Source organism: Temnothorax curvispinosus, unplaced genomic scaffold (genome assembly GCF_003070985.1).
Source record: "Temnothorax curvispinosus isolate PA1 unplaced genomic scaffold, ASM307098v1 QBEX01008703.1, whole genome shotgun sequence".
Lineage (NCBI taxonomy): Eukaryota > Metazoa > Arthropoda > Insecta > Hymenoptera > Formicidae > Temnothorax > Temnothorax curvispinosus.
Window position 1 is genome coordinate 1 of NW_020218483.1, and position 72,089 is coordinate 72,089.

The 72,089-nt window shown below is 34.9% G+C and overlaps 5 protein-coding genes across 5 annotated transcripts; 3 read left to right on the plus strand and 2 right to left on the minus strand.

The window, feature by feature from the left end:
- Window positions 1–275: 275 nt before the first annotated feature.
- Window positions 276–7,337, plus strand: LOC112458115. Its single transcript, XM_025021552.1, has 2 exons — window positions 276–2,113; window positions 5,306–7,337. Exons 1-2 carry the CDS (start codon window positions 559–561, stop codon window positions 6,889–6,891), a joined length of 3,141 nt encoding a protein of 1,046 aa, XP_024877320.1. The 5' UTR covers window positions 276–558; the 3' UTR covers window positions 6,892–7,337.
- An 873-nt stretch (window positions 7,338–8,210) lies between these two features.
- On the plus strand, window positions 8,211–14,764 carry LOC112458112. Its single transcript, XM_025021549.1, has 5 exons — window positions 8,211–11,708; window positions 12,326–12,584; window positions 12,683–12,864; window positions 13,300–13,536; window positions 14,558–14,764. The coding sequence occupies exons 1-5, from the start codon at window positions 11,453–11,455 to the stop codon at window positions 14,704–14,706; spliced, it is 1,083 nt and encodes a 360-aa protein (XP_024877317.1). The 5' UTR covers window positions 8,211–11,452; the 3' UTR covers window positions 14,707–14,764.
- Window positions 14,765–14,871: 107 nt separating this feature from the next.
- LOC112458110 (N-acetylglucosamine-1-phosphotransferase subunits alpha/beta) lies at window positions 14,872–18,026 on the minus strand. The gene is made up of 7 exons (XM_025021547.1): window positions 17,782–18,026; window positions 17,193–17,614; window positions 16,898–17,109; window positions 16,018–16,798; window positions 15,769–15,940; window positions 15,492–15,679; window positions 14,872–15,384 (listed from the first exon to the last, which is right to left on the minus strand). Exons 1-7 carry the CDS (start codon window positions 17,932–17,934, stop codon window positions 15,075–15,077), a joined length of 2,238 nt encoding a protein of 745 aa, XP_024877315.1. The 5' UTR covers window positions 17,935–18,026; the 3' UTR covers window positions 14,872–15,074.
- Window positions 18,027–18,795: 769 nt separating this feature from the next.
- Window positions 18,796–34,652, minus strand: LOC112458111 (putative fatty acyl-CoA reductase CG5065). Its single transcript, XM_025021548.1, has 8 exons — window positions 34,082–34,652; window positions 25,262–25,538; window positions 23,481–23,797; window positions 21,938–22,185; window positions 21,416–21,602; window positions 21,005–21,190; window positions 20,666–20,926; window positions 18,796–20,579 (listed from the first exon to the last, which is right to left on the minus strand). Exons 1-8 carry the CDS (start codon window positions 34,279–34,281, stop codon window positions 20,501–20,503), a joined length of 1,755 nt encoding a protein of 584 aa, XP_024877316.1. The 5' UTR covers window positions 34,282–34,652; the 3' UTR covers window positions 18,796–20,500.
- Window positions 34,653–60,681: 26,029 nt separating this feature from the next.
- LOC112458114 lies at window positions 60,682–71,008 on the plus strand. Its single transcript, XM_025021551.1, has 4 exons — window positions 60,682–61,055; window positions 61,720–61,836; window positions 66,864–66,987; window positions 67,626–71,008. Exons 1-4 carry the CDS (start codon window positions 60,961–60,963, stop codon window positions 67,668–67,670), a joined length of 381 nt encoding a protein of 126 aa, XP_024877319.1. The 5' UTR covers window positions 60,682–60,960; the 3' UTR covers window positions 67,671–71,008.
- The last annotated feature ends 1,081 nt before the right edge of the window (window positions 71,009–72,089 follow it).

The following is a 72,089-nucleotide window of genomic DNA, read 5'->3' on the forward strand; positions in this document are numbered from 1 at the left end:
ATGTGAATTATATTTTTTAGTCTTTTCTACCCCTATTTCATATATAATTTTTATGTATGCTAAGTAGCGGAGCTCCTCGCGAGGTAGTGATAACCGGAATACCCCTTGCGTTCATGCAATTGACTGTCAATTTAAAAGAGCGACGAGCTCCGCATATAGATAAGAACGTTTGCGAAGAAGTGCGCCGTCATTTCAAATTTCAAGAAGATAGCTATAGTGACAAATCACTTTACGACATTTATATCTGATCACTTACAATTTATATAAGTTCACCGTGGGGTACGTGTAGTAGCCAGTCATATAATCACGCTGATAATGTGTGCATCTCAATGCCAGATCTACCGAGTTAACCGTGTCTAATAATTTAATTAAACGACAATTAACCAAAGTTATTATAATAATGTAATTAACGCTGTTTCTCCTCGCGTCATTGAGATTACTTTAACGATCAAGTGTGGATATCGTTTCATCAATCCGAAACAGAAACTGCCGACAACCAGAATTTAATCAGAGACGTCTTCTTCTTGTACAACGAATCTGGAGATTGATCCCGTCGCGATGGAGTCATCTACTTTGCTTCTGACTATTCTGACAGCGAGTATTTGCTTATATTATTTTGTTCTAAGAAAGCTATCTTACTTCGAGCGACTGAAGATCCCGCATGTGAAACCGGTTCCATTATTGGGCAACATGGCACCTTTTATTTTTCAACGCACATCCCATATGGAGCATATACAAAGATTCTACAATCTCTTCTCGGACGCAAAATACTTCGGTCTCTACGATTTTATAACACCGACCTTCGTTATCCGTGATCCAGAGTTGATTTCCACGATTGCCATCAAAAAGTTCGACAACTTCTGTGATCACAATCACTTCGTGAACAAAATTCTTGATCCGATAGCCGGTAGAAATCTGTTTGACCTGAAAGGAGATCACTGGCGCGAGATGCGAAAACTTCTTAGCCCTAGTTTCACATCCAGTAAGATGAAGACGATGTTCGGACTCATAAGTCAGTGCGCCGAGAACTTCGTCGATTTTGTGACAACGCAATCCGGAAAAACCGGCAAAACGTATGATATGAAAGACATACTGGGCAGATACGCCACCGACACAGTGGCCACATGTGCCTTCGGCATCAGCGTGGATTCTTTTAAGCATCCGAACAACGAGTTCTTCTTGCTTGCCAAGAAGGCAATGACTATTGACAACTGGCTGGCCTTCAAGTCCTTCATGCATAGAAACTTCCCGCTACTTGCAAGACTCCTCAATCTCAAAATGTTTGGCCCAGAGATAGAGAATTTTTTCAAAGATATCGTTTCCAACACAGTAAATGTCAGGGATGAGAAGGGAATTGTTCGTCCAGACATGATTCAGTTGATGATGGAGACTAGAAACAAAAATAGCGGACCTGCGTTCGAAATTGACGAAATGACCGCCCAGGCGTTTGTTTTCTTTCTCGCCGGATTCGACACTACTTCGTTAACCATGTGTTTTATAACGCACCAACTCGCTGTCAATCCTGATATTCAGAGCAAATTAAGAGAGGAAATTGATGACGTTCTCAGACAGACCAACGGTAAACCTACCTATGAGGCCATCAATCACATGAAGTACTTAGACGCCGTGATAAACGAAACTCTCAGATTATATTCGCCAGCATCTTTCATAGACAGAAAATGTGTCAAAGAGACCAAATTGCCACCAGCGACTTCAGATGGCGAACCGATTACTATAAAGCCTGGAGACAGCATATGGTTTCCATCTTTCTCTCTGCATCGCGATCCAAAGTACTATCCGCAGCCAGACAAGTTCGATCCAGAAAGATTCCTCAACGGTGATGTGGATAATTCGGTCTACATACCATTTGGTATCGGGCCTAGAATCTGCATTGGTAATAGATTCGCCCTAATGGAAGCAAAAATTATGCTGGTCCACCTGCTTTGCCGCTGCGATCTCGAGCCCGATGTTAAAACTGCAAATCCCATCGTGTTGACAAAGAAATCATTAGCCATGCTACCGGACAAGGGCTTCTGGTTGAAATTGCGAGCAAGAGAATCGAAAATTTCTGTTACACAAGGCTTGTCGAACGGACACGGAGTTGAGGGACAGTGATGAAGCATATTTACAATTCACCAAGCATAAAATTATATACTTAAAGTTGCTCTTTCTAATTTGTAGCTAAATTCCAATCTCTTCCTCAATTATATATTATGTATAAAAAAATAGAAATTTCAGAAAATTGTTTCTTAAATACCGTTACTTGTTATATGACTTCATAAATGGTTATATTAAAGTATTTGAAAATTATGTACAAAACTTATTTGACTTATACATATATGTATTTTTTAATTATGTAATACACTTCTATATACTTATGTAATATACGCATATGTATTAATAAGATAATATTTAAATAATTTAACGCGAACATCTTGTTGCGGCTCTGTGGCCTCTCTCTTTCGTTATATGTATATATATTTGATTTCTAATCAAAATTGAGCTTATCACGATTATTAATATACTTCTGTACATGCTGGACAGTAGAATGATTACTTATCATTAAAATAGCGATAAAATTAATTATTTAAAAATTGTTTTTTTTTGCCAAATAAAATAAATTTTTGTAAACAATTACACTCTCGTTAAAGTACGAATACAGTATTTATCAGCGATTGTCTTTTTATTGCATAGATATTTTAATTGTTTTTATTATTTATTATTTTGCACATAATTTTGAGATATATAAAAGAGAAGCATGTATAATAGGAATAGCATGTGATAACTGATAATGCAAGCATGCGATAATACAATATGACAGATGTTATGCAATATTATGCAATACTATGTAGCATTATGTAATATTATGCGATACAATATGTATCTTATTTTCTTAATTTTATTTTATTACTATTTATACAATTTTTTCACGTCAATAAATTTTCGAATTCTACCTTTAATTCTAACGTTTCATACAAATAAATAGTGCGTATTACAATATAAAAGTATAAAATTAGATATATGTTGTTTACAATATAATGTAATACAATACAAATTTAAAATTCTATTCAAAATACACGTAAAAAATAACATTATTAATAATATAATCCAAAAATTTTAATAATGCGAGATTATATGCAATCGTCTAAAATACTTATACTAACACGAATTTTACTAGACCTAGCTGTTGCTCATATACTGATAGATGACGATAAATTAAATCATATTTGTAATTGTTAATTTGCGATTCAGTTTGCAATTTATCAAGTTTTATCGTATGTAAGCAAACATGACCAAAAAAGTTAATAAATTTATTTATTATGTTTCTTAATCGTTCAAGTATTGGAAAATTCTATAAAGTTTTCTGCAAAAATGTACAATGCACGATAAGAAGATAAGCTTTAAGATAAGCCAATGATGAAATTAATAAGATAAACCGCGATAAAAAACTGGCCAAGGGAACAAATCGATTGATAATATTCGCGATACTAATTCTCGAAAAAGATGTGAAAAGAGTTAACCGATGAAACGTTTTAGAATAGCTATCAGCGAGAAAAGCGGAGCTTTCACACATCTCGAGAAATGTCATTATGTTATTAACAATGCTATGTGTTTTTTAATGTAAAAAGCATATGCTTCTTTTAATAAATTCAACAATAAAAAGCTTGAATGAATGTTGTTGCATAATAGTGGTTGACAAAAAAGATAAAGCGCTAAACTCCGATGCACGATTATTTTTAATTTGTAGCGTTTTCGATTTGTTGACTCGACCCGACTCGGGTCAACTTGGGTCAGATTAAAAGTTCTGAAAAATGATAATAAAATATGATAATATGCTACGATAATGTTAAAATCTTTGATGAAGGTCAAGAAACGCTTGCTGCCATGATAGTTTAGTCATCGAGTTTCAAACCGAAATTCGGATCTGACCCGAGTCGGGTCGAGTCGACAAATTAACGCTATGTTAAGTGTAATATTTGTTAAAGTGACAAATACATGATCAATTTGAACAACTTTATTTGTATTCTCAAATATTCATTTATATATACTTGTAATAAATTGGCAATAATGGTAAATTATATAAATTATTTATGAGAAAAAAAAGTATATTTTTTAAATATATATTTAACACAATTGCTATCAATAAAAACTGATACAAAAATAGAATTCTATAACTATAAAAAAAAAGACTTGTATGTTTATATACCTATAATAATGCCATATTATAAAAAGAAACATTGATTTATATTATTGCTGTATTTTGGCTATATTTTTAGATCTGTATATTTAAACAGAATAATGAATTTTCTTCGCCAGTATATAGAATAACAAATAAGCAACTTAATCGACTAACTGTCAATATATAACATCTCTTCGATGTGACTATATATTTAATATATTAATTTTAAGGGACGTTATTATAAGAAATTGTGTGGTTGAAAATAAAGAAATCAATTTATAATTTGTAATAAACATAACAACAACTGCTAATAATCTTATTTGTATTTGCTAAATTACTGTCCTTTTGTTTATGAGTCACGATAAAATAAAAAATATACCTACAAAATATAAAGTTATAAAGAAGATATAAAGAACAAAAATAAAAGAGAAATAAAAATAAACTCATATAGAGCTTTTATCGTTTATCCTATATTCAATATATTGAATCGAGTAAAAATACGCGATTACAATTACGACCCAGATAACATGCATGTTGCATAAGACGTCGTAAAGATATCTTAAAGATATCTTAAGATATCTTAGTTGTCTTAAAAATGTCTTTACGACGTCTTATGCAACATGCATGTTATCTGGGTAGTTATTAGAAAAAGAATCGTATCTCTCTATTGTCTTATTCAAAACTGTTAAACAATAATGACATTATTGCTAAAATAAAAAGCCTTTAACCCAGTTTATTCTAAAAAACGACATATTGTGCAAGCTTCACATGATAAAAATACGTTTGCGAAAATACGGTTGCGGCGTTATTTCAAGGATATAGTCAATGTGACTTTACATCTTTCATATCTGCACACTTAGAGTGTTATCAATGTTATATAATTCATTGTGGCGTACGTGTGAGAGTCAGTCATAAAATCTCATGCGTAGTACGTGCGTGCATCTCTTCGCCAGATCTATCAAGTTAACTATTTCCAATTAGACAGAATTTCTAACTACAATTAAGAAAGCTATAGTACGATAATATAACTTGTGCTTCTTCTTCTCGTGTCATCAACATTAACGATCAAGTGTAGAAACCGTTTCATCGATCCAAAACGAAAACTGTCGAAAACCAAAACTTAATCATCAAAAACGTCTTCTTATTGTGCAACTAATCTGGAGATTTTTGTCACAATGGAGCCATCTACTTTGCTTTTGACTATTCTGACAGCGAGTATTTGCTTATATTATTTTGTTCTAAGAAAGCTATCTTACTTCGAGCGACTGAAGATTCCGCATGTAAAACCGATTCCAATATTGGGGAACATGGCACCATTTGTTTTTCAACGTACATCCCATATAGAGCTTCTACAAAAAATATACAATCTCTTTCCGAACGCAAAATACTTCGGCATCTTCGATTTTGCAACACCGGTCTTCGTTATCCGTGATCCAGAACTGATTTCTACGATTACCATAAAAAAATTCGACAACTTCTGTGATCGTAATAGCTTTGTGAACAAAAATCTTGATCCAATGGCCAGTAAAAATCTGTCTGACCTGAAAGGGGATCACTGGCGCGAGATGCGAAAGCTTCTTAGTCCTAGTTTTACATCCAGCAAGATGAAGATGATGTTCGAACTTATAAGTCAGTGCGCCGAGAACTTCGTCGATTTTGTGACAACGCAATCCGGAAAAACCGGCAAGACGTATGATATGAAAGACATACTGGGCAGATACGCCACCGACACAGTGGCCACGTGTGCCTTCGGCATCAGCGTGGATTCTTTTAAGCATCCGAACAACGAGTTCTTCTTGCTTGCCAAGAAAGCACTGACTTTTGACAAGTGGCTGGTCTGCAAGTTCTTCCTGCATAGAAACTTCTCGCTACTGGCAAGACTCCTCAATCTCAAAATGTTTGGCCCAGAGATAGAGAAATTTTTCAAAGATATCGTTTCCAACACAGTGAAGGTCAGGGATGAGCAGGGAATTGTTCGTCCGGACATGATTCAGTTAATGATGGAGACTAGAAACAAAGATAGCGGACCTGAGTTCGACATTGACGAAATGACCGCTCAGGCATTCGTTTTCTTTCTCGCTGGATTCGATACTACATCAACAGCCATGAGTTTTATGACGCACGTACTCGCTGTGAATCCCGATATTCAAAGCAAGTTAAGAGAGGAAATTGATGATGTTCTCAGACAGACCAACGGCAAACCTACCTATGAGGCCATCAGTCACATGAAGTACTTAGACGCCGTGGTAAACGAAACTCTCAGATTATATACGCCAGCATCTTTCTTGGACAGAAAATGTGTCAAGGAGACCAAATTGCCAGCAGCGACTTCAGATGGAGAACCGATTACGATGAAGCCTGGAGACAACATATGGGTCCCCGTTTTCTCTCTGCATCGCGATCCAAAGTATTATCCGCAGCCAGAAAAATTCGATCCAGAAAGATTTCTTAAGGGTGATGTGGATAATTCGGTCTTTATCCCATTTGGTATCGGACCAAGAATGTGCATTGGTAATAGATTCGCATTAATGGAAGCAAAAGTTATGCTGGTCTATCTACTTTCACGTTGCGATCTTGAACCCGATGTTAAAACCAGAATTCCTATGGTGTTGGCAAAATCAGCTGTCATGATGCCGGACAATGGCTTCTGGTTGAAATTGCGAGCAAGAGAATCGAAAACTCGGATTAAGGTAGTTCTCCGGCTCCAGTAGTGCTCAACTTGTATTTCATGTTTAAAAAGAAAAATTTATTTTGCTAAAGTTAATTAATTGTTTATATACAAAATATTAGATATAACAACTAAAAATTAAGAAGTTAACTTCACGCGTGAGAACTCATGCGGCGTTGCCAAGTAATTGACGCCTTTCCTCTTCTGTCACTCTGAACCGAGCGAAAAATTCATCAAATCTTTACACAAGTATTTCTCGAAAACGAGTACCGCAAAGGTATTGACACTTAATTGCATATTATTTCTATTTTTATGGAGCATCATAGACTAATTTTTCAAAAACATTTGGAGAAAACTTTTTTCACAATTCATTATAATGTCTCTTTTACAATAGCTCGGAATAGAAATTACATGTTAAAAGTTAAAACTTTGAAACTTTGAAACTTAGTATTTTGATTTTTAATACCGCAAGGGGTATTGAAATTTATACCATCGCATAAAGCACACCTAAATTAATGTATATTCACAGTTTTAAAAAAATCTAGAGAAAATCGATTTTCTCTAGTATAAGGACCGGAGAACTACCTTAAGCAATCGAACGGACAGGGAGTTCGAGGGACAGTAATAAAGCATATTTACAATTCATTAATCATGGAATTATGTACTTAATGTTGCTCTTTCAAATTGTAGCAGGAGTCCAATCTTTCCCTCAATTATACGTAGAGAATAAAAGTTTCAGAAAACTATCTTTATGTGAATACCGTTACTTTTTAAAAAATCTTCCCACATTGAGTATGTTCCTATGGAGCATAGTAATTGTAATAGTACTAATATAAAAATACAATATCTTTTATGTTGTATTTGTTTATATGTAAGTCAAATAAGTTTTGTACGTAATAATGAATAAAAATGTAATAACCAACTTATTATTCAACTTATAACATGATTTCACAAATGATTATACGATTTAAAGTATTTGAAAATTACGTACAAAATTTATTTAATTTATACACATATGTAATTTTCAATTATGTAATACACATATGTATTAAGATAATATTTGAATAATTATCTTTTTCTTGAAATATGTTTTTTAAATTAATAATAAACAAAAAATATAGTAATATTCGATTGAAAAAGAGATAAAGAAGAGAAAGAAAAAAAAAGAAAGTGAAAGAAAGAGCAAAAAAGAGAAGGTATGTGAGAGAAAATTAAGATTAAAATTATTATAATATTATATATGTACAGGAGAATATTAATATATACAGGATGTGATTAACTAATTTTATGAATATATAAATATTTCATCTCTTGTTCTCTATCTATCTTTATCTATCTATCTATATATCTATCTGCCTGTCTCTCCCTCTCTCTCTCTCTCTCTCTCTCTTCAAGTAAAAAGTACCTACACAAAACGTAAATCCACTAATAAGACTGAAATTCATCGGTTCTTTACATATCAGGTTGACGCGTATTAATTTAATCGAATCGAATTGTATAATATAATTGAAGCGTCAAAATAGATAGAGATTTCGAGAGATTTTTTGTCATGAAGAGATTTCATATCCGGATAGCCAAAGTCAATGTATTTTACAAGTTATAATGGCCAATAGAGTCGATTAATATTTCTACTTGTTATTATTTGATTGGCGAAGAAAATGTAATTTACTCGGTATTTTAAAAGTGTCTGCTACAAATTTTATCGATAGAATGTTAGTAGAAATATAACAAAATCTTAATAAATTAATAAAAAATATTGACAGATTGGTTGTAGAAACTGAATAGAAACTGAAGTTTCGTAACCATTTAAATGGTGTATTTTATTTAAATGTTTAAGAAATGACAAGATTTATTTGGTTTCTGCCGACAATTTAATTGCTATCAGATTATATACCGGCAGGTTTTGTCGGTAAAACACGGGTTTAATACGGACACAGATATGATACCAGATCAGTTCTTCTGTAATTGCAATATCAGATTTTGGTATAAACTGTATAAAGTTCATAAGGATCACGCACTTTAGTTCAATTATCGGCCACTTGGTGTCTATCGCCTTTTATCTTTGCGATTGTTAAGTTAATTACAACAATTACATTACACTTAGGTATATTAGAATTTTTAATAATCTTGTAAAAATCTTGCAAAATAATTGCATAACTTAAATTCTTCAATGTTAATTAAAATTTATTATTAAGTTTAATTTCACTATTAGCTCTATTTCGGAAAAATTCATAATGCATCGTTCTCGATAGCGATTGTTTTTATTATGATTCTTATATAAGGATAGGACATAGATGGATACTTCGAATCTTAGGCAGTGTTCATAATTCGATCTTGTATGTACTTAAGATCGTTCTTATAGCTCGAAATGCTGTAAGGGTCATTTCATTTGCAAGGGGGGGGGGGGGCTACGTCCATGGAGTCTTAAGACTGCACAGACATCCGGAAGGTCTTGAATACACGATCGGGCTGTGAATATAATTGGTTCTGAAGATCTCCTTGTCTGATACTGGTCAGGAAAGCACTTTATCTTTACCTACTTCCATATAATGAATGTTCCTCTATAATATTAATGACTACGAGTTACCATTCATTAATTGTTGCGCTTGATTAAGTGATCTCGCCGATCTTGCCTGGTTTGGTTCTGTACTTGGACCATAACCAACATACTTGCTCAACAATTATTGCTGTGAATTAGGAAACTGTTTGCTTATTCGAATTCGAGCTATTTAGCGCTTCGAATGTTTCGAAGAGTTCGATTAATCAATGAGATCCAGAAACCTTCGAAACACTTATTCCGCCAAATAAACAGTAAATAAACGTGTCAGTTTGGATTTTTAAATAAGAGCACAGATTGACACCTTGAATTTCAATTTAAAAAAGTTGATCAGCCTTAACACTCCAGTACATACGATCTTGTCACCGTTGCGATTGATTTCAATATTGGTTGAACCGATTATGTATCGATCACAATTGGACAGAGATATTGTGAGAGAGAAAATCGATCACAATTCTACTGTTGACATCGAGCAATTGTGCATTGATCTCAATTGTATTTGATCTTGATTGTGCTCAATCACAATGCTGCTTGATCTACTTATTTGAACTTCACCACCGCTTTGAGCAGCAATTCAATATACATTAAGGGGATGCTGTAGTGACAGTAATTATGACCGCCATACTGCCACTACAGCATTTCCGTAATTGCAAATTGAATGAATAAACAGTTTCCTTGTTCCAGTTAAACATAGTCCTTCCATATCTAGTCCTAAATATAGTCAAATTAATTTAGGTTTAGGATTAACGGCGTCGGGAGATGGTTAGATTTAGGTGCTTCAGGTATATTGTACTCACTGAACCATAGTAACGTTGACTATTTTTTTTACAAAAACTATTTTTAATTTTTTAACATTAGGTATAATAAATAGGAAACATTCTAATCATTAAATTCGTGTTTGGCCGATATGTAGAGCCTGCCGATATAATCTGACAGCAGATTGTTGGCAGAAACCGAGCAAAATCTGTTCATTATTTAAACATTTAAATGAAATACAGCATTAAAAATTTAAATGGTAGATTTTGTTCACTTTCTACGATCAAGCTGCCATTATATTCTTTTAGCGAAATCTGTTTATTTCTGCTAGCATTCTATCGACAACATTTGCGGATATTTTCAAAATCTATTCTTGACAGATTTGGCTATGTAGAAATAATTATGTTTATGAAATGATAAATTCTGTTCAATTTTTGCCGACAGTCTGCTGTCAGATTACGACGGGCACACTCTTCCAGCACAAGACACGAGTTTAATGCAGACAGAGATGATACCGGATCTGTCTTGCGATATCTGAACAAATATTTGCTATCAGCCTGTAGTAATTATATTGCAGGCAGTTTGTTTATTACTGGGATAGTGTCGTTTGTTAAGTTTTAATCGCTGATTAAGAGGGAGGGTGCAATTGTGAAATTATTTTACAAAACTGCTCATATTTCTTTTTTTCATTATTAAATCAACATATTCGAATCATTGAATCATTCCTCATTCTTTTTCTTGTCATTAAGTCAATGTATTCAAATCATTAAACAAATTTTTTTCTTCATATGATTGACTACAATTTCGATTTACGTGAAAAAATTCTATGATCGTATTTAAAAAAATATAATAATACGGTTGTATATGTATATCTTGCAGATACATCGACTTGTATGTCTGTAAAAAAAAATATTGCAGGATCTTATCAAAAATCTCTATCATTTTTTCTTATATATAAAAGAGAACTAAACCCGTCTCGGTCGTTAACACAAGTATAATCATTTTTTATCTCGACCAAAGTCAACATAAATTCCAACAAAAGCACCTTAATAATTTCTATAATTTAAAACAATTAAGAAATTTGAAATTCCTCATTCTCCGAGTTGGTTATTCCTATATAATTAAAATAAAATCACCCCGCTTAGAATACTTCGCGTGCTCGCGCGCGAAACTGCCGTCGCCGACGAAGGTTTCCGTTTCCCGGACGACGGAAGGCACCGCGGGAACACAACAATCGGCCGAGCCGACCGACCCGCCGTGGACCGTGGACGACGCCTTTGTATTGCCGAGGATGTCGTTCGTCGAACAGCCGTCGCTCGGGCGAGAGATCGCGGTACCGGCCAGGCTGCCGATGATCCTGAAGCAGTTCTGCAAGGCCGCCATCCGCACGCAGCCTTACGACCTGCTCAAGTGGTCCGGCTCGTACTTCCGCGCGCTGGCCGACGGCGAAGAGCCGCCGGTCAAGCCGCGGCTCGAGTACCCGTCGTCGAGCACGGCCTCCGGTTTGACTGTGGGCTTCCTCAGGGTACTGCTGCGGCAGTTTGGAAGTACGCGAGTGGCCACCGAGAAGACAAGGCTTCGACCGGGGTATCTTTTCAACAAGCACCAATTAACAGTGATATTACGTCAATACCCTGAAGAAAAAAATTTCTCATATTTTCTCAGAAATTTTGTAAGAATTAAGACTTGAAAAATTCTTAAAAATATATATAATTTCTCTCTCTGAGATGCTTTCAGAAATAATTGGATGAGGCTTTTCGGAATATTTCAGTTGCCATATGTATGAAAATTTCTTAATTACACAGATTTTCTCATATTTATTATTTTTTTCACAAAGAACGTTAGCGGAGAAATCTGAAGTATTTTATTCTTATTAATTTTGTCTGAGTTCTTTCGAAAAATGTTCTAATTCATATTAAAAAATCTGAAAAATTCTGAGCAAAGTCTGAAAATTTTTATAGAAATTCTGATTAATAACATGAAAAATTCTGAGATATTTTTCCACCAAGGTATTATAATTTTCCACTTTGTGAAATATATGTATAATATAACACATGTTGCACAACAGTTGAGTAGGAAATTATAATATTGATATAATGTCACTGTTGGTTGGTGTTTGCTGCGTTTCTGCATGATAATCTAGTATGATGATAATCCTTTCCAGATTACAACAAGACGCTGCCGGTCGAAACGATCTCGCGTCGCTGGGACTGCCTCTGCCTGGACCGTAGGGACCTCGACACGATCCTCGCGATTGGAAGATTTCGTCGCACCTGCCAGGTGAAGAAGTTCCTCGCTATAGCGGTGGGCCTGCTCGGCGCCAGTCTCACCGAGACGATGATCACGGTCTGCCAATTATTCAGTCACGAGCCGGACGGCGGATCCGCGATGATCCCTCTCACCTTGTTTATGGAGATATACGAGTAAAGCTCGGCATATAGCGATGCCTCAACTCTTTCTCCAGTTTTTGCTATTATATTGATTGCGATTGTCCGAATAACACGTTGTCCAAAATGAATAGGTATTTAGCGGGACTCGCGTGCGACGGCAACGAGAAAGACACGGTTGATCAAAATACAACGGAGCGTACCGCGTGTAAGGATGAGAGCTCCGTCGATCGTACCTGCTCTATAAACAGCCAAGACACCGACGTGGACATTAATTCGGAATTGATATCCAAGGACGAGGTCGATCTGTCAAAGAGTGCGTTACTCTCCTCTGATGGAAATATTTTTCGCTGAAAGTACTATGAAATCAACGAAAAGGGAAATGAAAGTTGTTGAAAAATTACTGAATATATTTCAAAATAAATCATAATTTTCCTTATGAAATGTAATGTAATACTGTAAAATATAAGGAAAGTTGAATTATATACTATTAAAAAGTAATACAAAATTTTTTGAAATATTATTTTACTAAATTGAACTAAAAACTGAATTTTTACTGAAATTTCAATGGAATAATAATGAAATGGGGTTGAGAGAGAGAGAGAATTTCAAATACGTTTCAGTAAAATTTTATTATTATATTTTCAGTAAAATATTTCCATCAGGGCCAACTGTTACGTTATTACGTAGCTCGCGCTCGTTGAGCGTACTTTACCCATTTAAATTCCTCCTGTTCAATTTCCTCTTGTAGCCGATTTGTCGGAGCTGATAGATAATAGTTCACTCGAAAAGGAAGCTACTAATTATGAAGAAAAGAGGGATGAATCTTCGACTAGTCCAAAAGGCAACGCCTTGACAGGCAAAGATCGCGCGGATTACAATGTAACGATCGGTAGGAAATTCTGCGGAGTGAAAGATGCCAATGACGAAAGTCTATCTTCTGAAATAGAGAAGGCTACGAAAGTTACGTGTTATCCGAATGTGCCAGGTAACCAAGCATTCTCTTATATATATCTTAACCGTAGAGATGTGCGAATCAAGGGTTTTGATATCGAATCGAATCGAATTTCATTTCTTCTTTCGAATTTCAATTAAATCGTTGAAATATAATTTTTAATTAACAACATAATTTATTATTAGATTAAATTTTACACGTAAATAATAAGAGGATATTTTAAAGTGGAAAAATAATATTGATTACATAAATTCTTTTTAAAGCAAAAAACATATTTAAATATTTAATATGAAACTAATAAAGTATATTTTATTTAATGTCACAGTAACTAAAACAATTAGGCAAAAAATCATAGATAAATTATTAAAATACTCTAATCTAGCATCCAATAATATTATCCAATTACATTCATAGAAATTAAAATAAAATAATAGTTTATTTATTATCAATACTCATAGCCTACTATTTTTTATACATATTCAAACTTTTACTTACAATTTGATAGAATCAAAAGACATGTCAAAAATTGGAAATAAACTTTTTGACTACTTCTAGCCGCTCAGCGGTGAGCGGTTAGTGCTGGTCTACAACCTTCCTTTAAGGGTATTCAAGCTCTAAGCCGTAAACGTTATAATATATGATTTTATAAAATTGACAATATGTATGATAAAACTCACCCGATTCGATTCGATTCGTATTCGAATAGTTCACACATCTCTTCGAACTTAACCGTTCGAATGTCGTAGGTGATCATAATACGAAAAATGCGGCGCGTTCGCGCCTCTCTTACACGTCGAAAAACGTAGATATTATAAGTAAAAATAAAACTTACCATACTTTTTTAATTTTTTTAAAAATAAATTAAAAGAAAACACTTCGATTGATAATGCCTAATCAGATTCTGAGAATCGCGGTAGAACCTGAGCGTATTATCAGCACGCTTGCCGAAGTCTTTCAACACGAAAAAGTAAGCAGTGCGGTCGCGCTGCGGGCACTCGAACGGTCAATAATCCGCTAACTTGTCCATTGGAATCTGTACACAATTGAAATGTAGGTATAGGACCTCGTATACCAGCCGAGCGAGTTGCGAGCGTAACAGCGTGGATGCTCGAGTGCGCGAGGCTGCAGGAGGGTATGGTCGGACCGCGAAATATTCGACATACGAGCTGCCCGCTTTTGCACGAACGATCGACGTCAAAGTGATAATGCCTCGTTATTTCGTAATAATAAATACGGAGAATGCCATCATGCAACGTGTACTTAACTCGCGGGACTAAAATCTTCGATCTTCAGACATACCTGTCATTCGCACGACCTTAATTAAATATTCCATTATATATAAATCATATGTCAAACTTTTTATTAAAATGCGATTATAAAAAGTGTTTATTGTATCACAGATATATCGTTATCTGATTTTAGAATATGTCGAATCAAAAAATTCTTACAGATCTTCCGACGAATGTTTTTAAATTATAAATTTAACATTGCGTATTATATCGATAGTTAATATTGTTAGTTCCATCGTGCAGCTGTACGTGGATTGATAGTTTGGCTTTATTATTAATTCTTCACGCTAGAAACGTAGATAATTCTCGAGTTCTGCACAATCTGCGCATGTGATGGTAGAGTACGTGATAAAATGTAAACATAAAGAGCAACGCCAGAAGGCACAATAGTAGGTTTCTAGCTTTCGCACGACTTGCTCGCCATTCAAGAAGTTCGTGTAGGTGGGAAAAACGATTTCGATATTGTGACGGTAATTCAAACGTGCTTCGCAGCGGATACAGCGAACGATAAAAATCGTTTAACAAGGCGCGAACAATCTCGTTCTCGGAACGTCGAATAGGGTCGATGTCATCGTTCAAGCAGATAAACTTCCTGAAAGCGTTAATACACATGTAAATCGTTCCTATGTATGCGAATCGTTCCTATTATATATGTATTTAAGAGAAATGAAAAATATATAGTATATATGTATGACATACTTCGGATCTCTCCGAATTTCATCGAGCAATTGTACTGTTAAGGAAACATTGCTGGTCAGCATCTCGAAAATTTCATTCTTGCCAGCCTTTATTATTTCATGCGGATAGCGACTACCTTTGCCGAATTTTAATTGCATCCTTCTAGAAACTGATTCGCAGTTCAATATCAATTCTTTCGAAACCACTGGCTGTAAAAAAAAAAAACAAAGAAATTGCAATTTTCCAAATCTTATTTTAAATCCGCACAAACTATTATTAGAGTGCACCTCGTACTTACGAGAGTGGAGTCCAGATACCTCTCTCCGGGTGGAACGTCAATGATATCCGGCAGATTTATCCGACGCGAACAATTCATTATCTGACTTTCAAATTCCATGACTAGATTATAATCGAGTGGCAACGGGTATAATCTCGATAAAAGCGTCCTTATTTCTCTGTCCGACCAAGTGCTAAGGACATCGGCCGATTTGTAACGTCATTACAATTACAATTTGGTGTAATCATAGGTGGGCACGTTGTTTCTTACCGTGATTTGTCAGTGTCAAACATGTCGAATATCTCCCCGACGGGCACTCTCCGTTTCTCGCTTGATAAAAAGTAGAAGTAAGAAAATGCAAATTGCATATCCTCGCGATCTCTCACTTTGTGACTAGACGTTTTCTTAAATTCAAGATCAAACTTCTCCTGCATACTATTTACGATCCACTTGTCTACCAAGTGCGGCATATGCGCTGGCACTCGCCTCCGTTCGAGGCCGTAACCGGCGTTGTATATCTTATTAACGTATAACAAAGACTCCGCGTAAGTGTCCAATCCTCGTGCATTGCGTTTCCACTGATTCGGATACGCGAATTTATCGAACTTAACAGAATTGTTGGACTGCGCCGCATTCATGATATTGCGATAACGTTTTAATCGTTTGATACGATATGCAGTTTTGCTCGAGGCATTTACGTGTAAAAGTTTGGAATATATTGTCTTCAAATTTCTTATAGATTTATACTTTTCTCCATCGTTAATTTTTATGCTTCGCGCTTGTAATTCCTTAGAACTGCTATTTCCGAGATTGTGAAACGTTTTGATTGACGTAGAAGTAGTACTGAAATTATACAAATGTAATGTTTGAACTGTGGACATTAGCATGTCTTCTGGCAATGAACGGATGACGTTTCTATTGCGTAAGATGCTTAACAGTCTCAGCTCGTTATTATTTTCACGAGAATCTTGTAGATACTTGTACGGATAGTCATCTTCCTCTTCCATCATCTCACTATCTATAGGGACATCAGTCGCTTGGCAATCTCCACCTATGCAATCCATCGAAATACACAACATTCTTTCATATAACGTATAAAAATACATACTTGTACATATCGTCATTAGAAAAAGATAATTTAGATAATTACCGTCAAATTCGCACAACGTCGTATTACAAGCGTGATCGCACGATCCATCGCCGACCCATGCCCACGGACAGATCTCGGAGCAATCGGGAACCCACCACGCCAGATATACCTTTTGTCCGCCCGCTTGAGTTATAAAGTCCTCCGGCCATATTTCGGCACCTAACATTACGTCGTCGTTAAAATACAAGAACTTATCGGAGACTCCAGGTATTCTGGAAGAAGAAAGACATTGTTGCTTATCTGTACGCCCCTGCTGTGTTCATGTGCACATAATGTATTTCATATTTCCAAGCACCTATGAATATGACTTTCAATAGCAGGACTAGAAAAGGTTGGTAAATCACTTTTATTCAGAAAAATGTCTTCGTGAGTGACCAAAGTCACCCGAGGATTGTCCATATCGAGCCAGCTCGGTATTTGGCCGTTGGTAACGATGTAAACGTGCCTCACCCAGGGTGCATACATCTCCAATGATCGCAACGAATAGCGCAGCTCGTCTTTGTCACTGAATCTCGAAGCTGCGGCACTGAGATCCACAACTGGCACATGTTTCTGAAGACTTTCTAAAAATAGCGAATCAGATCCGTTCACCCAGGTGTAAACCACGTCTATGGGGACGTGCTGGCACAATTTGTTTTGGAAAGATTTTCCCAGGATATTGTCGTTGAAGGAGTGAAAGACCGCTTCATATTTTTCCTTGCTCCATATCAACCATACCTGCGCAACAAAGTCAATTGAAGTCTATCAAAGTTTCAACTTGTTAGATATTCCAATATGTAAAATATTATGTTGATAATGTACATGATGAACGAAACATTTCACGTTGTTGCCTGAACGTATTTATGATACGACGTGCATAAAGAAAATAAATGTTGTATTCTAACCTCTCCAAAGTGTACTATGCCGATGAATATGCAAGTAAACGCCACCAATATCACGAGCAATGAGTACTTATACGAGAGCAAGTCGTAACACCGTCGCTGTATCAACTTCCATGTGCTCATTATATTGATAAAGACGTTAGATGCAATTAGCATCGCTAGGTTCAATTGAAGGGTGAGACTGTGAGACCATGCGGTGCTGCGCACCGTGTGGGTACTGTGGGTGTGGGCATACTGGGGCACTGTGCTGGGGCACTGTGGACCCACAAATATTTAAAAATAATGAACAAATATTTCGTTCACATATCTAACCTGATTTATCTTTAACGAAATTCTGCTTTTTTGCAGCTTAAGACACAATAAATATATTACTTAGATCCATTTTCTTGTCCATTTTGTTAATTTCTTAAACTTAATACAGTTGGAAAAAAATAAAAATTATTCTTGGATATATTTTTTTATATATATTCAAGAATTTTTTTAAATTAAACAATTTTTTTGAATTAATTACTCAACGCCAAAAGAGAAAGATAGAACGACGTTTGTTTCGACTTGTGTCTCTTGCTGGAAAGCTCCTTAATTAAAATTAAAGAAACAACTTTTTTATTTTTTACATGACTGATATGCATGATGATGATCGAAATAAAATATTCAAAAATTTATAGTTGAATATATAGGGTAAACTCGGGTAAGATGGCCATAGAGGAAAGATGGTCAACCTATGTTCTTTCAATCTAGCTCATCATGAAACATCAAATGAACATGTGTTGAACAACTCTTATTATTTTTTTATACTTTGACGATCATTATAGACATTTCATCATTATGTACATTTCAACTTTTATGTTATTTCTTACCAGAGTATATTTGCTTAATTTTAACGATATTTGAAGGATTTCGAAAGATGTGCGTTTGAACTATTGAAATATTCCACAAGAACTATTCATTAAACTATTATTTATTACTAACATACATAAAATTTATGATACACGCCCGAATAAACGAAACAGTCAGATGTTAATTACAAATATGTTTTATGTAATTACAAGTCTTGTACAAGTTTGATACATGATAACAATATACAATATACACATTAAAGTATATATAAAACATAGTTTTAGTAGTAGACATTACTTAATAAGGATGTATTCCATTGTCTATGCTTACCTACGATATGTTATTACGCGCAAAGAAAAGTAATTTAGGTACTTACTTGAAAGCTTATACGCTCAGGAATATGCTTATGTATATGCGTTGAATATTCGTCTCGAGAATTAACAAAAATCATTACGTTATATTTATACAATGCCATATTTTGCGAACGAATAAAGTCTTTTTTCAACCAACAATGATTTGTCTACTAACGCAATACATAAACTACATACGAAAGATCGATATTTCTAAAATATCTCGTACATTAATATTCCACATAGAAATCAAACTACAAACATATATATGTGAAATGCAAATGTATTCATATTTATTCGCCATATTGTAGATATACATACGATGCATTTATGTCCCCGTATTTTTTGAGAAAATTTGCTTAGTTTCTCGTGCATGAACCAATTTGTTAGCATAATTAGTTGATACGAATTATAACAAAGCTCGTAATAGCTGTATCATAGATGTCTATAATTCCTCGTTCGGTTTCGCACAAAAGGATAAACGATAATCATTTCTCACGTAACATGAGCATTTAAAAAATATTTCAGCTTTTTCATTCTTACTACGAACAAATTTATTCGTTCCTGAGGGTAATACGAATATTGGTTTAATACAATTTATTGGTTTAATTATGGCAATTAGAATATCTGATGGATTAGCAAAAATAATTTTCTTTTTGATATTGATAATAATTAATAAGGCAATAGTGTAGGTCTTCTCTTTTTTTTTTTTAATATATCGTTTTAGTATATTTGATTAAAGTCAGTCTTCGCAAGTAACGATATTATATTTAAGAACTTCGATTATTCGTATTGTACTATGCGTAGTTTAGCTCGCATATGCATATGTAACATGACACGCTCGATACATTTGGTCTGTGAGCGCTCGGAGATGTGATTTTTATCTTACAATTAATATTTTAACATTATAAGGGTCGGATCGCAACAATTTAAATACAAAACATAGTGATTATTCAGTATATGATGAAGAATCTACATTTTTCTGATATATACCATTAAAAATACTTTGCATTTAATTGTTTAAAATACACATTACTATGTTTTGATTGATGCAATAACATGGTAACTATTGGCAGAAGAGATGTTTCGATGCGGATTTACAAAGAAGCGTTTGCTCAAAGTCCTTGTCTCTAAATTCTATCATCTCGAACACGTACTCTGAATATATTGAACAGCTGAAAATCGACACGTATTTTTTTTTTGTATATACGTGTCAATCATACGTTAGGAGGTCGAAACAGCTCTGCGAAGCTAATTTAATATTGCGGAAAGTGTGAAGTTACATATATACGAAGAAAAAGGTCTTAAACAAAAGTTCTATAATATCCGTAGGATCCTGCATCCGAATATTTTTCAAAATACCTCCTCTCCCTCTCGTTAATATTTGATTTAATTAGTATATTAGTACTTGATAAAGATCTTAGTCTTCGAGAGATAAAGCGTGAGTCATGTCTCTTTCTCATGATATTTCTTTTCACGATATTTCTGCGGCGTTTCTCGGATCGCGCGTGTCGCGATTCAGATTCTCGATGGCATCACCGACCGGCGCATTTGATTAATCCTAATAACGCGAATATACTGAGTATTTTGGTAAACTTATGCATCCAGTACAACCTGCAACACAATAGACTTATTTCTTCCGCACACAGCACATTGCAAATTTAAAAGTTGCAAGATAAAAATGAAATTGGAAGACTTACCTCGATAATCGATTTCGGGCGTTGTTTAACGTATCTAGATTGTCCTTCAAGATATATTTTCGGATTCCTAACATGTACTGATGCAAGTACATGTCCCAATCCACGTTTCTAATATCTACATCAAACTTATCACAATCTTCCGACGCTCTTACAAATTTCACCAGTTTCGTCATGTTACCCGAATAAAATTTCCACTCGTTCATCGCGAAGAACTCCCCGGTTTTGGCGGCGCGCTCGAACCGTTTGGCCACCTTCACCATCCTGAAAGGAAACAACGCGCGTTATATTTATCGTTATAAATAAAATTGCCACGCGGTGAAACCGAGGGGAGATACTTACATGGGTTTGCAACCTTGAACCCTCAGTATAAGATCTACGATAAATGCAGGCAAAAAGTGCAACGTGGCCACTATGATAGAGTGAATAAATTTGTTTGTCCTAAATGTGAAACCTGGATACCACATCACGTATTTCGATGGAGATTCTATGGCGTGTTTCCTCACGAGGTATCCAAATTCGCCCCATCTACAAGAATCATGTATATGCATATACGTATACAAGATGATAACACTATTCAACAAAAATAAAAATGTACAAAAATGAGAGTAATTATACGTTTTATATAATTTATTAACTTTTTGACATATCAGATTATTATTTAGCAATCTGAAAAACTATTAAGTTGCGCGGGTGCTCGCACACATGCATTTATTTAAATGTTTTGTTATGTCTATTGCTGCATATACTCACGTAATCGGATTTACTGTACTGCTGGTACAATTGTAAATCTTTATCGTGTCAGTACGTTGCATGGCATTGTGCCAAGATGCGCAGATCAATGTATTGACAACAAAATCGACAGGTACAACGTCTACCACTAATTTTGCGTTACACACGATACTTCTAACGGTACCTCTTCCGATCTCCGTCATTATACCTATTAAATGTAAACAATTAAATGTGACACATGTATGCATTTTTTAAGTGTCCATTATAGCAACAAACATTGTAAATAATCAATTATATTTATTGGATTTTTCCGGTAACTTTCAGTAAAACAAGTACAGTCTCTTCTCTCTATTATTCCTATCGTCGTTCAATATTTTACAGTAAAATGCTTATTCTTTCTTTAATAACCCGAGAAAAAATTTTTCATATATGTATATATAATTATATATAAAACATATGTTCATATATGTATATGTTTTCTTTCTCTTGTATAATCTTTACGATTCATACAATTTATACGATTGTTTAAAATTACGATTGTACCTGTAATACCGCAAGTATTATCTATCCATCCTGGAAATGGCTCTTGGTACGCGGCACAGACTATACTCGGTCGTACAATTGCGATCGGTAGGCCGCTTCCCTTAGACATTACGATCTGTTCCGCCAATCCTTTGGTCAACGTATACGTATTCGGATGTTTGCCAATCAGTCTCTTCTCTATTATTCCTATCGTCTCGTCGTCCAAATTTTCACACATATCGACTACCGTGTACGGCCTCACCTCCGTGCTGTAACATTAGCAATATACGATTAAGCACCTTTTAGCTCTATAATTTGCGTTAGAATTTAGGACAGAATTTTATTCTTAATTTTATATATGTATGTATTTTAGTATAAATTTTATATATACAGGGTGTCCCATTTTGAAAGATCCACACAAATATCTCAGAAACTTTGCGTTATCTTGAAAAATGTTTTAAATAAAAGTTGTAGGATTTTAAGAGGGCCATTAGGTGAATTACCTAGATTTTGGGTCTGGGGCCCTACTGGACCCAATATGGGCTCCTACTACTAAAATCCTACAACTTTTATTTGAAACATTTTTTTAAGATAACGCAAAGTTTCTGAGATATTTGTGTGGATCTTTTAAAATAAGACACCCTGTATGTACTTATATTCTAACTTTTTGAATGTACGTTTTTCAAGTCGTATCAAGTTTATTTTAGACAATTTATAATTCGAGTCAGAATTCAGAATACAATTTTATTCATATTTTTACGTGTCTCGTCAAGTCGATTCTTTAAATGTTTTTCGTATTACAGGACACACGTAAAATTGTAAATAAAATTTTGTTATTGCAGATAATCAAAAATTATGATAGATTAATTGGATAAAAATTATAAAACATTATAAGTTAATATTAATTAGGTATATTAATAATGACATTAATTAATATAGATTAATAGATAATTTAGAGCGAGCATTTCTTTAGGAGCATTATTTTTTAATACATTTTTACCATTTTGAATCCTAAACTGAACTGGATTACATAAAATGCAATTCGTATCATGTAAAATAAAAAAATGTACCCGCAATTTAAATATGTATCGTAGGGGAAGATTGCAAGCAAGAAATAGCTACTTTATTGAATGTACTTATAATCTAGTCATTAGATTCCCCTTCTGTTCCGCTTATTATGTTCTTGAAGAAAAACGCTTTGCTCGTATCTATGATCCGTATATTTCCATTCTTAACAGTTTAATGTATATAAACGGGATAATTTAATGCATTATCGGCGACAAACCGATTCATTATTCTTATCACTGCATTTATTTGTCAAAATATACCGATCATCCAATAACATATTATTGTAAATATCATTTATAATAATATATTATCGCTCGACAATGTATGTCAATTTTATCTACCACGGGCGGTAGATAAAGTGTTAACAGTAACGCAGAAGGAAGTATTTCCGCGACGAAAATAATTTGATTGAGGTGATCTTGAAGATCTACCCTCGAGATGAAAACGGTAGCGCGTTATCCGTGCGGCTGTCACGCGTGCTTAACTGGCAGCTTACATGTATATCGATTCTTCAATATCCCGTCGGTCGGCATTACTGTAGGCCGTGCTGACGTGAATGACGCTAATAAGGTTTGTCATGCGCCTGCACAAGTCCAACATACGATCGGTGCCCATCGTGTTCAGATTAACGGCTATCTTCAGCGACTCGTTAAAGCGCACGGTGGCCGCGCTATGGAACACGATATTAACTCGCTGTATCAACATATCTCTGTCTTCAGGCTGGAGCCCCAGCTCCGGCAGGCCTACGTCACCTTTCACAGGGAAGATTTTGTTCAAGGTGCCCGGAAACTCCGATCGTATCCTGTCGAAAACCTGTCACAGAGAAAGAGGCACGTTACCGCTTCGTTTCGTAAGAAGGGTGCGAGGAACGCGCGGATAAATATTGAACACAAAATTTTATATACTTATATAGAAATATATTATATATGTTGATTTATACTCATACACGTATATTATTTATATATTAAATAACATAATAAAATAAAATAAAAATATTATGTATTTTTATATATTAGACATATATAAAAATAAATATAATAAATAGCATTGTATATTATTTACAATAATTGTTATATTTATATGTAATATCGAAAGTAATTACGGTTCAACATTAATATAATTTGAGATAATCGTGAGAATGGCGACAATCGCGACCTTTCGTCGTGCATTTCGATGACAACTTGACACTTTAGACATAAAGCTACGAATAAAATATTTAATACGTCCTACACGAGGTTGTGCGAAATCGATATTACATTAATTTAACAAGTGTGTACGCTATTACGTCCATAAGAAATTTGGCGTGAATACGCTGCGATGAAGTTACAGAGGGATAAGATAAACTTCTACACTCAAAAAAATGATTTTGCACCTATATAGCAAAAATTTTCTGGGTGCAAAAAATTAGCTAAGGTAGATAAATGATTAGCAAATACTGTGATATCGCTTATGTTTTACACTTAAGGACGTTCACCGGTCCTTATACTACAGAAAATCGATTTTCTATAGATATTTTTGAAACTGTGAATATACATTAATTTAGGTGCTTTATGCGTGGTATAAATTTTAGTACCTCTTGCGGTATAAACATCGAGATACTGAGCCTCAAAGTTTCAACTTTTACTAAATTTTGGTAAAAATTGAAACTTTGAGGCTCAGTATCTCGATTTTTATACCGCAAGAGGTACTGAAATTCATACCACGCATAAAGCACACCTAAATTAACGTATATTCACAGTTGCAAGAAACCTATAAAATTTCGATTTTCTCTAGTATAAGAACCGGTGAACGTCCTTAATCAATCTATATGACAGAGACATAATTTATACCTGAACTGTTGTGAAATTTAGAAAGAAAGTTTCTCTGTCGCCTATCCATGTTAAAGTCACTGTATAATAATCATATTTGTTATAAAGTTTGACTGTGATAGACGTACAAAGTAAACATAAAAATTTTCGTTTTAAACGAGTTTAATTCTCGTATGGTCTTCAACGCATAAATATGTATGTTATGGCGAGTAGTGGGAAAGTGCTTTAATTTAAAGGCCATAGAAATTCTCGCGTGCGCCCTTTATGTCACGCGATATAGGTCTATGTTAGCTCAATTAGCTCGATTTAAAGCAGTTCAATTATTCCGATATTTCCGACAATAATAGACTCGAATAATATTTTCCTATTTGGCTAACAGAAAAAATTTGTTTATGCATAACTGAGCTCTAAATTCCATATACGCGGGAGTGCATATATTATACATATATATATAGGTATATATACGAACGGGATTGTTCAGTAGTTCTTGAAAACGTTGCTCGACGGACTGGTCCTTTTTTGGACGGATCAGAACGAAAATTGTGGCCACTTGGGGACACGAGCGCAGCAGCTTTTCCAGAAGAGCTTTTCCTAAGAAGCCGGTGGCGCCGGTTAAAAGGATCACCGTCTCGGCGAAGAACGCGTCGATCGAACCTCCCCTCGGGTGAACTTCGTCATGTGCGTGCCCCGAATTAGTTTGTGCGTTCGTCGTACCCATCTTGATATCTGTTTCGAGCTCTACACAACTGTAAAAATTCATATTAGATCATCACATCAATAATACGTCGTTAAAACATATTTAGACGTTAACTTGTTAACTTGTTAACTAGGTGATTTCTTAATTAAATCAATCGACGGAAGGAGATTTCGCTGAAATTTTTGAAACTATGGGAAAACGGCGGAACTAAAATTTAAATAAGATTTTCGTGCACGTATAATCGTTACTTATATCTCGTGCATTCCGAAGTGTGATATTTCGAGCGAAATTATAATTTGCGCGGCACTTTTTGCGCACGTGTAATCATTATTCATGCATTAATTATATAGTGCTTGTATATATCCTTGACCCGAGAACATCATAACTTCTACTGCATATCTCGAATCGATATAGCCGTGTGGTGACGGTCATCAACCGACGTCGGAAAAAGCTCTTTATTAATATTTCACGCGGGAATATAGTTTCGCGGCTATAGCTGTGGCGAAATGTTATGTATGTCGCTCACGAGCTCCACTTTGCTTCATGACGTCACTTTACAAACCCTGACTGGATATCAGTAGTGAGAATAATATTATTTTTTACTGCCAAGCGGAATAAAAAAATTACGCCCTTAGGCCAAGGGTGTTTTTTGATCACTTGCTGTATTTTATTGCCGACTCGGATACAGTTTTGAAAAGGTCCACCCTTCAATTTTCATGAAATTCGTTGAAATGATCCCAAATACTGCTAAATAATCTTATCTAAAAGGTTTTTTGGCACAATTCAAATTTAACCGAGATGCCCGCTATGCCGGATGGAAAGTATCAATTTTCTTCCCTAGGGAGGAAAGTGGTTATACTTTCCGCCCGCTATGCCGCCCTGGCGTGAAATTGGCCACTTTCGCCCCTCTCTACAGGCATGGAAGTCAAACTTTCCGTGGAGGTGTTGTGAAAAAACATTTTTTGGACAAAAGTTGTTTAAATTAATTAGTAGACAATTTAATAAAAAATGGAGGTTTTCACTCTTAAATTTAACTTGGGCTCTGCTAGGTCCAACACAGGTCCTGGACCCAAAGTTTAATACTAATAAGATCGTCTTGGCCTTGTTTAAACCTTCCAATTTTTATCTGAAACATTTTTCCAATAAACTAATACTGTCGGAGATAATTGGCCGTTCCGGAACTTTTGGTACGCACGTATATATTACATAGATTATAAATTTTGTACAAATCGGACACAAATTTTTGAATAAAATATACGTGTATACATTAAATATTCTCTCATTGATCGAATAGTCGTCTTTTGAAACGCTGTGTGACTCGTGGCACAATTAACAGCGGGTGGTTCTATCGAGGTCGAGTTTACGTTGAATGCTTATCGCTCTGACCATTACTCCGCCCGATGCGAGAAGATAATTCACCGCGAGACTCTATACGGTCTGGAGATATAATTACAAACAGTGTCTCAAGATACAATTGCAATCTCGTGGACTCTTATCACCGACTGTCCGAGACAGAACACTGACCTAACTCACGCTCGATGGGACACGAAACGCGAGACGAAGTGGGAATTAAGAAATACTGTGACTCGCGCGTTTATATTGCGGATTTACGATACATCTTAACAGAAGAAAACATTCAAACTATCTATATGTATATAATTGATTAAAATTAATTATTATATAATTAATTAAATATAAGTAATAAGAAATGGATTACAAACACAAGTTTAAGGCTCCTGAGTTTATAATCTTACTGACTAAAAGCGAAAAATGTAAAATTTTTGTTCTTATATTATAAAAGAAGATTAGCTCTCTCGCGTGCCATCATTCGCGTTAATACAAATTGATTAGATATAAAAATTTTGTTTTTCATTTGTAGATGATGTGTACTTTATATTCGCTTCTGATAGTTGATTTAATTATTTATTAATTCACTTCTGTTAATTAATTCATAGCAAAGTATGTTTTGGGTTACACTGTATTAACTGCTTATTTTTTTATTTGAAGATGGAAGAAAAAGTATCTCTAATTCAAAAGAATAAATCGTATTAGAACTAATGATGTTATCGCATGACTATAGTATAGACATGTGACTATTTATTGAAGTTTACTCGCTGTTCTTGAGGCACTTAGAATATCGAGAAACCTGCTTTTGCGCCAAGTTATGCGCGACAAACAGCGAAGGCGTATATCGACCATACATCGCTCTTCTCATGTTTATACCAGAACCATAAATGTGCTTTTATGATTAAAATAGAGACCCTCAAGTAAGAGTCTAGCCACTGATCGACTGTGTGCTGATTGGTGTTGACAAATCGTGGCAGAACGAATCCAAAATATAAAAAACGTCAAAACGAATCCAGCCTATGTTTATTATTTATAATTTGTCATACAAAACATGTGTTGTCGTGTGTCTCTAATATATAAACTCTGTATAGAGTGCATTATTTTTAAACGCAGCCACATCATTATTTGTTAAATTGGCCAGACTCTTAACTTGAGGGTCTCTAAACTCTAGACTGAAGAAAGAGAGGGCAATCAAAAATTAATTTATAGTTAAATTTAAATCTGAAATAAAAACTGACAAAAAATTTCCCAAAAAACGATCTCCAGAATTATTTGAAATTGTGAGTTTCCAAAATTTATAATAATCCAAATATATACGCGAGCCGACAAATTGAGAATACTTCAGATTATATCTCAATAATGCTCTTGAACCGATTCAACTCTTAATAGGTTCAGTCGATAACTAGGAGTTTTGATTACATAACATAAGTATCTTTATTTCTGCTCTGTATACTCTCTGTTAATAAAAAGTATTTTGCAGTAAGAAACTTGACATTATCATCGATGAGACATTATAAAAAACTTGATTATTATAATATATATATATAATTAAGAGATATAATGTATAATTTAAAAATTAAACGAACTTACCGTAAAGTTAAACTACAATTGTCTCGTCTAGATATATTGTAATAGCCTTCCAAGCTGTGTTAACCTCAACAAGAGGAAAACGCTACTACAATATATCCATTCGGACGAGACGTTGCATATAATAGATATAATAAAATCGTTATAAAATCTACATAATAAAATGATTAATATTCGATGCATTTGCAATAATTAATATTATATATAAGTGTTTTTACGTGATTGTATGATGTTATTCGGCACGATATTGATTGTTGTCGATAATTGCGAACGTATATGCACTTATTAAAATTCCGCGCAATTTCGCGTACAACGCACGTATACATATATATGTGCAGTCGACAAAATGAAATAGCTTCGAAGACCGGAGAACTGATAACACATTTATGTTTTTTAAAGCTTGAATTATCTTTAATGACCTTGTGTCATACATCACGGAATTTGTCTCGACACGACGTCTCGACTGTTAATAATACGTAAATAAAAATACATTCTATTTTTAAACGATTTAATTTTACATCCGGAATATATATGTTTGAAAAGTTATATCTCTCTAGTAAATGTCGTGTCATTAAGGCCAAACAGAGGAGGGAGGGACACTCTTACGACCCTCGGACCCTCTCCTTGTTACATTGAATTCGATATAACTGTTACAGCTCGCTATATCATTTATATGATTGTGTGGACGTTTTAACGAAGTCGAAAAAATTGGACAAACAAGAAAATTAGGTGGAAACTCAAACATAAACAAATAATAATTAATTTTTTATGATAATATTGGAGTCCCCCACAATTAAGCTAACTCGATGTTATCAACCAATTTTTGAATTCGTAGTTATAACTCGAAATTTATATAATCAAAATATCTCAAAAAATACTTTAAAAACTATCAGTAAAAATTGGACAAACAAGAAAAATAGGAAGTGCTTAGGAAATTATTAGAAAATATATTCTTGAAAAGATATTACGTCTTTTTTTTAATACTTTTTTTATTATCCCTTTTCACCGATAAAACTGATTTAAATATTTATATGAGTATAATAAAATTCTGGTTAATGCAGGATATAAAACTTTTCTAAACTAAACTTCTAACTAAAAAGTATAAAAAAACCATTATTTTTATATTAATTATATTTCTCAACAAGATTAAGTGGAAACTCAAACATAAATAATAATTGATTTTTTATGATTATAGGAGTTTCCCACGAGTTAACTCGATGTTAGCAACCAATTTTTGATTTCGCAGTTATAACTCGAAATTTATATAATCAAAATATCTAAAAAAAAAAAACTTTAAAAACTATATCAGTGTTTCGATAATGACCTTAATGGGATGTTTAATATGATGAACAAATAAGAAAGCTTTCGATATAAAAACTACGAAAGTCTAATCTCATGAAAAAAAAATCAAAGAAAGAAATAACAAAAAAGAAAACATATAGTAGAAAAGATATATGTGACAACACATTAATTTGATAAATAAATAGCTGCGAGAAATTTGAAATAAATAAAGTAAAGGGTGTGCATCAGTAAAATCGAAGAAAAGCAAAACGTGATACATTTTAAATGCACAAATAAAATTAAAGAAACAAGAATATACAAGTAGAAAAATATAAGATTAGACAAGAATCGAGACTTGCAAAGGTATTCAGAGACACAATCAGAGGTAAGGAAAACGCATATAGAAAAAATATGTGAAAGAATTGTTTCAAAATATTAAGACTTTCCGGATAGCCTTGATATTTTGTCGAGAATAGATTTTGAAAGTATAATATCTGTTGCAAATTTTGTCGATAGAATGCCAGCAGAAATATGACAGAAACTGCTAACAGAATATAATTGACAGATTGACTTCAGAAACTGAGAAAAATTTACTGTTTATTTGTAACCATAATTTAAATGAAGTATTCCATTTAAATGTTTACAAAATGACAGATTCTGCTCTTGATTTCTACCGACAATCTGCTGTGAGATTATATCGGTAGGCTTATCGGCAAAACACGAGTTTTAATGCCGACACAGATGATACCAGATCTGTTGCGATATCTGAGCAAATCTACTGTCGATCTGTGTCATACACTGCAGGCAGTTTGCTTACTGGGTTAGTAGTGGCACCGACTGACCTAATTGATCGCAAGATCAGAAATAAAAAATACATAAAGATGGTGAAGAAATTGCAAATTTAGATTTGCAATATTTATGATTTTAACACTTGTTTCTTAATATGTTAAAAATAACCAATACTGAACAAATTTTTTATGGTTTATCGTAATCGCTTTGTTGATTAGTTGATTCAAGTGGCCGTCGAGATAAGAACGCTGATATTATCGCTTTATAGTCAACAGAAGAAGAGTAATTTTATGAATTTGATATAATTAAAGTGGTGAAGAGAAACTTTTAATCTGTTAAAGTTTAATTAAGAATTACAGATCGTTTAAAATGGATTTAATAACGAGATTCATAGCTGTTTACATCTCCCCCCTCCCCGTTATTAATAATGGGATGTAAACGCAGCCGTGAATGAATATAGTCGATTTATATAAGTCACCAGGTATCTCAGCAGCATCAGTTAAAAGGCAGAGTTATAAATTAATTACAAAAAATCTCTTTTACGGTTGTGTGTTTGAATTTTGTAGAAATTTAGCAGATATACGCGCTGAAGTCATGCTTAAATGACTAAAAGAAGAAAACTGATGTGCACATTTATATATTTTTACAAATATATAATTTAAATAGGATATTATTCTCTTTTTGCAGTCCCGTTTGGTTTTATACTTATTTTGTATCAGGACAAGTGTCATCGCAATGATTGAGTATTTTATCAGTTTAACAAACGTTAAAAATTAATAATAATATATCTACAAATAATTTGATTTTTTTAAATTCTATATTAATATTTATTTCATTTAGAACAAATTCAATACTAATCAATTAGACATAACAATACACTAGAGTGTTTATTTTTTTATTTTTGCACAAGGGTAATCGCAAATTAAAATTAACAGAATTGAAGGCGGGAAATTGTCAACTTAAACAATATTATATGGTCATATATGAGAGTATATAATTATATATGGTCATATTGGTCATATATGAGCATATATAAGCATATAAGATCGCATGATATCATATAAGACATTATAAGAGATTTCTTCTTTTCCCGGGCAGCATTGCTGATAAGCCAATATCGAATTTATTTATTATAATGATTAAAATTATTCGCACTACATATATGTATATTTTTTTTTATCTTTTTAATATTTAAACTAAAATAAAAATCAAAATAGACGATCTTTGCAACGACAGTTGCTCTTGATACAAAACAAGCACCGCGTACATCGAACGTATGCCTGTCAAGCGAGTATCTCGAGCATCCTACATGTGTCATTCACGGGGACACCAATGGGCGAATAAGAATTAAAAAATAAACGTAATAGATCTGTAACTATTATGTTTATTTCTATCTCAACGCGGATTAAATCTTAATCTTAATCTAACTTATTGTTTCTACTTCTTGGAACAAGAAAAAGATTACAAATAAAGTTAAACCTGCAAGATTAAAGTTAATATGCATTGGTAGAAATGGACATTAGGTGATTGTCTAATATTGTAAAGTTCGAATACGCGCTCTATGTAAATCGTTCATGGGCGCGTATATACGCGCCCTTTATACAGAAAGAGTTAAAGCAAACGGTCTGGCCGCCGCGCCGCGCCGTGAAGTCGCACGTGGTTGTACAAGTTGGGGCGATCGATCGACCTATACGTTCCGAATATCGATCGGCCAGCCATACCAGAAGTTACACTTTTCGCCTATACGTATGTGCGTAAATATCAGTGTAAATCTTACTTGTTAAGATTAAAACTACTGCGACAGTCTTGAAGAACGACGTAGAAACTGCTTCGAACGACTGAAATAAGAAGCTCCGCGGATATCGCCCTTTTTCTTCTTTGTTTATTATTATTTATTATTTTTTTTTTTACAAAAATCAGAACTTTTTCTTATATTTGCGGATATAATTTCGCGCCTCATTCTCGTCATTTTTTCGCGAAAACTAATTCCGCCGATGACTTCCTTTTATCGCGTAATCGAACGCGTGCAATAATTACGTTCTCTAACGTCAATGACAAAGTAAACAATATATTTCGATCCGGTTTTACGACTCGGCGTGCCAAGTAACGAGAACATGCGCCACTGTCGTTTTCTTATCTTATCGCGCGCGGTTGTAAGTGTCAGCATAATGCAGCTAAATTCTCACAATCGAATTACCGCATGGCACAAGGACGCTGCGACGAATGGAATTCGCGACGGAATATTTCTTTTTAACGAGGAATTGTGCTGTTCTTTCGATCGAGAACATCGATAAAGCGTGTTACGAAAGTGGAGGGGAAGTAGAAATTGGATGATGATTGGCATGATTGCGGCGCGATAACAGAAGTTTCGAATAAAAGTGATAAGAGATAGTTTCGGGACAGTTTATTTTGCTAAACGGACATTAAAAATTACATAAAGCTTAACCGTTTGCCTAACAAATTTAACGCCAACTTTAAATAAAACGTTTTGATATCTCTTTTGATGTAGAAAGTAAAGAATGTATTGGATATTTTATGATTGTCAGTATATTTTAAAAACGATTTATTACATTTTGTGTGTGTGTGTTTTGAATTTTAATAATGTATGATATCGTTTGAAACACTTGCCCGGATGAGGTTCAGGTTTCCTTTCACGCAGGACAGGAAAAGTTTTCTTTCACATTAAAGGAAGGTATTCCAAATTGAGGTTTTGGGAACTGTTACGGAAACGAAAAAATACGTATTTTTACGTATTTCGAGTCGTAGAATCCGGAAATGGTCATAAAAATCACGCTTGTAACGGGAAAAACGTAGAAAATTGAAAAAAATGTGAAAAAACGGGAAATTGTTATACTGTCTAACAGGCGTTGCGTTTGCGCAGAACAAATCGTCTGCTATCTGTCTTACTTTATCGGCGAGCACACCGCTTAATTGGGAAGTTAGCTGGCTAACAATATGGAAGTATTACATATACATATATGTATCGCTTCTCAATTTGGAATACCCTTTTAAGGATCAAGATTTTAAATCTGTTAAATACCCAAACAGCACCGGTTCCAAATTTGAGACATAAGACTTTTAAACATTATATCATAAGACGTCTTAGAAATGTCTTACGTACTCGATTTTAGACATGCATGTTGTCTGGGTATATAACAACCCGATAACGAGAATAAAAAACAAAGCGAAACATGGTATAATATAAATACCGAATCATATAATAAGCATAATACTGTCAATTAATTTTAATAACTTAATTATTTAATTAATTTAAAAAAATATAGGAGAAAGTATATAAGAGCTTTATGTCGAGTCTAGCTCGACACTGGAGCTGCTGGAACGAAATATCGTATCGAATCCAACTCGACACAGATCGTCGAGTCTTAAGGATATTTTTTGTGGACACAAATATTTGCTAGTTCTAGATCTAGATAACAGATAATCGGAGTGCTCCGACATTAAAAGCGCATGAAAACCGTGGTGTAATACGGCTGCCTCTCTCTTTCTTTCTCTCTTTCGGTGCGCGACTGTCATAATGAAAAATCGTTCGCGAGACTGACACAAATTTTGACACGTGTGTCGACTCACTGTGTGCCGTGCGCGTTAACAGTTCCTGATGGGTGAGCCCGCTCGGCGCCTGGTTCCTCGACATACCCTCCATCCCTCTCCCTCTTTCTCTCTAGTTTCATTGGCGTGTCTTCCGGTCCGCATGCCCTGGAAGAGGCGGAGCACGTCCTCGCGCATCTCGACGATAGAATTTTCGACGCCGGCGGAAACGCGGGCGACATCGCGACAATTACCCTTTCGTGAATCACGACATCGGTGGCGCGAACTGGCTGTCGGCGTGTCGGACGCGAGATGAGATGCCGAAGATGCGGTTGCCACGCGAGAATCGCGCGCTGTCACCAGGAGTGACTTAGACTCACCGGGTGGCCGAAGAGGGAGGCTCGAAAGCTTTCCGAATCCTCGATCACGAGGTTCACCACGTCGCGTGGCGGCTATGCCGCGTCGCGCCGCGCCGTGCCGCGCCGCACCACCGTTCGTCGAGGGGCCTCGATCGACCACCTCGCCGCCTTGCACCGGAACGAACCGTCCTGAACAAAAGGAGTGAGACGCACTGGTCCGGACCTCGTCGCACCGTGTCACGTCGCACCGTGTCGCGGGCACTGCGCGACTGCTGCGCGTTGCATTACCACCGTACGTCGCCGTCGAGCCGCGAGACGGCCGGAAATCACGTGTGTATGTGTGTGGGGGGAATATAATGTCCGTGGCACACATGCGTAAGGGGGTTGCGCGCGAGGGGGTTGAGCGCAGTTGGAACTCTCCTGACTGAGGGCCGACCGAGGGTGAAAAATCGATCGGCTCGCACTCCGGGCTGCTTCGCCGTCGTTCGCACAGATTACGTTGCTCGCAGCGAATTTGCCGGCGTTTGGCTCCCGTGAGGCTCATTTATGTACATTTTTACGTCGTATGTATACCACCTTTTTGCAACTAACAGCTCTAGAAACGTTCGAGGAAAAGCGGAAGTGACAGACAACCTAAATCTAAGAGAATCAGAAAAATAAGAAAAATGAGACCAAGATGGAGGGGAGAGGGAGAAGAGAGAGAGAGAGAGAAGAGTTAAGGGAAGGTTCTCATATAGAGACCTAAAAAGTAGCTCAACTTTGGGAATTTTTTTCAAGCGAATTGTGAGGGATATCAATAAGAGGTTTTTTGCTATAAACTTATTGTACTCTTAGTATACAAAATAAATTTTTTTCGAGGGAAGAAGTGGGTGCTTTTGATGGGCAGTAGCAGGTCCTGTGTGGCGTACTTGGCTCAATGGCGGAGGCTGCAGCTCCTGTAAAGATCATCAGAAATCGAAATTTCAAAAACGTGGTGAAATTAGATGAAATTTGTTGGAGGCCAAACCAACATTTGGTTAAAAAAGTTGAAAAGTGACAAAATAGCTGTTGTTTGAATTTTGAGGTCGATTTTTCACTTTTTTCGTTTTTGACTCGTAAAAAATTGTAATTATTTAAAAGTTTCACTTTTTAGTGGTTTGGCCTCCAACAAATTTCATCCAGTTTTATCACGTTTTTGAAATTTCGATTTCTAATGATTTTTACAGAAGCTACAGCCTCCGCCATTGAGCCAAGCACGCCGCGCAGGACCTGCTACTGCTCACCAAAAGCACCCACTTTTTTCCTCGAAATTCCTCGAAAAAAATTTATTTTGTATACTAAGAGTACAATAAATTTATAGCAAAACACCTCCTATTGATATCCCTTACAATCCGCTTGAAAAAATTCCCAAAGTTGAGCTACTTTTTAGGTCTGTATGAGAACCTTCCCTTAATATACTATATACTTATATACTTATGTCTCTTTAAATATTGGAAAGGTAGCGCTTGGGCCACTACTTACGTGTATTTTAGACCAGTATAAAAAACTATTGTACAAAATTGTTTTAATATATTCAATGAAAAATATAAAATAATTATGCATTTCAATATGGTGTTAATTTCCGGAAGAAGAATGTTTAGATGGACAATAAGTGTTCTCAGACAGCACGCATGTCCAAAATCATAATACTGTCTGAGTTTTTAACATTTCATATTTTTAAAACATGTTGATAACAGAAAATTGCGCCAAATGATAAAAAGAGATATATGATAAATGTTATTCAATAATGCTTATCACTAGAGATGTCGCCAAGAATGTCCAAGGTCTAAGCACGGACGAAAGTGTCAAATAGGCTTGCTCCTACTGGCTGTACTTTATATTTTTCTAATAAAAAAAAGCACGGGCAAATAACCGATTTAAGGTATATAATAATACTAACGTATAACGATAGAGCAGATCGTTGTTAAGTGGAAAAAACGGCTGACGGTGGGTAGCATTCGGGTAAAAAACCGGTTCCAGATCAAATCCGCGTGGCTCCGAAGTCGTCTCGAAGAACTCATCCGATTCAATCCGCTTAACACTTTAGATACGCCGTCGCGCGTCGGCGTGTATTTAACGGAAGCTGTAATTGAATCTGCTGCAGGCAGCTGTTGTCGTAAACTCGATTGCAATTCGAGTCCTCGCTTTGTATTACGCTCGCGGAGTTATTTTCCGACAACATCCGCTCGCGTCCCATTTCCGTCATAGGAAAACGATTTTATTCTCTAGTCCGGCCCGGCCGGTGCGGTGTTTTGTAATCTACATCCGCGCGACAATCCGCACGATTCGATGAAACAACGGAGTGACTGAAATGGAAAATGTACTCAACGATTTCTCTCCGAGAGAGAGAGAAAGAGAGAAAAAAAAGAATCGTACTTCAAACTGTTGCATGCACAGGCGCGAGAAAATATCTGCCTGCATTCTCGCGGCTGCGAAATGCAGGCAGAAGAGGAGGGCGACCGAGGGGAGGAGAGCAGCACGGAGAGCGAAAGGGACAAACACTTTCGTTCGAATCTTTGCAACGAAAGTATTATGCAACGCTGGTCTGCCCCGCGCCAGGCAAAACGCGGAAGAACTTTCTTCGGCTGCATTTACGCAATGCACACGCACTTGCAGTCTCCTTACCTGCTTGGCGCCGGGCTCTCGCGTATAAACCGTCGTAAACCGCTGTAAACCGCGCCTCGACCCGTCTGTCGCCACCACCGTAACTTCCGCAACTGAGGCATGAACCTCATACGTACCTACTTTATAATATTCTTTTGCTCCGTTAAGAGAGATTGTCCCTACTTCTACGGTGTTTAATTCTCGAATCTGCCCAGTTGCACTCGCGCGTAATAACAACTTCGTAATCTTTGATACGTCGTAAATAACATGCACACAACGCGCGAAACATATATCGCTCAGTTGTTGTTTTACCCATTTTTACCTTACGATGTACAATTGTGCTCACGATCAGTATGACCTACTTACAATTAGAGTTCCGGAACTTATAAAATTTTGTTTAAATAAAAAGGTATTTATTTTATTATGTGATCGAAAAAGAAAGAGAATGTTATACGATAAAAAAAAGCGGTTTACTTTGCAATTGCATGTTCGAGAACGCAGGCAATTTCCGAGATGTTTTTTTTTTAAGGAAACGTCGATTTAAAATTTTTATTTTTGTTGTTAATACGGGAGTACGTCTAGATTTCTGTAAATCGTAAAAATAATTTCTTTTATTAAACAATGACGCATTGCAGAAGAAATTTATTTTGCTGACCGAAGGGATAACAGTTCTCGTAAGTATTTGAAACAAAAATTAATTCTAATGTTATTTCAATTTTTAGTAATTTGCCCATGGAATAGACTAGAATTATTGAAGAAAGGTACGCGCGCCGCGTATTTATAAAACAATATTGAAATTCCATTTAAGGGGGGAACCTGAATTAGAACGCTAAAAAATTATTGCGTTCGTCTACAATCATGCAACCTGGAATAGGATTGCGGCTCGATGCATCCACATGAATCATACTTTTTCCGGGTTTATGCTCGATATAGTATAATTTAAACTCCTTTATATACGACCATTGCCCACCGAGCTGCACGCACGCACACTTTCTTATGCATAGTTAACACAAACGCGCGACAATTTGTTACTATTTTAAACGAGATTTTACTAACGCTTTGACTATGGCAAGTACCTCTAGCTTGTAACTCGTATAACGTCGCTCCGCAGGAGAAGTTTTACCGCTTGAGTAATAAATAGGGTGGAATGCACCGACTTTGTAATTTTTTTGCAAAAGAATTGCACCATATTATATCCATCAATTGACGCGTCCGTATATAACTCTGTTGCTGTATTTAATTTATATAAACGTAACACGGTTTGTCGCAAATATTCTTCAAACACATAAACGCTTCTTTTTCTTCTTCTTTGAATTGAAATTTTGTATTTGACTTCAATAGGAAGTGACAGCTCTATGAGAGACAGCTTTGCTATTAAAAACAAATGTACAGCAAATACGTCTATAAAAGTAAAGCAATTAGATGCAGCATATTTTCTGCAGATTTGTCATCATGCTTTTAAGCAATAGTTTATTCTCATATCTTGCGCACGTATTGGGGAATCACCTTGTCCCGTTTTTACTCTTCAATTTATATGTCGACTTGATAGCAACTTGCCGGCAAAATTGAAGACATTTTGTTATCTGGGTCATTACCGATAAGAAATTTATGAGTAACCGCGTATCGTTAAAAACAACTCGAGCAAGGCTAGAATATGAATGTTTATCAATATAGGTAATATTTAATTGCGTACGAAATTCTCCGAGTGCTATGTTTTCTTTTAATCCTACGCCGCGAAATCGCGTCTCTTTACGCTCTGACAAAGGAGATCCTATCTCAACGTATTGGTCTTCGCGCATAAGACACAAATCACTTCCGGTATTGATTAAAGCAACGATTATATGATTATTAATCGCAACCTCTTTACTACATTTTGTCTAAGTTACCTGCGTCGCACAGTGTGTCCCAAATCCTAAAAACCTGGCCAAAAGCTAAATTTTCAAATATTTAATAGAGTATTTAAATATAAAATTATATATTATCTCAAATGTTTAGTGAACAAATTTATGCAATAATTATTTTATGAATATGTATTGCAACTTTGAAATACGTCCTCGAAGCCGGTCAATTTTATGCACGCGTTCCATACTATATTTTACAATTAACTATGACATCTGCTGTCTCCCACCATGATAATATTCTATAAATTTTTATGTCCTTTAAATGATAACTTCATAAAATCTTATTCTAACATATATTATAAAGAAAATGCAATATGCTGTGGTTATTAACATTTATAATACATTCTTTAAACAGTAAAAATTTTATGAACGGATGATACGAATAAAATTGTCAACATAAAAATAGTAAAGGTTTTTGGGAACGTTTTTCCAATCTCGGAAGGGTAGAGAAATAAAGATTGAATTGATTTGAATACCATTAAAAAAATATATAAATATAAAATATTTATTTTTTGTATTTAATAAAAAAACTTTTTGAAATTCTTGCATTTTTGCTATATATATCCCATAGAAATGGGATAGCTCCATCAATTTCTCCTTCAGTTCTAACATTGTTAGGTCACTTACTCCTCGCACTTATGATGTCTGTCCCGAATGTATCTCACGTAATTAACGCGCGGTATAGTCTCTCACGGCTGCACCTTCTCACAGTGACGTTTTTCGCGGTCTTTCATTAACACTTGTTACTCCCGCCGAAAGGTTAAGTAATTAAAATAAGTAATACAATAAAAAAATTTTTTTTACGAACCAATCGCCTGATGCCATCACCATTTCCATTTTAGCAATTATATTGACTCAAAACTTTTGTGAAAATTTATATGTTAAGGCAAAAAACAGATTTATAGCAAAAAAAATTTTTTGAAAAGTCGAATTTTACTTATATGTAAGTCGTTTATATGGATTGTTTGGGATCCTCGAAAGAGATGTTTACTGTTCGCCAGTTGCAGGTAAACTAACGAATGCCGGCGGGTCCTGTGGTCTCACACTTCCCTCACCCTAAACTTTTTTTTTAAGAATCGTTATAGGAAACGCACTAAGTAATCGGACTTTTGGAAAATATTACATAGTCTAAAATGCCAAAGCCGCAAACGACTCATTATGGTTGCAGGGTTAAAGTAGAAAACATTGAATTCTTGTCTCATATTTATTTCGACAGAATTAATTTCTCAAATAAAACAGTGAACTTTGTGTGTATATTTGTAAATGTTTTTTTCTTGTTTTTTTGATACATATTCGGAAATTTTAATACATTTTAAATACTTTTTTTTAAGCAGGAAACAGTTAAAATAATGATTTCATAAACGACTTAGAATAAGAACTATATTGTATAATTATGTAATTACATGCATTTTATTTTTGTACCATTATTAAAGAAACAATTTACAATACTTTTCCGAATACTATTAAAATTTCTAATAAATGCCTATTTTCCTATAGTACATCTAATTGTAAGTTATATTCCAAAATTGCATTCTTATCACATATTACTCGTTACTTATTGTTAGTTGCAACATTTTCTTCGCGATATGAGATAATTTTGTTGCTACGAAAATGCAGTGATGATTTTGGTGCAACAGCAGAATTATTTTTTTTCGTGTAATTTTCCCAGTATACCTAAGTTTGCATTCCAATCAAAATTACATTCTTATATCACAAAATACTGTTCGTGACTTAATTCCAACTTTTTCCTTGCAATATGAGATAACATTGAAGTTACATATTTATTATCAGCTGTAAAAGTATTCTACGTATGAAAGAAATGTGTTTGTTTAAACACTAAAAAGAAAACCATCGCCAAGTGATAGAGAAATATACATAAAATATTTTAAGTATATATACATAAATAATTTTAGTAATTTTTTAAATAAATAAAATTATTTTCTTCTTTCGCGCTTATTATTAGTGAATTTTTTACGATAAATAATAATTAACATTCTCATCGCTGCATAATTAGGTTCTAGGTGTATTGTAAATGTATTGTAAATGATATATGTAGTGATGAATATGTTAATTATTATTTATCTATGAATAAAATCTATCTCTACACGTAAATCTCATTCTAAATAGGAAATACGCAAAATTAACGATTTGTAGTAACTGTGGTCTCTAAAATTTATAGCTCAGTCTGTGAACACTTGCCTAGTGCGCGTGCCAATCCCTGTCGTAAATGATACCGAATAATTAAGTCAAAAACTGTAAAAAAAAGGGATTGGAAAAGCATAAATACTATAAGAATCAGCAAGAAAACACAGCAACTGATCAAAAAACAGTCTTAGCCTGAGGGCGTTATTTTTATTTTACTTGTCAGTAAAAGTGTTAAAATGTACACATAAATAAAAAAATTTTAATGTTTGTTATTTAAAAAATTATTTAAAGAAATTTATTTATAGTAATTAACTGTTATTAGGCCATAAAGTTTAATTTATAACTTGCACGTTAATTATATGCTAATAAATTAAGAGACAAAAATTAATTAAGTAATAAAATTCGATATTAGCTGAACTGTGAAGATTAAAAGTAGATACGTGTTTTAAAACCTCGACGAAATGGCAGCCCGTCAGGAATATCCCTTGCCTCGAAGTGAAGATTAAAAGTGGATACGTGTTTTAGAACCTCGACGGAATGGCAGCCCATCAAGAGTATTCCTTGCCTCGAAACCCCCTCTACCTTACCGTTCGAATTCGGTGTTAAACTGTAGGTCCCATGTGCTGCATTGTGTGCAGCCTACGTGCGCACAAGCACGTATGATTTTGGGAGAGGCCTAGGGCCTAGGTCCGACTCGGACTGTTGCGCCATTGGAATGAAAAAAAAAAAAATAAACGTGTTTTAAAAACATATGAGAAATATATGCATTTATTTCACTTTAAACGTTTTTTAACGAAAAAGTGTAACGTATTACAGAATAAAAATCTCAATTATTCCACGCTAATAAAATTATCACGGAATTACCTAACAATGTATACTTTTTATTGCGATCAGTTCCTAAAATTTATAACTCAGTCAGTTTTCTATATATACAGTTTACTGTATACCTACCCTGTTGCGTTAATCGTAAAATGGATTTGTAGGAAACATGCGCGTATCTCTAACAATAAGTATATTTTCTTGTAGCTTAAAGAGTTTCAAGTATAAGTATCATGCACAAAATAAACTGCGTCTCATATTCACGAGAAAACATATTGAAGTATCTTCTGTTTTTAATTAGCTTGTAATGTCGAAATCTAGACCGAATAGGGAACACATATTTTTTATACATGGTCGTATGCACTTTTAGGCAAATATCCCTTTGAAAAAAAATTGAAAGCTAAATTATTTTTGTAACGTACAGAGTCATTTTTTATTTTAGTGCAGTGTTTTTGTAATTATTTTAAAAAACTTGTGATAATATTGTTGTTAAAATATACCGAAGTTTTAATTTGTTACAATTTAATATGCAAAAGCAAATATTTGTTTTAATTCAATTTTTTTTTTTTAAAGCGAATGCTTATAGAATTATGAAATATGTGAAAAGTATTAATATAAAAAATTTTAAAGAGGTATTTGTTTTTACAAAGTCGCACTCGTGGATCAGTTGATGGAACGATGCCACGCACTGAACTACTTATGCTTGCAATGCGATGACATTTTTTATTTTTTTTTCTTCTATTTATGTATAGTTATTTTTACATTTAGCTTATTGACATTTTACATTACTTATATTTTGCAAATGTCATATTTTTCTATTACTTTGAACATCTTATGTAGCTTTTTAATTTCAAGGTATTTTTTTATTATTTTAAGTTTTTGTCAACTAAACTAATAACGATAAACAGAATGGAAATATAATAAAATAAAGATTGAATACAATATAAGTATACATTCAACAATGATATTATGTAAATTATTACATCATATTTATTACATTTACTTTTTCATGTAGCAAGTAGGGGTGCGATATGTTTGTTTTCTGTTTCTGTAATCTCTGCCCATATATATATAATATATATATATATATATATATATATATATACATATACATACATATACATATACATATATATAAGAATAAGAAGAAGAAGAAGAATTGGAAAATAACATTGGTCAATAAAATGAGACTTTTTTTTGCTTTATGTTCTATTAAGTCATTTCTAGTAGATTTTTTTTACGCTGAAATTACGAATCTGGCCACAAAAATGGCGTATTACGTCAAGTTTTTAAAAAAATCTTTGTCAAAGGTTAAAATAGGCGTTTTTGATACTTTTGCATGAGTTATATCTTTCGACAGGGACGTGCTACAGAAAGGTGTAACAGCTCAAAATGAAGCTTAAGACTTATACTTTGTGGTAAAAATGCGAGAAGTCTCACGCACGCACACACACACACACAAAGGTATAAGCTTAACTATACAACTTCCACGTAATCACCTTGGATAATGCTAACCTTGGATCAATCTTAAAAAATTCTTTTTAAATAAAATCATAATGAGTAATAAAAGTGGTTATCGGTGCGTATTTAAAGATTGTGGTAGTGTTAGCATTGGGAAAATGTGATCAAAGGAAACTTTGTTCCGATTTCCGAAAGATTCAGAAAGGTACATACGTATTCATTATAACAAATACATAAATATACATAAATACATAAATACATAAGTACGTAAATACACATAAATACATAAATACATTAATACGTAAATAAATATCCTATTTGTATATTATGTAATAAAATACATAATAAATAAATACATTTGAAAAAACTAATACATAAATATATTAATACATTAATTTAAGACATAAATGCATTAATACATAAATAAATACATAAATACAGTAATAAATATGCTATTTGAATATTATGTAATGAGATACATAATAAATAAATAAATACATTAAAAAATGCAAAGATGCAAATTATGAATAGCAGCATGCAATAGAAAATAATTATATATCCTGTATATTTTATATAATAGTTATAGAGTATGCAAGAACCATTTTTTACCGGTCTAATGTTTTTAAATTTTAAAAAAACACTGTAAGGCCGACAGCTAGTAGGAAAGACTGGGGCTAGTTGGCGATAGGAGCAGGTAGACTAATCGTTAATAACTTCGCGTGGATGCGCGCCAGATCGCGCCAAAATTCACTATAGAAACAAGTATTCCTCCTTCTTCAACTGTAGGTACTAGATGCGGGGCCACAGTCGCATGTTATTATAGAATTATACGAGTTTATCGAAAAATTGTCTACGTAAGTAAATATTTTTTATCCAAGATTTTTTTGTTTTCAGTGTTATAGTACTATTTTAGAGTCTGTTTATTAGACAAGAGATTGAGACCAGTTTCGTTTAAATCCATAAATATTTAAAGGTTAGATAAAGGACTAAAATAAAAATAGTCGTTCGGGAGCTTGTTGGTTAACTACTTATTTGAGTTTAGTTGACTGGTCAACCAACGGTTAATTGGAATATTGGATCTCTTTCCATGTATGTTTTTGTTTCTAATGTAGAATTTTTTTGTTTTTAGAAAAATGATTTTATGTTTTGTTTAATAATAACTTATTTTAGATCAATAATATATTAAAAATTATTATTACTTTTTAACAAATGTGAGTTTTTTGTAATATAATTTGGACATTATTAATTTTTTTAAATTTTCTATTACATAAATTTCTGTTATTTTTTCAAAGCTACTAGTTTTACTAAAGAGATACCATAGTCAATTGTATTATTATAATGATTATCTTGTTAAAAATAATTAATTATAATAAAACAAATATTGTTCTATTTTATTACCGCTGTATTAAGCCAATAACATTTGCCCAACCGATTATACCATATGACTCATGACAAATGTGTGCGCACGTCTAATCGCAAATTTACTCGCATAAATTGTTTTTCAAACAAGAATTTAGATGAAAATAATTCAAAGTTCAACAATTTTTGTTTTTATTATTTTCAATAATTGTTTTACTTAATTCCGAATTTTTGTACTTTCTAAATACACGATAAATAATGTATTTTTAGTGAAATAATGTATTTCAGACAATAAAAAATAAGTTCCAGATCAAATTGTGTCGATCAGGCAAAGTGTCGAGTTTGCCCCGGCATTTTTCAACTTGAAAATTTGTCCTCGCGTCTATCACTATTCCTTTCCTGGAGGAAAAACTAAGCGACGTACAGCAAAATTTCCTTAAGTAATTTTGTACTTGAAGGAACACTCTTTAAATGCGTATTATTAATTTTGCTTGAAAATTCTAATTAATTGTTGAAAATTGCCGTTAAAAAAAACGTGTTGAGTTTGTCCCGGTCTCCCCTACATCTAACAAAGCCTAAACTAGGACGAATTGCTCGAATAAACGGATGAATATTATAAATATTATTAGAATATATGCGATAACCGAACGCGAGAACGGGTTTCAGCAGAAATTGGGCAGCTATCGGAAGTTCTTTTTTGTTATATACAATATAATGTTATAACAAAATTGTTACATAACAGCGCAATATATTTCTAATGATGTATAAGACAGTTTACAGTTCAGCAAAAATCTTGTTGACTGAACTATAATGCATAATTCCATGAGTATACGAGCCTATAAGTAAGTCTAACAGAAATGTCGGGTTAATTAATAAAACCGATCTTTCCGCTTGTGCACAAGATACTATTTCATGTCTCCTCATACACATTTTTCATAAATTTTTTAAGTTTCAGAGATCATCGTTTTGTCAACTTTTAACTTGTCAATTTTGCATATTTATCTGCATGTCACTAACTTGTACCAAAAACCGTAATGAATTGTAATCTAACGGATACACAGTCTTTTTTAATATCATTTCTGTAACAAGTATATTAGTATATTATAACAATTTGAAAAATACGGAGATCTTTTGAAATTCGCGAAAGATGGTTCATCTCCTTGATATATTAGTATCTCGCGGTCAGCAGCCGCGCCGGGGCATCGATGGAGATTGTTTAAAAACAATCTCGCAACCCGTGTTTTTTTTTTTTTAACTTTACTCCTACAACGCGACGTGGTACTCAAGTCAGCCTCACTCGACGAACAAAAACTAAAAGAAAACACGCATGCAAATAACGGAGAGAAGATTTTCCACGGATTATCCTAGCATAGGTCAGTCCCGGTTGCTTTCGAACACGATACTCGAGAGATCTTCGATCACGTCTAAAATTAAATTTAAATACACCGTCTTTTTCGTTCGATAACGAAATGCTGATGCGCAACGATACCTAGATCGCATTATCTGATTTAGTATAATTAAAAAAAATTCTTCGAAAGAATTAGCGTTTTCATTTCAGGCTGTATTATTTCGATCATACCAAGGGATCAAGACCATCTGTCCGAATTTGATAAGTACTACGATACACACATCGCTTTACAGATAATCGAAAGAACGCATTTACTTTTTTTCTAATTTCATTTATTCATACAAGGGATCGTATTTAGCCAGAAAACTACGGAAAATGATTATCCTCGCTCTTATGCTCGAAAGAAAGCCAATTCTTGCTGAATAGTATTATTATAATACTATGCAAAAATAAAACTATCGAATATCTATGATATTGGATACTTAAAAAATATTTCCACGATAAATTGACACCTTTTAAAGTCTCAACGATGTTATAATGCTTCAGAGAACAGAAGAAGATAAAAGAAAAATGCATATCAATTCACAAATAAAATAAAGTTAAACAAAATTTAAAATAAAAGCTTTTAAAGTTAATTTTAAGTTAGTAATTGAAGAATATTCTCTACTGACAGACTTTAGTAAAATAAAAGTAAGTAAAAGGGTAACTTTTCGTGGTGTTTTCCAATATGTCTATAAATTGTACCGCCTCGAGAGCGATTCTCGATAGTAATCCAATTGACAGAGCATTAGTTACATTACGTACATCGCGTACATCTATGTTAAAATTTCGCACTCAACAATGTAAATGTAATATAATAACATGTGTTATATTAGGTACTTTTAAGGCTGTTACTCTTCGACAGTTTTGAAGCTGTGAAGTTAACTTCGAACCTTCGAAGTTCAAGGTGTCTTTAAAACTCCGAAGCTTCAAAAAAGATAATTGCGGCATAAGCGACATAATTGCAACATTAGACATTTTATTCGGATTTCGTCATATAATTTTATAAATGTGTACCTATTGCGGTACTATTACTACTACATTAAATTAATATAATTGTACAATTTTGATTCTTCGAAGCTTCAAAGCTTCGATCTTCGAAAATTTTAATGTCGAAGCTTTAATGCTTGAATATCAAACGATTCTTCGAAACAAATCACCAGCCATTTAACATTTACATTGTTAAGTGCGAAATTATAACTTATAACATGGATGTAATGTCACTGATGCTCTATATATGTCGACTGGAAAATGGAAATCTTTCCAAAAATGAGCAGCAGTCATGACTTGTCGGCGTATATACGTTCGCCTCACGTGTTTTCGTAGAGTGTAGACACGTTTGTTCTCGCCGAATCGTGAGAATGCGCGAAGCGAGATATCGCGATACAACTACGCGCGTCGAAATTGCCATATATGCCAATTCGTTACATTCGAAAGCCAAACGTACCGTGTTACTCGTAACAATAACGCACGTATAACAATGTACGACTTTATCGAAAAATCAATATTGAAGTGAAAACCCAGAAATGATTCATATACGCATGCGATGTTCGATAAATACGAATCGTTCGTCGTATCGCGACGGGCATTATCTCTCTTGGAAGAAATTTGAAATATTTTTCATTTTCATATCGTGAAAGGATCTCTGACGGATGAGGGGCTTATTCAGAACGACCGGAAATCGAAGTATTATTTACTTCGCCGTCGCGAAGTTTTCAGAAGAGAGATCGTATCCTCCGTACTATGTCGTATTACCATGCCGATAGACATTACGACAGACATATCGGATCATATCCTGTTGTAAGCGCGTGTGTGACATACGCAATGCGCTCGTTTCTCCCGAAGAATTTTAAATCTCCTCGAATCTCTCTATTCGCGGAGGAAAAGATCTCTGAAATGTTTCGCCGCGACGACGGGGGGCACGTTAACGTTAGATCTGGTATGCTTTCAACAATCGACCTTCCAAGAACCCGTCCTATTTACACGCGTTCGCATTATTTCGGGCTCGCGATTTATGTAAAGCGATTATCTGCTGGTTACGAGACTATCGCGTCATAAGCGGCGTACAGGCAGATTCCATTTGTAAGAATTACATGCAGGTACATATATTGTTCAATGACGCGCGCGGTAACCTCAGTGGACACAGTGAGAATAGCATTCTTACTGTGATGCGAGGACCGCCGAGGACGTTTGAGGATACGTGGCCTTTATAGGTGGACCTTCGTCCTGATTCAAGCAATGCGCATCGCGTTTTACGTGTCTTCGCATATACGCTCTTCTCATTATTTGTTCTCATTCTCACTATTTTTATTTTTATTCTTATTTATGTGTATATGTTTATTTTCAGAATTATAACATATATGTACGAGTAGATATATAATGCGTAATAAATAAGTTTATTTACTTATAATATATTTGAATAATATATTATTATATATTAATAAATGTAATAATATATAATATAATGATAAGGATAAACAATGAGATTTCTATATTTATTAAACTAAAAAAATATATATATATATGATAACCCTAAAAATATATATACGCGTACACAGAAAAAAAGGAACGTTTTTAATTTAGAGAATATCTTTATTTTTTATGTAAATCTTAAAATAAGATTATACAGCGTTAAACAAAAATAAATTATTTGCATCAAAACGTTATATGTATAGGTATATAATTTAATTTCAAAAAATATATTCTTATTATACAAAAATAATTTTTATTAATGGAAAGCAAAAAAATATTGAGATAGAGAATAACAGTACTTTCAAACCAAGAATATTCATATTATAACGATAAAGACAGTTTAATCTTATTTTAAAATTCAATAATTCTCTACGTGAACACAAATAATGTTGATTTAATTTTATTATGCTACAATAAAGAAAAAGAAAAATCGGAAAAGGAAGACATCATTATTATCAAAATAATATCATCAAAATAAATCATATTGTACTCTTTATAACAATTATAATATTTAAATTAAATTATAATATTCTCGAAAACAAGAATAAAAAATTCTTGTAAGAAAATTATACCGGGTGCGAGAAAAGTCTGGAAACGGTCAAATATCTCGAAAACAAAACGTTTCTGAGAAAAATGTTTCGAACCAAAGTTGTAGAGTTTTAAAAGTTCTATTCAATGATCATATCCGTTTGACCTTGAGTGGAGGCGTCAAGGCGAGGTCAAGACCAACCTAATTTTTTTAAATGGAACACCCCATTTTTTATGACACAGTATTAAAGGTGGCAGCGAGACGTTTCCAAAACACTACTTGAAAACCTATTTTCGTTGAGAATCGCCAAAGAACGGCGAAGATAACTCTTACCGTAAAATCTGATTTTTATTGCATATTTTTATGCGACTCATCTTATTTTGAAAATTCCCGTACAATCACCCCTTTAAAACTACAAACGAAACTAGCGGCGATACAAACACGTACAAACGATTCCGAAACAGCACCCGTTTGCGGATATAAAATATCTCTCTCCTTTTACCGTCCCTCTTCTCTTCCTCCTTGGTCACCACTCTTGGGCGAACGCTACGCGAATAATTCGCTATTCTAATTTCTCTGAATTGATTACATCAGTTTTATTAATCGATATACGTGATCGCCCACATCCGCGCGAGTAGCGGCTTTTACCGGACGTCTCCTTCTTCGCTACTTTCGCTGTCTTACGTGTCGCTCATGATTAACATTAACTCCTTTCTCCTCTTTCGCCTCCTTGGCGCGAGCGACGCTTACTCTCTCGGTCGCTCCAGACGAGCGCCAATATATACTTGGGAGGAAAGATGATGTAAGCGTCACAGATGCATCGATCAAAAACATCTGATCATCGTGCTCCAAAATGGAGTGACGCACTTGTAACACTTATGGAGAGACAATAAAATTTATCTCTCTCGCGCTCTCTCTCTCTCCTCTTATGCGATGATCCATCATTTAGTTCCTTCTTCCCTTTCTTCATCTCGAAGCTGCTGACGCTCGCGCGATTATTTCGCGCGTAAGATGCTTCACAGAAATGGCATAAGATCCCGGCATTCCCGACCCTCACCGTGCCTCGGTGTCGTCACGGTTTCGTGCCGATCGCGATCCGATGAACCGACGCGCATAGCTATTAATGAGAGGACTACGGCTATTTTTAATCCCGCGCGACGTCATTTCTCTCGCTATGAGGAGAGGGACGAGAAACGGGAAGAGTTTAAGAGTTGCTTGACCGAGCGTCGACTCGGAGGGAGGGGACAGCAGCGAGAAAGAAATGAAGTCAAAATTGATCTTACATTTTCTCTCTCTCTCTCTCTCTCTCCTCTCTTTACATATTCGCGTTTAAGATCCGCTGATCGTTCGCGCAATATCAATAGGATTTGCGCATTTTGCGAGTTTTGCGAACAGCTAGCGCTTATCGTGGCGTAATATTCGATCCACTTATCAACTATTTTGTCATTGTGCCTATTAATCAACTTTCGCACGAGACTCTAATCCCGAGTTACTCGTGCATCTCGGGCTCAGAGCACCAAAATAGAACGGGTTATCGTGCCGCGACCTAACGCTCGCAGCGGCGAGAAAAATACCGCGGTTATTAGCGCGTCTAATTGAAAACACGAAAATTTTTCGTTATACTTCCCGCTATTCGGATTTCTGAGTACGCGGTCGCGGAACGCCCGCGTGTAATTTGATATTGAAACGAAAGAAAATATATTGAGTGTAAAACACAGGTTATTTATAATGATTCGCCGATAATGTAAGTTTTGTAAACTTTTAGCGCAGATACGAACCATTGAATTTAAAATCCGATTTTTCCGTGCAAAAGAAGTCTTGTCCTCGTACTTTGTGCCTGATCGTTGATTTATTACCGAACTGTTCGACGCGTGAGATGCGCTTAATAATTGTTTGTTAAGACAACTATTATTTATCTATTATTTAGACAACACGCATGTCCAAAAAACGTCATAATGACATACATGTCTAAAGATGTTTTTACGTGCGTGTTGTGCGGGTTAGTTTTCGCGCATATAGCGAATCCGCCTCGCGAGGCAGCTCAAGGAAGTTGTTTTTGCAAGAGCGATAGAATCGTCTAGGTGCTTTCGAGTGGGGAAGGCGCGTCTACAAGTACCATGACGCAATGATAAGTCTCGCTAACGAAGCGCGTATTCCCGAGAAGTACCGCGTCATTGCGTTTCAGTATCGCGGCGAATGCGACGAGAAAGGACGATCTCTCGGACGTATATCTTATTTTCACTGTGTTTCACTTTCTAAAATAAATAAAACATTAAGCTGATATAAATTGCAATAGGTAATACTATCCAGCACCATGTCCAAAATCGGGATATCAGACGTCTTTTGGATACCATATTATGAAACGTCTTAAAGATGTCTTAAAAATGCTTTTATGACGTCTTATGTCCCGATTTTGGACATGCTTGCTGGGTAGTTACACCAACATAAACTACATGTCGGCTTTCCGACGATTCGAATTGCATTACGCTTCTAAGGCGAGCGCGGTCTGCGTAAGCAGAATAGATGACCATTTCATTACCCGACTTGGCATTGAAGCCTACGCGTTAAATCGTACGGTCATTGCATTGATATACGCGCGTTATATCGGTCCAGACTTAGGTATTCCATTAGCATCGGCAAGTGGCACAATGACATTCCCGCGAGACGCAGAGAGAATCGTTTAGGAAACACCTTCGCGAAACCGGACATCGGCCGCTTATTACGGATACGCTGCTTTCCCCCCCCCCCCCACCCCCGCCTCTCGATCGGATTACATAATCGAAATAATCTCTAGTCCTCGACAGCGGTGAACGGGTAAGAAAGTTGTCGATACGTAACATCGGTGAGAGGACAACAAATAATTACGAGGGCGTTGCAGTCAGAGGAATTACTTATCGTTATTGTGATAACGATAATTTAGACCACGTTCGACGCGCTCGCGCGCCTGTTTGTATTTGCCTTATAATTATCTTTGCGCGCGTTGCTCGGTCAGCATAGCAAAAGCGTAGAACATGTAGTTTCTCTTTATTTTACGATGATATGGATTCGAGATGTTTGATAGAGGCATGAAAAGGAGGCACGCGCGGTACGCCAATATTTCTTCGTTCAATTAATTCCTTGTTGCTTAGTCATTGGCATCTTGACGGCAAGCCAAACGCCGTAAATTTCCGGCTGTTATCGACAACGTGACACAGAAAAGATTGTAGACCTAAGTAGGTGACGGGCGTGCAATGCGTTTTTTTTTGCACGTCTATCGATTATAGATAAATACCGATCGTATCAACATGACATATTAGTTTTTTTTTTCGCGAGGGACATCATCAAATAAATCCTAGTAGTTCTTTCGCCTTGGCACCTGTTGCATCAACACTTGCATCGAGCACTTCGTATCTGCCGTAAAATCTGCCGTATAGCGTTTTAACAAGCTATGTTGTAAATCGACATCATTCTGCTCTTTTCTCTTAAACGCACTACAAGAAAAAATTACATTGTTGTATATATATTGCCCGTCCATAAATTCCATATCTTCCATATTTTTCAAGATATTTGCTCCGACATTTATGTATATGGACGGACATCCTGTATACGTATATATGTTTTGATAAATAACATTTAAATCTTTGTGTCATCAAAAGATAAAGTTTGTTTTTATAAATGTGATTTGGATGAAATTGATTCAAATCCAGAATACGTTACGTGTGAATAATTTCCGGTTCATTTGGTCGATAGAGCTAATGCGTCATACCTCTAATCGATGAGCTTATCGTTAAGATAGCAGGAATTCCTTACTAATCTCCCATTGATTTTGCATTATCTAATGTCAAATCTAACGATCCGTTTTGCACGTATTGATAACTGGATTTTGAGTTACGTGTATTGAATAATCGAATTGTATTATTCATACGCACACCCCCACCTACACACATATACTATATTGTGTATATGTGTATAATATAAATTATAATTAATAATATTATATATTATATATATATATATATATATATATATATATGTACCTACATATATAAATTGTACAAATTATATTATATATTGTATTGATTAAGCTATGCTAACTTTTAAGAGAAAAAAAAATCATATCTATCGCTCCCGTTAATATCCAAACTGCCAGAGTGTGGTTGCATTCTTACTTTTCAAATTTACATTTTTATTTACATCTCACTTCTCGAGAATCGAACATATTGTTGCCTTTCCATCAATATTCGGGTCAATGATATTCTTTAATAAGAAATACTTGAAACTGATCGCGTTAGTAATTTCGGAGAAAAATGATATATATTCTGGAATTCCTGAACGAAAAAATGTTTGTCCTCCCGATTGTCTCTCCCGAGAAAAGATTTCGCTTCCTTTCGAAGAATTTCATATGCTCAACGAGCGTTCAGCACTATGTATATATATAATCACATATGACTATACAAACTAATTTTCCCTCTCCGCCAAACTCACTTCGTCACTTCCTCCGCTTCGTTCGATCGCCCCTCGCTGGGCTCGCGCAACAGTCTTGTGCAAGTCGAAACTTGTAGGCTTATACAAGTCGGAACTCGTTACAAACGAATTAGCGCTGTATATACAGCGCTGATACAACAAATTTGCCCTTTCGAGACTTTCGAGAACCCTTCGTGTTCAAATCAGAATTTTTTTAATACAAAAAAATTTTTTTTCTTGCATACATGACATTTCTTCGGAACGTACGAAAAATGTGCAGTGATTCCGGTACTTACAAATTTATTACATTACAATTCATATAATATGGATTACATAACTATTGCAATGTCTAGGGTTACTAGTCTATTAATCTAGCATCTAGCAATTAGAGAGTATGTATACAAATCTAAATATAAATTGCATATTTATATATTCTATAAATATTGGGAATAGGATCAAGTGCAATGTGTACTTAAAAATTCAGGTCAGATCCAATAATCAAGTTTTATTTACTAAGATTCGTGTAATATTTATAAGAAACGTTTTGATTCGAAGAAACATAAAATTTCTACTAAAGTACTCATAAAAGATTCAAACATATTTGATTCAAGTTCAAATTTAAGCCAGTCATATTAGACATCGAATCGTCTAATTAATCTTCCTAGGTTGCAACCACCATGAATCGCTTTGATTTGAGGTGCTATAAGTGGGATTTATTTTGCTTCACAAAATTAATGCGGAATAAAAAGTTGTTAACAACATTATCACCAAAAAACGCGATTTTTTATATTTTTTCTCAAATATCTCGAAAACTAAGCAAGATAGGGTTACTAACTATACGTACCTTTTTTGTGGAGCGTAAAATTATCTACAATAATGATCTGAACAACATTAATCGTCAAATCAGTCGTTTAGCTTGCACGAGCCCTCAAACTCCGAGACTCGGATCCCAAAAGGCAAAAACCCTCGATTTCATCGTTTTTTTTATGTTGTGCCGATGATTTTTTTCTGTCATTTAAAATGGAATTAAAAATCCTAAAAAAATCACAGAGAGTTTAAAACTACGCCAACAGATTCAAATCTACTCGTATAAGGTACTTAATCTCATTGTTGATGATAAATATATAAGCACATAACGGTCTGATGTATCTAGATTTTTCAGCAGATTGTTAATTTATTTACGTAATTAATATTAAAGACCTGACATAAAGTAGCGCGCCGGCCAGAGACAGTTACACGTACGCGTGCCGAAGATACGACGATATGCAGATAAGACATGAAAACATCAACATTTTCGGATTCTTCGCGCTACGCCTACGTTCACCCTTCGAACGGGCTACCCGCTCCTGCCCGAGTGCCGGAACGATGTTTCACGTCTTTTATTAAGCGTTTCTACGAATTCCGGCCGCATAAGGTACGGCTGATTTTCGATGCCGCGGTCGCCGCAGCTATTTGAAGGATTCCCGTTTTCCAAACAATTTCAAACATCGTACAAATTTTTGGCTACCGAAATATCAGGGCAATGCGTCGTTACAATCCCGATCGAGCTTATGACGATATACGTGACTAAACGCGCATGCGATGTACGTGCGCAAACAGACGATATATACGCAATATCGCATAAAAGTGTCAAAGTGAAGCGCCGCGAGAGGAGGATAAAAAAGTTTTAACAGTATCTCATATTGTATAATTAATGTTTTTCTCTAAGCTTATCTCGAGGACAGACGGCAATAAATAAAAAAATTGGATAAAAGCTTCTATAATACAATTAATTGAAGTATATCTGTTCGTAATTTCGTCATGCAGGGTGGAGCATCAGATTTTGTAAAAATAAACGGAAGACACTTATTATATAAAAAAAAAAAGAAAACACGTTGCGTCATACCTCCTCTCTGATATTAAAAGACTTTGGTTTAAAATGCTTGTCAGTAGCTATATTACTATACATTTGCAGCGGTGATAATCTAGGTCATAGAGCTAGTATTATCTCTCGTCTGCATTATCTCGTAGATGTTTACGAGAATTTGGGCAAAGTGCAAGTACGCATCGCAGGTGGCGGCTGCGTGATTCCTTCCCGTTTCATCGGCATTGAAAATAAACTACTTATACTTATTGCGCCGCGCGAGAAGCGGCGAGAGCTGGATAAGCTTAACGCGAGACGATACGAGAGAAGAGATTTGAATTTGTACGACAGCCCTTTGCAGTGTCAATGACATTTTGAACAGTTGTAATAAATAATTAAAATTCACGAGTTCTATTTATGGAACATATATATTCACGGAAAAAAAGAATTTGCTACTTAAACAAATCTATTTGTTAAATATGGGATAACAAACATTTTTTGAGCTAATTAAGCTAATTAATTTTGCTATTAATTAGCTCTTGCAGCAAAAAATGTTAGTTATCCCATATTTAACAAATAGATTTGCTTTAGTAGCAAATCCTTTTTTCCGTATTCTCTCTCTTTCTCTCTCTTTTTTTCTTTCTCTCCCTCTTTCTTTTTTTATTAAGAATTCAGTTAATTCCTTTTTTTTCCCGATTCAGTTCTTTTTCTTTTAATTGAATCTTTGATAGAAGAATAATTTCCAGATTACTCGACGTTGTTGTTTTCATTAAAAGATAAGTACCTTGTTTTGTTAAACAATTAAAAGATAAGTACTTTGTTTTGTTAAACAACTTGTTTCAACAAAATGTATTATAAAGAGTCTCTTAATTAAGTACAAATGTCCCTGCAAGAAGAAATTAGAAAAGATATATAAGCCCGACAAATTTCTTGGCTTAAACTGGTCCACAGAACATTATAAAAGTATATTAGAGAGAGAAATACACACACCCAAGAATTTTATTCTTGCTATATCCGTTACTATAGCGGCACCTTTCCAAAGATAAAAAGAATACATTTTAACATTTTTACTGTTAAGCTGATTTTGACATCAAACTTAATAAATCTAGCGTGTTATTTTGATACTTTATTTTATGGTTTTTTTTACGCATGCAGATATATGCAGAGGGGTCGCGACGCTCCGAATCGAGTAATACGACTAAGAAAATTGTTTTCTTTTTAACGTCTTAGTGTAATTTATATTGCTTTTTTATATTTTGAATACTTAATAAAATCGATCTTAATCGGGTAAATAAAACCGTATATTGTACTCATATTTACAAAATAAGCGTCAAAATTTTTGCGGAAATTTACACGTCACCTAGTCATAGTAGTCAGTGTTAAAAACGTCATAGTTAAAAGCTTGCAAAGTCCGATACTAGAATCTTTCTTAGAATGGATAAGTATATCGAAAATGCCTTGTGAGATTAATGGACAGAACCTGTCGAACCTTGCAGTTGGGAAATTTCGGGGTTTCCCCAAATCGCGATTTTAAATATCTCTTGGGTATATAACTGACGGAACGATGATGTAGGCAACTTCTGATATATATTATCAAAGTGTCGCCGCGAAACATTTGGCGGCTCTTATTTTCAGTGCAAAGTATATACTGCGTTATGTGATAAGCGGTCGTCAGCGCGCTTAATGAGTATCAATTTTTACGTCAATCGCTGGTATTTGCGATTTAAACGCGATAAATTGATAAGGGATTAACGCAACTGACCGACGAATTCGAGAAGCGAAATAATTGGGTGTTCTATAATTATCATAGCAGCGTTTCGTCGCAAAATAATACGGAATTTCAAGTAAATCTGCACAGAGTGTGATTCTTTGTACGAAATAGCTTAACGATGCACTTAAAATCTAATCGATAATATATAAATTTAAACGGACTCATGAATTACGTTCCTACTTTGCTTCTAATTATTATTACGTATATGTATGTTCTACAGTTTCTATTCTCCGCTAAAGTTATACATTGTTAAATATTATTCAAAAGATAAAATTTTAACTAATATCTTGAGAAATAACATTTTGTTATTTTAAACTTTATGCATGTCAAAATTTATTATTTTATAACACAGAACAGTACACGGTAAAAAATATTTTGTATTTTAGTGGATTTCCATCGGTGTAGAATTTTTAACATACACTGCGGTGTTAATGCAACATATTGTCTTTGTGTTATTTTGACTTTTCTGCGTTAACACTCAACGTTTCTAAGAGTTAAAATAATATACAATTTATATGTAAATGCACAAATTCTTGGTGACATATATTATATGTTAAAATAAATACCTAAGTTGTATTTCCTCTCTATAAGAGTCTGTTATCATCTGTTAAATCTGTCAACATTTTCTTTGTTATATATTATAAAAAAATATCGTTTCTGTTTTTTGCAAGAAAGAGAGAAGAGAGAATAACATTTAATGTAAAAATAACATTTTGTTTTAATTAAAATTAACATTATAAATATGTTAATTTAACATAAACTTTGCTTCCAGATAGCGTCCATGCATTACAATTTTGTGTTCATTTTTCACACATTACTTGTGTTATTTATTTATATATTTGCCTTTTGTTAAGTTAACATGAAAATTAGAGTTGATAAATTCAGACATGTGAAATGTGTTAAATTTAACACAAAATTTTTTATTGTGAGTAGATATTATTTTAACTCCATTGATTTACTTGAAAGGAATGGTTAAAAATGATTCAAATTGAGTAGGTATAGTATTTTACACTACAAATTTAACAGTATACAATTAAAGTTATACGCGTTTATTTCGCGTGTTTCTTTTCTCTTCTAATTGCATAATATCTTTGCAGGGGTCTTCCACACGATCTTACGAACTATGACGTCACGCGTTAAGTCAATTCATTTTTATGCTTTGTAACGCTTTGCGCAATTTATAACGATCAAATGTAATATCGTCTATATCGTCTAGATAGCCGGCAATCTCGCGATATGAGAATATGCAATATTAGCGTAGCGGATTGAAAATAGAGCGACAGTCATCGAGAGTAGCCCCAAACTAATGATAACCGCGCGCCTGCAAATAGATCTTAGGAGATTACGAATGAAACTGTCATAAAAACAGTCTGTCATTTTTCCCAGTATCGACGAGGTATTTCCCTCTCGTATGTAGTTTACCTTTACGTCAGCGGGAATACTTAAGGCACGTTAGAGTGCGGCGAAACGTTTAGACTTACCTTCTCATAGCATTCTCGAAGCTATGCGCCGTAAGACTTTACGATGATCCTCGGAAAAGTGAATGTGCAATCGTGCGCTCTTCCAATTTGAATTTTGACGGTGGCGAGTGCCGCAAAATTTATCCGCGGTAACAGTAGCAGTAAAACATCTATGTCCATCACAGCTGCGCGTTCGTGCGGCGGATTGAAAATCCATTTCACGAACGCTATATGACTTCTGATTAAACATTAATTTTATTTTAATGTCAGCTAGAATTTCTGCAAAAACAGGCTCGTCAATCATAAAATTCTTTATTTTTGATTAAATTATTTATGAATTATTTATGAATTATTAGTATGATTATGTATGAAGAGTTTTTTCCAATTAAGTTTCATTTTTTATTCTACTTTATATATGTCGAAAAAAAAACGGGTTTTTTTTCGAAGAATCAGTTCACCTGGTGAACCTGTTGCTACCTTCGACTGTTTTTTGTATTGTTGCATTTAGTACCTGTAGTATTAAAAAAAAAAAAAATTTTTTTTTAACATTATATTTTTCGACCTGACATCTTGTTCAATGATTTTTAATGATTATTACAAAATTGCAATAAGTGAAATAATTACATTGAATAAAAAATAAAATAAATACATTTTAAATAAAAAATTCTGCCATTAGCATTCTTTATCGATAAATATTCATTTTGCTATTGATCATTGTGTATTATTCATGTAATGCGAAATTGATATTCGAATTTTTCAAATTAAATAAATTGTTCGTTTATTGTTTAAACAACATGCTAAAATAAATTAAGCAAAAGAAGCATTCCTTTGTTAATTCTACAATCCTTTACATGATTTTTTCGTTTCTTTTTTCCGAAAAGCATTATATTTTACATAGTAAGGGGAATTAATAACAATAATTCCTGAGAGATAAAGTAGAGAATGGACGGACAATTTCATATAAACAATGCGCTGTGAATGATAGCAATGATACATTCACGTTAATTTTATTACGTTTTTGTTTGTTCGTATTTGTTTCAATAAAATTCTAACTATAATAACAACAAGAATGTAATAAGTGATAATAATTATTTATTAAGTAAAAGTCGATTGGAAGAACTAATGATGATTCTTTAAATCGGATATTCGCCTCTTCTCTTCCCCCGTTATTGAAAAACATTAACAATTTCTCGCACTATTGTTGCCTTTTTTTGCGAGGTAGCCTCATCGCTTTTATTAATCTCCCGTTACTCATATCGCGAAGAAAATATTATATTTGTCGAGAAGAACGGAAAGACGATCGTCTCTCCCGCCTCTTGTACGAAGCCAAAACGAATACTGGGAAGCAGAACCTTTGTCCTCCTGGAGTCTCGGCGACGTAAGTGCGCGATGCAGGGAGGACGCAGAATCGCGTATCTAATATATATTACACAAAGAAAGTAATTAAAGTTTTTAAGTACGCGCCATCGTAATTAGTTTCAAAGTATACTCGAGATATTGCCTCAAGTTGAGTAATCACGAGTCTGGAAAATTTTACGAACGCAAAGAGAGACACAAAGATTAGTACAAACCGGAAAAAATCGTCCTAGGGCGATATCAAGTATATGAGACGTATCTCGTGCGACTTGGTCGCGCATTAAGATAATATCGTCGCGACGTTGTTGTTCGATTATTTAATTTTAAATTATTGAATTATCGAATATTCAAAAAACATACGTCACTTTACCATTCGATTTTACGATCAAGCGAAGAAAGAACGTGCTGAGTGTGCGATAGCATGTAACTTTATGGCTTATGTGTCGCGTGATATATTCAAAAATGACACGTATCCCCCGCAGTGGGGTGGGGCGAGGAGGGAGATGATCGCACACGGTTTGCGCACACGAGGGAAAAGGAGAGAAGGTAGATCCCCGAGTTTAGGAGAAGAGAACCGTGGGTATATATGTGTATATTTTGCGTAAAAAGCGAGGGTGGATCCGACGCTGATGAAGTGGGGGACAGTCTTCGTCGTGGCGACAGCGTGGGGATAGGGAGGGCGGTAACGCGGGTATATATGCTCGATGCGGCCGAGACTAGCTACAGTTCAACAAGAAGCAAAATCGACGTAAGAGGAAGGATCGGGATACGACGCGCGATCATATCGAACTCGGAAGTCGATATCATCAGTGAAAGAGACTTATCAGTTAAAGAAATCCCCGCGAAAGATAGAGGGGGAGGAGAGAAGAGGCAACAAGTGTGTGACAGAATTCGGTGTCAGAATCGGTTGTAGACTCTTGTGGCACAATTAGCGATTGACTCGTTGACCGATTTCTGTTCGTTTAACGCAAATTTGTCTGTGGTGCGCGCGAAGATGAATCTGTCAGTCGGCACGCCGATTCTGTGCGTCCTGCTCGCGGTCCTGCTGTCGGAAACGGTGCACGCCAGGCCGGCCGATTGGCTACTGAGGTACGGCTACTGAAGAGAATCTAATTTAGATCGAGGACTTAAGGAGGGAATCTTGTCGTGAGGCAATCCGTGAAATTATTGCGACACTCCCGCTTTCTCCCGATCGACGAGGTCCAAATTCAACTTCGTTGATTCAACTTCGGCTTTAACGTCGCCAATTATTGTCAATCGATATCGTATCAATTCTAGTGTAAAATTGGATTCATTCGAAACAATACGAATTTAGTCGAGTAACTTGAGTCAAAATCCCGCGCGATCGAATGTTCGATTAATTTAGTGCGGAGATATTGAACAATGCGGAAGATAATGTGCGATGTAATATAGCTCCGAATCCAACGATCTCGATTTCCACACGCGGACGAAGTGACCGACTTCCTCTTTGAAACCCTCGCATGCGACGATAACATGTTTACTGAACATATAGCTGAAGCTTTGGCGCACGGCTCTATCTGTGTCGCGTACGTTCGCAAGATTAGCGCGGCTATTGAGAGAGGCGCAACGGATATATCTCTTTTTTCTCCCAAGATTAAAACTGGTCGCGGTTGTTGGCGACTACACGAGAATCGGGATTTTCGTCAAATAATCGGAAAAAGTCCATCACGCGCGCCATCCCTAGAACTGTCCCTAACGAGAATAGTTTTAGTAACATGTCGATTTGTTGCAGTCGGCAGAAGCGCCTTTCCGATCAAAGACTCGCTGAACTCGAGACACTTTTAGCGCTGCAAAATGTGAAGGGCGTAGTGGTTCCCGTAGGATTCGGAAAAGTAAACCCAGCTATGATGTAAGTTCACTTTCTAGTCTGTTTCGAACAATGATGATCTAATTAATTAATCTTTATATGTATCGTTCGTTTTATTAATTGTTCAAATGCATTCCTAAATGCTTACTCTTAAATGTATTTTAAGAGGACAAAAATATGCTACCTACGCCGTTAAATATTAAAAGGCGAAATTTAAATCAATACTTTAAGTTAATTAACATTTTTAATTACCTATGTGTGTAAAAATTTATTATTTTAATATAGAACAGTATAATTTTAACTCCATTGTTTTAATTAAATTAACGACATATTGAGTAGGTGCGGTTAAATATAATTTATTGTTATATACTAAAAATTTAACAGTATCTATATAATTCTAGAATTAAAATTATCCGCGTTCGCTGAAATTCGCCAAATTTAATTACTGCGCCATTGTAACGCAGACAAGATTAAATGATAATCGCGAGGAAATTAGTCGTATTACGATAAGAATTGTATCATTCATTCTATCAATTTTTCAAGTATGTCTCTAAGCACATGTGGAACTTTTTCTTAATCGCTTACATGTGGAATTTTTTCTTAAGCGCAATAAGACAAAAAGTCCTAAGATTAAAATCGTCCATCCGCTGAAATTTGTCAAACTTAATCACTGCGCTGTCGTAACGCCGACAAGATAAACGGTAATCACGAGGAAATTAGTCGTATAATGATAAACATTATAAATTTAAAAAAAGGCAAATGATGTTATTAATAGTTTTAAGATTAAAATCTTCCACTCGCTGAAATTCGTCAAATTTAACTCTTATAAATGCCCAGCTTTACATATATGCAAAAGCGACTTTTTAATCTATACACTCTCTGTCCACTCTCCCCTTATGAAGTTCGAATTGAAAACGCGGCTTTGCTCTTACATCATCATAAAAATAGTCCAAAAAAAATTCAAGTGGTTCAAAGGGTTGAAATTAGTAAAGAATAATTTTTTAAATATTTTTTAAAGCATTCCTTAAGCAGTTATTATTTAAAAAAGAATAAAAATGCTACGAATTGCGCATTTAACGATTAATTAATGCGCTATCGCTAGTAACGCAGACAAGATTAAACGGTAACCACGAAGAAATTAGTCATATTACGATAAAAATTATGTAAGAGAATTGGCTTCTTCGACATATTATATTGGCGTCTCCGACTTATTGTATAATTAATTTAATTTATTAATTTTTTAAATATATTTTTAAGCGCTTTCTAATTGCTTACACGCGGTACTTCTTGTAATTGTAATTAAAAAAGGACCAAAAATGTAACTGATAGTTCCAGGGATAAGATCATCCGTTCTCAGATTTGCCGACTTTTGTCACGTGTGCCATCACGAGTAACACAAATTAAATCACGAGGAAATTAGTCATATCACGATAAGTGTGATACCGTCCCCTCTTCATTCTGGAAATCCTTTTCTCAAGTATATTGCTGCTAGATACGACCGGTGCGAAAAGTACTCTTGATATTAAAATTCTTACTAAATTACAATAGTTGCATTTAATCTTTCTTTATTGCTGGTGATTCGAATTTTTAATAAACAGTAGCTAAAACATTCAACATCGCTACAATCCCATTAGAGATTTCATCGGTCGCAGTTGCACTTGTTGCTTCTTCCTCGAACCTTCAACTAGCTTGTACACTATACGTCAGCTAGAGAACTGCATAAAAAAGGGATTAAACAAGAAAAGAAAAAGCTATAACGATGTAAGAAGTGATTCGCCCGCAACCTGAAAAATTAATGCATGGAAAAAACAAGAGCTTTAAATATTCAATATTCTTGGAGAAATATTTCAAGTTGTGGAGAAGTGACACGACGGTACGAAGAGAAAAGTTTTTGGCTGGTAGTTTAGCAATAATTCCGTCCTCATCTTGTGACATCGATAGCGCGCGCGCTATCGATTTTAGCAAAAAAAAATTGAAAAGAGACAATGAATACGCCTACAAATTGTAATGCAACGACGCCCGTTGAATAACATAATTGCATCGGAACAGCCGAAGAAAGAGAACGAGAATGGAGAAAAGGAGAATAAGAAGTAGACGCGCGGCCCGTGACAAACGAAGACGGAAGAAGGCAACGACGGCAAATGGAACCTCTAACTGGGTTACTTCTTGTTGAATGTCTCGTGAATAAATTTCTATCCGGACGTTGTTCCCGCTCGTCGTTCTGTGAAAAGAAGCCCCTGTGAGCGCATCGCGATATCGTCACCGCTCCCGTCTCGTTATACCGCGCGTAAATTAATTGACGATCATTTATGACGATGTCAACGACGTGTCCAACGTCGTAATTAACACGGGACATGAATATCGTCGAGCGGCCGCGCTGTGTATACACCCCCGATGATTGACAAGCCGGCGCTCGAAACCTGACTTCTTTCTTCGCACCTCATCCTATTATTGCGTAATCGCACATGTAACGGCTGAAATATTCGAGAATAGCGGAATGCTAAATAATGTATGCAAATTAAATTAAATAGTTCAAGGCTGCCCTGATAGAAATATTTTACTGAAATTCTTTCTCACTTGACCTCATTTCATTATTATTCCATAAGTTTCATGATACCTAACATAAAATAAATTTGTTATTACTTTTTAATAGTATATAACTTTTCTTATATTTCATAGTATTACATTACATTTCATAAGGAAAATTATTATTTATTTTGAAATATATTTAGTAATTTTTCAATAATTTTCATTTTATTTTTCATCGATCTCGTATAGAATAACAATGAAATAGGATCAATTGAGAGAGAATTTTAATGAAATTTTATTATATTTTTAGTAAAATATTTCCATCAGGGATGTGCCGTGAAAATTGGATGAAAAATGAAATATAAAATTCGTGTAATAAAACATATTTAGACTGTGATTTGTCCCGAACGATCGGCATGGCAGACGGCGAGTACGATACCCGAATTGATAGGAAATTTAAAAATACCTCGATCCACGAGCGCGATATTATACGGTCTTCTCGTTAATAGTCACCCATTATTCAGCGAGGCCTCTTTCCCGCGTATCTCGGCGACGATGTTATCGGTATGGGGCAATTAATTGAGCCTCGATAAACAAATTATGCTACGACAGATATTGCCGCTGCTTGTTGGCAGCCGTGTAATTTACGCCTCCTCGCGCGTAACACACCCGTTCGCCGGCGATAAAACTCGTCAAATATTATATATTACTTGGCAGATCTTCGGCGATTGCATGACTATTGCATGACGATTGCATGACTATTGCGTCGGCTGGCGCTATCGCTTCTTCTCCTTTCGGCACACGAACTCAGCGTGATCGCGCGAATTTATCCGGAATATAGCCGTTTCTATAAAGAGGACAGAGACTCAACATTGACGGAAATTCAAACGACTTTGTATTATTAAAGCACATAAAAATATTTACATTATTTGTCAAAAATTAATAATAATATTAAATTTATTGAAGCGCAAGAGATAAGAAATGTTTTACATCAACCAAATCTTTTGTTAATTTGATAACAGTATTAATGGAAACAAATAACATTTTATTGAATATGACGTACTTGTTTCGTTAATATCGTTGTTGAATAACGAGATTATTTCCAATTGGAATGTGCTGTCAGCCTAATGCTGTTAACTCATTAAGTCCTGGAAGGCCTTTACGCTTTTCTGCTTTAAATTTTTGCTAGAAACCCCTGCCTTTTTACTGGCAAATATTTAACTAATACAGGGTGTCCCACGGAAAGTTGTTGAAATTAATTAGCTTTTATTCTGTAACGCATACGAGAAAAACAAAATTGCGTTTAACAGAAGACGTTTAGTTTTATTTATATTTTACTTATATTTTGTACACGGTTTTTGAGGATTTATGACTTGATTAATCACTTGAGAAGAGCTGAAATTGCAGCCGAAACGTTGTGAATAAATAAATTAATTATTTGGCCAGTCGGGTCGAACAAAAACGACTTCTGTTAGTTATATTTATTTATTAACTAATATATTTTATTATTGACTATTATTTGATTGCGCATTAATTACCGCGCGTGGCTCCGATTGTCTCTCTCACTTCTCTTTATTTGATTTATTCAGGAGAGCCTATATTTCGTTTATTTTATTTATAGAGTATACTAATCTGTATGATGGAAAATTTTTACTGAATTTTACTTGATTTTATAAAAAGTTATTCTAACACATATGTAGATTAAAAATGAATCAAATTGTTTTAAAAACGAAGCACTATATGAATATAAACAAATAAATTTTTCTAATCTTTTCAGAGTGTTTTTGTTTGCCACTCTGTGCGTTTTCTACTTAGTACGAAATGCTCTATACACATTAACGTACACTTTTCCTCTAGAAAAGAAGCCCTAAATAAGATAAATTTTTTCTTCTGTCTTGAAGTCACTCATTTTTCGACACACGTTCTTATTTTCGAAGAAGGTTTGAATAAAACAGAATAAAACTGCGAAGTTCCAGGTATAAGACTACAGACAATCTACCTAAGTCGTGGAGGGAAAAGGGACGAATTTAATTTTATTGTCAGCAACTTCCCGTGGGACACTTTGTAAAATAATTTCATCTACCTTTTTGAGTAAAATGTTTTGTTATATAGATCACTCAAATAATAATTATATCGATTTATTCTACTCTGAAAAGAAAACAGACAAAATCATTTATTAGTTGAATATTTATCAGTAAATGGACAGGGTTACTTATTTTTTTAAATTCCATTTACAATCTTTATATCTTTCTCTTTCAAATCCCATATCCCATCCCATCACCGACTATTTTTTCGCAAAGAGCAACTCTTTTTTTATCTCTAAATATCAATTGCAATCTAAAAATTTCCTATTAGAATCCGAACTACAAAAGATTTAAAACAGGAAAGCGCGTATCTCTTAGGACTTAATGGGTTAATGGTTAATGCAACATTATTTCTTTTCTGCGTATAACACTAATAATAAAATCAATTATGATCAATTGACGATCCGTATTAAATAGATTGATTTTTTCACACGTGTTTTACTATTGTGTTTGCAGAGGCCGTAAACGGAGATCCATCTCGGAAGATAATTTTCGAAAATTGCATCATCTTTTGCTGCTCATTGCTCAAGATGCGGAATCAACTGCAGACCAATCCGATCAGATTCGTCCTTTACCGTGGGTAAGTACCGAGATATCGTCGAGATCGATACGCGCATAATATATAATTTGCTTATCGCGTCCTTGCTTCGCACAAATGTCGCAGTTACCAACTTTCACGCGATAATAAACACATAGGACACATTATCGGACACTCTTTCTACATTCGCTCCATTTTCGGGAACGCGGTGGTTTCCTCCACGTTACGGTGAGGAACCGAGATCGTTTATCATGCATGTGTTTGAGCGATAATTTCACGACGAAGAAAGATTGGCCGGACCAGCGCGCAGCGGCGCGTGTCACTGAAATCTAATGAACTGCAGGAGCGTATACCTAATTAGCATGCAGCCCGGCACGAAAGTTTCCAAGACGCGACGTGTGACGCTTAGTTGGTTCCTGTTCTCCTCGATTTATCTACTTTCTTTTTTCCTGTTAGTTCACGTCGGACGACAAGTAAACGTACGAAACGTACGAAACGCGACTACCACTTGCGTTTACATTTCGTAGGTGTACGTGCGAGATCTACTTAGATCTAACAAGCGAGAAAGGCTCGATGACGCTATATCGCGATAATACGTTTGCGAGAATCGCCTTCGTAATTGCGAATCTGTCGTCTCAAGAAGATCGGGACTAATTCCATTTTCCCTATTCTAATTACAGAAGGAAGATCCGCGGGAGGAACAAAGGGACTATCAGTTGATTTAATTCGGAGACTCGGTGTCGCTCGAGAACGAGGCGAAAGTCAGGAAAGAGAGACGGAAGAGAGACAACGGGGGAGGAACGATCGTGCGAGAAAGAGAGGGAGACAGGAAGGAGAAAGTAGAACAATTAACAAAGATACACACATATCCACACACACATATACACATATACATATGTGCACGCATATTTAATTTGATCTCTCAGCCATGATCCGTCGACAACGCACTCTACTACGGACTAGCCTCCGTCTTCCAATTTCTTTATAAACTTTCGCCTTAACGGGATGCTGGAGTGACGGCCAAACTTCCTCGATGTCGATAATGTCAACATTTTTAATTTTGTTTTTCCTGTATCTGTCTTTGTCTAACGAAATGACATCTGTCCTTGTTCGATTGCTGCGCAATCTCTCGCTACACGCAATACTACTCATCATATCAACCTCCATGTGCTTTTGCATATATAAAAGCACATATAACTTTTTTTCTAGACTTTTATCTTAGTTCTAATTGCACGATATTGTTCTTAAGCAAATATTATCAGTGACAGGTCTATGTGCCGAAATTTTTAATTTTTTTTTGTTTTTAATGTAAACTCGACTGCAGCACCCTCCGTTTTTGTACGTACTTTAATTCTGTAAAAAAGCTTTTTCAATTCCGTAAACCCAATTCAAAGTTTCGTGTGTACAAAAAAATGTCGGTAATTACTGGCCACTACAGCATCCCCTTAAGAAATAAGTAATTAACTATCGCGCGTAACGCGCGTAACGTGCGGAGGACCTGGACGGCAACAGCGGGAGATAACGAAAGCGTACGGCAAATTACCGTGCAAAGTGCTGCATCCTTAGGGGAGGAAAGCGGCACGATCGTGTCCAGACTGCGTTCTTTATTTAAGTATTCGAGACTTAACGAGAAAACAGTATTTTACATGTGAACGCCGTCTTAGTATTCGTGTGACATAATGTGACAATTCGCAAGATACGTTCTCGATAACGCGTCGGACGAATCTTCGCCTCCTCTCGCCGGCGAAATCTCGATTTTATTTAATTCTTGATTAATTGATTTCTTCAACTGCCGCCTTCATTATGCAAGGCGCTTGGATCTTCTCATATTCTCTAAAAGTCAAAGAGTGAAATATATCACTCACAACGAGTGAAATGCAAGTGTAACGAAAAGTGAAAATTGAGCCTGTGCACTTTGAATAATTCGCCACTCTTAGGAAAGAGTAAAATTGCACTCCATTTTAGTGAAAGGGCACTTTTTGCGAGTGCAGTAGATCAGTGTCCGCAGGAGTGAATTATGTCACTCCACAATTTTAAGTGGAAAATTTCACTCTGTTAGAGTCATTTATCAGCCAATCTTTAGTAAATCGTGATTCACTATAGCTTTAGAATGAGATCGTATCACTCCGGTAGAGTAACGGCTCTAAAAATTTGAATTCCCGGATTTACTCAAATCAGAGTGACAACCCTTTCTTTTAGAGTGACTATCGCAATCCCTTTAAAGTGTCGTCTACAATGGCAGCAGGAGTAATGGATTAAGATTATAAGACGTCAGAGTAAGTTGGTTTCGTAAAGTAAAGCCATAAGTGAAATTTGAGTAGAACGTAGAAAATGGGATTCAACCATTTCGCTTACGGCCATACTCTATGTCCTTTTACACGAGAAAATCAACTTACTCTGACGTCTTATAATCTTAATCCACTATCACTGAGAGAAATGTTTTGTTGAAACAACCAAAATTTTATTACTGTAACAAAATTTTGGTTGTTTCAATAAAACTCAACAAAACATTTCTCTCAGTGTACTCTTGCTGCCATTGTAAACAACGCTTAATATATTAGTGGCAAAACCACTTTATGATAAATTTAGAGATAAAGAAAGCGCAAGCTCATTCCAATCCGCTTTCGTTCGACCGCGTTGGATTCAGTCGATCGCTGCGTAACATGCAAAACGCTCAGATGGAAAATCTCGTGAGAAAGTGCAAAATCATTATAACCGGCTTTTCTCGATCGCGTCGGTTTCTTCCGCGCGAGAGACGCGCAATTACGACAAACGCACGGTCATTCGGCCTTGAAGAGGAACATTTGCAGTTTCACTTTTCTAAAACGTCGACGTCTTACGGTGTCATGAATCTCAAATGCCTCATAATGATTTTGCCGCTAATTGACTGAATCCAACGCGGAATCTTAACGCGATGTAACCACGATCGATCGTGTTGTCTTTCGAATAGATTTCTCGATTTATTCCTCCTCCGAGGAATAAATTGAGAACAGCGCAATTGTGATGCGAACGACGTTTGTTAAGAGACTCTTGCGAATTTACCTTGGCGAGTTTTGAACTAAGGCGATTATTTTTTCGCAGACGATTTACGTCGAAATTACGCAAAAGATCAGGATTAATGTTAATCGTGGATTTTAAAGCCCTAAGCGTCGCGATGCGAGAGGCATGTATTGCATTCCGGGCTCGGCCATGTACATTTATGTATTCTTATTTAGTTTCTTTTTTGTTCTTTTTACAACGTTGATAGAATGATAGAGCGATAATTTACGTTAGACTAGAGGAACGTACATCTGTTATGGTTAAAGCCCGAAACGTGGTCAATCCTAGAATTGACTAACCAATTCTGCCAAACGGTCAAGCATCTTGGTCAAAGTTTTGTAGTAATTTGTTGATATGTGTGTATAAACAGTACACAAATAGGCGCGTGAGGGCCTGCGGCGGGGCCCCTTCCCCGCATAAAACTAATCAAAATCCCAGCCTGATGCTCCTGAACTCCCACCTAACTGCTTTAATCAAGACGCTTGGTTATTCCTCAGAATTGACCAGTCATTCCGCAGAATTGACCAGTCAATGCTAGAAATGCCCGCGTTTCGGGCTTTGACCATAAAATATCGATGGGATTCATCGCGATGGCGATGACGGTATCGAAAGATGGCCACAGAGTTTAACGCGATATCTGAGCTAATTCGAGCTCTAGGCGAATTTTATTTATTTTCTAAGTTTGATTTTTGGAGATTACGTTTAGATTATCGTTAGTATTAATTGGACTCGCTCTATGCCCTGCGAGTCCGCGTTCCTTACTACTTATTGTCATTTGTAATGCCCACTGTTTTAGTTGTATACGTATTTATTTATTTATTTATTTATTTACCTATTTATTTATTTATTTATTTTGTTCATTGGACATGATGCACGTGATTACGCGTGAATTTTAGGACGTGATTCTTGACTCTTGTATCGAGCACCGACATTCATTATCTTTTCTCATTTATTAATCACGTCGTTGGATTTGAACAAACATGTATACGCGATTGTGAATGCAATAAAAGAATTTAATCGATTATTCATGCAATTTATTCTCGTTTTTCATTGCATATCCCGTCCGCTTTCGCAGGCAGCATCCCACGGACGAAGTGCTATTTGAACATTAATTGTCATTCTTCAGTTTTGAAAACGCGATGAGAGAGAGAGAGAGAGAGAGAGGGGGGGGGGACGTCGGATCGAAATACTTAATAAATTGTTAATTCTAGTTCTAGATAAATTTTTTTTATTTTGTATAGTTTGATGTTTGAATATTACTTTAATTATTGTTAGTATTAATTGGCCTTGTGCCCTGCAAGTCCACATTTTTTACCATTCATTATTTATCATTTATAATAATTATAATACCACATTTTTTACCATTGATTATCATTTATAATGTTATTTGTATTATTTTATTTGTGTACATATTTATTTATTTATGTCTTTATTTATTCATTGAATATAAATGATTATGCGTTTAAGCGTGAATTTTGCAAATCAATTTTTTTCAAAAGATTCTCGTTGCCTCAAGCAACATTTACGTTTTATTCTAGAAACGAATTTTATTTATTTTATTAAGTAGTTTTATTTACTTTGTAATATTGATTTTTGCAGATTATTTAGAATTGTTATTAGATTCGCGTCCTTGTGAGTCCACATTTCTTCCTAGGTAGCAGAGTGACGTCAAATGACGTATTGATAACGTCTTAATGATGTCTCTAACGTTAATAAAACATCATTAAGACGTCTTTAAACCTCATCCTGCTACCTGATAGGTTACTACTTACTATTTATCATCATTTATTTACTTATTTATTAATTTATTATTAATATAAACTTTATTATTTATTGATATTAATATAAAATTTATTTATTTATTAATATAATAGGATATAAACAATTATCCGGTTAGACGTAAATTTTGCAAATAAATTTTTTTCAAAAAATTTGTTGCGTCGAGCACCGATATTTACTTTTATTTTAGACAAATTTATTTATTTTGTAAGTTTGATTTTTTGAAATTATTTGATATTGTTATTATTATTGGACTTGCCCTGTAGCTTGCAAGTCCGTGCACACGTTCCCTGACTACACTTATACTATTTATCATTTGTAGTGCC

Bases quoted from the DNA above. Each gene is read 5' to 3' on its own strand.
- LOC112458110 (XM_025021547.1), bottom strand. From the start codon at position 17,934: ATGCTAATTGCATCTAACGTCTTTATCAATATAATGAGCACATGGAAG. The intron at 16,799-16,897 runs GTAATTATCTAA...TGGATTGCATAG, and splicing joins GACGTTGTGCGAATTTGACG to GTGGAGATTGCCAAGCGACT. The intron at 15,941-16,017 runs GTAAGAAACAAC...CGATGTCCTTAG, and splicing joins TTTGACACTGACAAATCACG to CACTTGGTCGGACAGAGAAA.
- LOC112458111 (XM_025021548.1), bottom strand. From the start codon at position 34,281: ATGTCGCCCGCGTTTCCGCCGGCGTCGAAAATTCTATCGTCGAGATGC. The intron at 22,186-23,480 runs GTAAGCTGCCAG...CTAATGTTACAG, and splicing joins ATTGAAGAATCGATATACAT to CACGGAGGTGAGGCCGTACA. The intron at 20,580-20,665 runs GTAAGTCTTCCA...ATTGTGTTGCAG, and splicing joins GCCCGAAATCGATTATCGAG to GTTGTACTGGATGCATAAGT.
- LOC112458115 (XM_025021552.1), top strand. From the start codon at position 559: ATGGAGTCATCTACTTTGCTTCTGACTATTCTGACAGCGAGTATTTGC. The intron at 2,114-5,305 runs GATGAAGCATAT...CCAAAACTTAAT, and splicing joins ACACGGAGTTGAGGGACAGT to CATCAAAAACGTCTTCTTAT.
- LOC112458114 (XM_025021551.1), top strand. From the start codon at position 60,961: ATGAATCTGTCAGTCGGCACGCCGATTCTGTGCGTCCTGCTCGCGGTC. The intron at 61,056-61,719 runs GTACGGCTACTG...GATTTGTTGCAG, and splicing joins CCGGCCGATTGGCTACTGAG to TCGGCAGAAGCGCCTTTCCG. The intron at 66,988-67,625 runs GTAAGTACCGAG...TTCTAATTACAG, and splicing joins AGATTCGTCCTTTACCGTGG to AAGGAAGATCCGCGGGAGGA.
- LOC112458112 (XM_025021549.1), top strand. From the start codon at position 11,453: ATGTCGTTCGTCGAACAGCCGTCGCTCGGGCGAGAGATCGCGGTACCG. The intron at 12,585-12,682 runs GTAAAGCTCGGC...CAAAATGAATAG, and splicing joins TTGTTTATGGAGATATACGA to GTATTTAGCGGGACTCGCGT. The intron at 12,865-13,299 runs GTGCGTTACTCT...TTCCTCTTGTAG, and splicing joins CGAGGTCGATCTGTCAAAGA to CCGATTTGTCGGAGCTGATA.